Source organism: Heterocephalus glaber, unplaced genomic scaffold, assembly GCF_053883595.1.
Source record: "Heterocephalus glaber isolate CG9 unplaced genomic scaffold, H.glaber_assembly_v1.0 deba00001452, whole genome shotgun sequence".
Taxonomy (NCBI): Eukaryota; Metazoa; Chordata; class Mammalia; order Rodentia; family Bathyergidae; genus Heterocephalus; species Heterocephalus glaber.
In genome coordinates, this window is record NW_028258302.1 from 4,214,441 (window position 1) to 4,286,064 (window position 71,624).

At 43.0% G+C, this 71,624-nt stretch overlaps 1 protein-coding gene across 2 annotated transcripts; it reads left to right on the forward strand.

Annotated features, from left to right (window-relative positions):
- Window positions 1-6,486: 6,486 nt before the first annotated feature.
- Window positions 6,487-53,095, forward strand: Trit1 (tRNA isopentenyltransferase 1). 2 transcript variants are annotated; one of them, XM_087215231.1, is made up of 11 exons: window positions 6,488-6,700; window positions 32,038-32,178; window positions 39,468-39,566; window positions 40,480-40,625; window positions 43,818-43,960; window positions 45,642-45,753; window positions 46,062-46,174; window positions 46,422-46,499; window positions 49,690-49,799; window positions 50,215-50,332; window positions 52,214-53,095. In XM_087215231.1, exons 1-11 carry the CDS (start codon window positions 6,518-6,520, stop codon window positions 52,306-52,308), a joined length of 1,338 nt encoding a protein of 445 aa, XP_087071357.1. In that variant the 5' UTR covers window positions 6,488-6,517; the 3' UTR covers window positions 52,309-53,095. The 2 variants fall into 2 exon arrangements, with proteins under 2 accessions (XP_087071358.1, XP_087071357.1); XM_087215232.1 differs by lacking the exon at window positions 46,422-46,499 and having other exon boundaries at window positions 6,487-6,700.
- Window positions 53,096-71,624: the final 18,529 nt, after the last annotated feature.

Genomic DNA, 71,624 nt, shown 5'->3' on the forward strand with positions numbered 1-71,624 from the left:
TGAAATAGGCAGAGAAGAAAGAGAGGCAAAGACTTGTGCCTCTAACTAGTCCCCAGGGTCTGTGTCCCATGGTGGTGGATAGAGGCTGAGTGGCTGTAACTCAGTTGTACCTGCAGACCCTCCATTGTTCCTCACAGGGTGCTGTGGTGCCTTTAAACTGAGAGCCAGCTGACTCCACTAAATACTCTAAAGCAAATCTTGCCCAGGAAGTGATTCTCAAACTTCAGTGTGTCCATCCATCCCAAGAGTAAGGCAGTAGGTTAGGGGCCAAAGTTTGTATTGCTAATAGGCAAGTAGGGGGGGTGGAATCGTGAGACCACACTTAGGAGAACATTGGTACAAGCACTTAGAACAGTCCCTTCCACATAGTAAGAGCTATATATTTACCATGATATATAAAGTTATAGTTCCTTCTTTCTGGAGGTTTATGAGTATGCAAATATGATCACAAAATAAGGCAATATGTGTTTCAGGTAAAAGCTACAGCTTCAAAAGGGGATGAGAGAAGCCAGGAGTAATGGTACATGCCTGTAATCCCAGCACTCAGGAGGCTGAGGCAGGAGGATCACCACGAATTTGAGGCCAGCCTGGGCTACACAATGAGGCTGTCTCAAAAAACAAAACAAACAAAAAAGTGGGATAGAGAACTTTGGTGGAATCATGAAGGAAGTGTTGAGGGTAACAGCCCAGTACTGAAAAAAAAAAAGTAAGAAAAAAAGTTAGTGCTGAAGACTATGACTTCAACCGGGACTAGAAGTACAGTTAAGGGCCTATTTGGCTAAAGAGAAAGAGAGTGCTCTAGGTTAAGCCACTAGCTTTGGGGAAGAGCAGTTGGGAAGGTCATGTCAAATCTGGGGGAGACTCGGGATGAGCTGACCTCTGCGATTTCCCCAAATGCGGGAAACTCGACTGCATAATTTGTGGTAGTGGGGGACTGCGTTCGCGCTCTCCCCTATAAAAAAAAAAAATCTGGGGGAGAAGGAGGAATCTGTTCTGATTTGCTAGCTGGATGGATAGTCTAATTTACAAAATTAGACTTGCTCTAGGTTTCTAAGGATATCCTTTCAAAAGCAAGCATTCGTTGGTAATTCTTTGGAATAGAGAAGTGAGAGGGATGTAGCAGAGTGCTTGACTCTGAGAGTCACCACAAATAAAGAAATAGAAATAGGGAAGTCAGGGAGAAAAACTGATAGTGGTTTGGAGCACAGTGAGGTTGAGGTGATGGTGTCATCCAAAATGAAGCATCCAACAGAAGCTTGGAAATGTGACTCTGAAGCTTTAGAAAGGGGTTTGAGGGCTGGGGATTTAGCTCAGCGGTGCCTCCCATGCCTGGCAAGCACAAAGTCCCAAGTTTGATCCCCGGTACTGGGGGGGGGGGGGGGAAGAAAGGGGTTTGAATGGAAGTCACAAGTTTGAGACTCAAGATATAAAGTAAAGCCCAGAAAGTCAAGTCAACAGAAAGAGATGGGTCAGAGGAGTAGAGGACAGAGCTTGGAAGAGCCTAAGGTGAGCCTCTCCAGTGGTTCTGCCTCTCCTTCCCTTTTTGCATCTCCATCTGCCTTGCAGGGCTGAGCTGGCTGGCAATGAGCTCCCTCTGAGAACGCAAGAGCTTGCCTGTGTACTCTGGAGAAACCCTGTGAGCCAACTTCAGGTGGCACACAAACTCAACCACAAAGGGAGCCCTACTCATTTCTTCCCCTGGCCTATTTTGACCAATTACGATGTCCCAACTTTGAACTGGCCAATTACCAATGGAAACACTAATGGACACAGCAGTTCATCAGCAATTATTCACAGGCACTGAATTAGGAATGATATTGTACACTGCCACCATGGCCAATATTCACATCTTCTACATCCTATGAATGCAAACTTATTTAGAAGTGTATTTGCCAGTGTAAACAAGTTAAAATAAGGATATTCTGATTTAGGGCAAGCCCTAATTCAATGACTAGAATCCCAAGGACAAGGCATTCAGACACAGCCACAAACTGGAAAGAAAATGGCCATGTGAAGAGAGGTACAGGTGGGGGTCACAGTGTCACAAACCAAGGCACTGTAACCAAGGACCCGAGTTCAATCCCCGGTACCGAAAAAAAAAAAAAAAAAAAGAATTGCTGGCAACTACCAAAAGCAGGAAGAGGCAAGCAAAAATTCCTCTCTAGAGGGGAAATGAGAGCACAGCCCTTGCTTTCAGACATCTGGCCTCCAGAACTGCCAAGTGAGTAAGTTTCTGTTGTTTTAAGCCACCTACCTGATAGTAGTTTGTTGTTGAAGCCCTAGGTATCACATATAGGCACCAAGTTCATCATGAAATACTCCCTACAGGAAATATGTTTTTCATTGAAGGTACTAATTAACATGAGGCTTGGGCTGCAAGGGTATCGTGGGTTGTACCAACAAAACTAGTGTTTTTGACCCAACTTTCTTTTCTCACCTAGGAGATATATGTGTCCTGTCTCCAGTGGCGTGTTCTTTCTACCCTGAATGCCACAGCAGCCTCTAGAATTCCTTCTTAATTAAATGTCTGAGCCTTCTGGGTGATCTGCTTTGAATGTTCTTCCAGTCTAATGGTATTGCTTTTGTCTTCTCTCTCTTTAAAAAAAAAAATTAAGGGCCGGGGATTTAGCTCAGTGGTTCTGGCGCCTGCCTTGCAAGCACAGGGTCCCAAGTTCGATCCCCAGTACCAAAAAAAAAAAAAAAAAATTAAATTTTATTTTGAGACAGGGTCTCACTAAGTTGGCCAGGATGGCCTCAAACTTGCAATCCTCTTGCCTCAGCCTCCAGAATAGCTGAGATTACAAGTATGTACCATCACACTTGCCCTAAAAATAAAATATTTAAAGTATTCAGAGAATGAGAAATAATAGAATAAACACCCCTGCGGTCATCACCCAGAATTTCCTCCCTACCTTCCTATACTCTATTTTTCTCTTTTCTGCCATATTCCATTTCATATATTTCCTGCCTTGCAAGCACAAGGTCCTAAGATCGATCCCTGGTACTGGAAAAAAAGGGGGGGGGCGCTTGGGATGCAGCTCAGTGTGAAGGCCCTGGGTTCGATCCTTGATACTAGAGAGAAAAAAAAAAAAAAGGTTGTAAGGGCAAGGCATGAGGGTGCACACCTGTAATGCCAGCACTCTGGGAGACTGAGGAAGGAGGATCGTTAAGTTTGAGCCCAGCCTGGGCAGTTTAGAAATGTAGTGAGACACTGTCTCAAAATAAAAAAATAACAATAAAGAAGGGGCTGAGGATGTAGCTCAGTGCGGAGGCCCTGGGTTCAAATCACCACTACAGGAGTGAGGGGTGGGGAGGAGGTGAGCATGGAGAGACCTAGGGTACAACACACACCCACAGGGTGAAAATTAGGTGGAATTTAAGAGGGCAGACAAGGAATTATTACCCTCAAATAATTTATTTCTAGTACCTCATTTCTGTAATTTATTTATTTGTTTTTGTTTTTGAGAGAGGGGCTTGCTACGTAGTTCAGGCTGGCCTTGAACTCACTATGTAGCCCAGGCTGGCCTCAAATTTATGGTGACCCTTCTGCCTCAGCCCCTCCTGAGTGCTGGGATTATAGGCAGGCACCACCACACCCACCTGTCTCCACATTTTAGATACACTCTTCCAGACTGAACCTATTTTGGTATTTTTGCCTTTAAAATTAGAAATTCATGTCGGCATGGTGGTGCATGCCTATTATCCCAGAATTTGGAAGGCGGAGGCAGGAGGATCTCCATGAGTTCAAGGCCAACCTGCACTACAAAGCAAGACCCTGTCTCAAAAAACAGAAAACAAAAACAAATTAGAAATTCTGGGCTAGAAGTTTAGTTCAGTGGTAGAGTGCTTGTCTACTACATGTGAGGCCTTGGGTTTGATTTTCACATGGCAAAAAACCAAAAACAAAATGAGCAAAATACCTCCCCAAACTAGAATTTCTTTCCTCTTGAGCCTCCCTTCAAAATAAAGTGAGCTACTTCCCATGTGGACTGACAGAAGAGAGAGAAGTATCAAGACAAAAACCTGGGCATGAGTAAATAGCTTTCCTGACACCCCCTTTGACTCCCTTTGTCTCCTTACTGCCCTGCAAAACTTCCCATTAGAGGATTTTATGTTGTTGCTGTTGTTTTAAAAATATTTATTAACGCCTGGGCTGGGGATTTAGCTCAGTGGTTTTGCCGCCTGCTGCGCAAGCACAAGGACCCAAGTTCGATCCCCAGTACCAAAATATATATATATATATATTTATTAGCTCCTGGTCATAGATTTCAGTTTCCTAATTTTCCCTTAATTTAATATCTCATTAGAATTTCAAGTTACAAAACATTTTTAGGAACTATTTTTATTGTAATTTAGGGTTTAGCAGATCATTCCAGAGATAAGCAGAATTACAAATAAAATAGTCTAAGGTATTTTAAAAAATATGTTTCCATTTGGTAGGATTGGTAGAAATGCAGTGAATGGAAATGATACTGTTTTTCTCACTTCTCGTTTGTTTTGAACCACAAGCTCTTTTCTGATTTAGGAGTCTTTCCTGCTCAGCATTTCAGTGATAATTCTCCCCATGGTCTACAGGATCCCTGTTCTCCTTGTTTCTATAGCAACAGTCCTGTGTTGCTTGGCTAGAAGCAATTTTCTGCTGCTGTGGTGAAGCCCTATTTTTTTCATTCCTTTCTCTGCAGTTGCCTTGGTAACTAGCCTCTTCCTTTTCTGGTCTCTTGGTGTAAAATTCTACCCCCCTCTTTTTTTTCACTCTCTAGTAACAGTCACCTGGTCATGACTTGGACAGAGTTAGCCCATCTATGAGTAAGCATACTGTATCATCATCAGATTGTCATCATGAAATCAGCCTCCCTTTTCCTTTATTTCCATTATGTCTCTGGCCTGCCATCTTTCTGGTGGTTGTCATGGTAACCATACCCTCTGAAAGTCTCCAGGCAAAGGCTCTACAGTTAACAACCATCATGTGAAAGTGTCTGCCAATATGTGGCCACACATCTCCATTTTAAATCCAGCCCCAGGCGGGTACCACAAATTAGAGAGAACCAGTCTTTTGATCAAGGCAGGCTGGTTTGAGAAGGACCCAGAACCGGGGATGGTGCTCTCTAAACAATATGTGTGTGTCTACAAGATTCATGCTTCTTTAAGAGTGGCTATTATGCCAAAGGAGATTCAAATGATTCAGAAATATGTTGGTAGTCATTTTAGGCAGGGCTGTCATAGGCTCTGAACTTCTAGGGGTCACTCCTTTGGCGGGCGGGGTTCCAGTATGACCTGAGAGGTAAGTGAAGCCAATCTTGGGGAGAAAGCAATTAGAATTCCCCCGCCTTTTTTGTAGTGCTGGGGTAGAATCCAGGTCCTTGTGTCTGCCAGGAAAATGCTACACCAGTGAGTTACATCCTAGCCCCAGTTGGCTAACAAGGGGTTAACAGTATAGACATTTAGGGATTTTTACACATTACTGAAAAATGCTATGCCCTTAGGCTGCTGCTATTACCTCTTTGGAGAGGCAGATGGGATGTTAAGAGTATTATAATAATAGAAAGTGTTCAACAAATGGTGGTTGTTATGTGCCAGGGCATCGTAGCAGGCACCTTTCAGACATTATTTCATTTTCTTCTTATGGCGATTCTGAGAGGGATTCCACAATAACACTGAGGATAATAGGTGAATTGGGGGCTGGAGGTGTAACCCAGTGGTAAAGCACTTGCTTGGTATCAAGAAAAAGTTAATGAAAGAAGGTCACGCAGCTGAAAAAATCAGTTGAGATTTCAAGAAGTCTGGTCCTCTCATCCTTATTTCTCCCACTCCCACTTTAATCCGAGAGCTGTTACTACTGTATTCTTTCTGCCTTCCTTTCATTTCCTCTTCTAATTTGGTGGGTTGTTATTTATTTGCTTGTTTTTCTGTTTTCATCCTATCTCTTGCATCTTTTAGTTAAGGGGCTGGAAAGTTTTGTCCTGCCCTCTGATTCCCTCTGAAGTTGCACTGTGGAATGAAAATATTAGAGCAGCTGCCCTTGCCTGAGAGCCAGGCAGGTCTGATTTCCGAGAATGCCACACCCCCGAGCTCACAGTTCCATAACTAAATAGGCAGGTCTTCTGTCCATTGAACGATTATTGGGTGTCTCTATTCGGTGGTACCAGGTACTGTGCTTGGCACTGGAGATTTAGCAATGACTTAGAAGAGTTTGTCCCTTGATTTCATGAAACAGCCTAAGGTAGAAGCCAGACATTAAGAGGCCAATATACAATTTTATATTGTAATGCGTGCTATGAAGAAAAAGAATAGGGACAGATCTATTTTAGATGGAGCTGCTTGTAAAGAGAGCAGATAACTGAGGTTCTGATAACAAGTAGATGACGGCAGCCACGATGGGAGCTTGCTAAGCTTGGGACCTTTGTCCCGTAGCTCGCTCCTCCCTCTGCACCTTCCCTTTAGAGCGCTAGATCCGCGCCGGCGCACCGACTGTTGCCATGGGGACAGCTGCCCCGGCGCATGCGCGAATGTCTCCAAGATGGCCGCTGCGGCGGCTGCAGCGGCTGCACGAGCGGTTCCTGTGAGCCCTGGGCTTCGGGCCTTGAAACGGACACGGCCTCTTGTAGTGATTCTCGGGGCTACCGGCACTGGCAAGTCTACCCTGGCGTTGCAGCTAGGCCAGCGGCTGGGTGGCGAGATCGTCAGCGCCGACTCCATGCAGGTATGGTAGTGTGGCTGGCCGCAGGCCTAGGAACCCCGCAGGCCACATGCAGGCTTCTGGAGGAAGGAATGTATCCCCTGTCGCGTGATCGTAGTTTGTGAACCCCAGGCCTTGGAGTGGGGCAGGCGTTAGATTAGAGGATCTGTTTTGTGCCAGACGTCCACTATATGCTAGGCGCAGTGCCGAGTGTTTTCCTTTGATCATCTCATTAACTTTTCACATTACTTCTTGGTAGTTCTCTTATCCCATTTGCGGGGTTCTAGAGAGGTGAAACGACTTTCTTCATGTCACATAGCGAATTAAGTAGAGATGAGGAGATGGTGTTTGAATCTACATGGTTGACAAATAGGTATCCAATAAATTTTTTTTTAAGACAGAGTCTCGCTGTATAATTCATGCTGGCCTTGAACTCACTATGTAGTTCAGTCTGGCCTCAAATTTGGGGCGATCCACCTGCCTCAGCCTCCCAATGCTGAGATTTCAGGCATATGCCACCACACCTGGCTCCAATGAATACCTTTTAAAATGAAAATTACTCCAGAGCTTTTGCTATATATTCTAACCTTAACCCATCGAGATCGGGATATATTGGATGACACGCTAACGTGTGTCTCCTGGGACAGTGGAATAGAGCAGTTAGGAGACCTGAATTGTCTAGAATCTGCCATTGGCCACGTGGCTTCAGATTAACAGTGTCCTTTATTTGGACGTTATTTTGTCTGTAAAGTGAAGAAAATGTCACCTTCCTCATTAATAAATGAGATCATAAGTGTTACGATGGTGCAGGACAGCCTGCCCTGAAGGTCAAGCATGTGGTAAATGCTTGCTGAAGCTGGTGTATTTAACCTTACTAGCTGTTGTGGCTTGTGTCTAGCTGTCCCTCTAAAGCCTTATACAGTCTTTTTTGAAGGTAGCTAAATCGGGAATGTGTGATGCTAGGATTAAGGGCTCGTGATTACTAAACCGCTACATGTGAGTGATTGGTTTGACACTGCCCTAATCCCGGCAGTCTGAAAAAGATAAAAGGAGCAGAAAGACACTGTTAAGGTCCCTTGTTACCTTTGCTTACCTTGTGCGCATCATGTTGTTTCTCCCCTACGATGCCTGTTTGCCATCCCTGCTTTGGAACCAGCCGATTATGTACTGAAACCTCAACAAACTGTGAGCTAAATAAACCCTTTGCCCTTTAACTTCTGGTGCCAGGTATTTTGTCTCAGCAACGAGAGAAAAGTAACTAACACACTAGCTGATCCGATTTGAGGACGTTTTGTCTTTTTCTTTGAGCTTCAAGACACAGAAGGGGGGTTGTATTCTTTCCTTGTGGGAGCATTTGTGTTTGAGAATGAGAGACATTTTGGGTGAATCGGATTTAAGAATTACGACAGCTATTTGAAAAGAATTTACAGTTCGGAGTCTCAGAGTAAACGGAATGTTGGAAATGAAATATTTATGGCTGAACCTAGCATCTGATGGGTACTCAACTGGGAAGGGCAGTTCTCCTTCAAACCAGCCCACCAGCCTCCTGGCCAGGTTCCTACCCTCATTAGTTCATTTGGGATGAACAGATCATCTGAACACATTGAAATGGTAGGATAACTCAACAAACATTTGTTTGCAGCCTACTTTGTGGCAGCTTTGGGAAATAGATTAGCTCAAATCCCAACACTATCTTTTCCAAACTATGCAAATTCAGCATAACCTCTTCATGCCTTTGTATCTTCTGTAATGTAGGAAGATAATATCAACTGGACATTATTGTGAAGTTAATACAATATATGGCACATAATAAGGGCCCAAAATATGGTAGCTGCTATTATCTGCAAATCATTGCCGAGATAAGACCATAGTCTCTGTATTTAAGGACTTTTGATCTGGCTAAATATGAAACAGAGCCAGTAAGTGTTTGAATAGAGATATAGTACTTAATGATGCTTTACAAGGTGGACAAGATTGGGGAAAGAGACATTACATACAAGTGCTAGATTGTATGATAAACTGTTAAATATTACAGAATTCCTGAGAAGGGAGAAATCAGTAAAAGCTGGCATAGTTACTGAAAACTCTTAAAAAAGTGCTTGAAAAATAGGTCAAGCTAGATAAGAAAGAAGAAAAAGCACCCCAAAGAAAGGAGCACGAAGACTTAGGTGAAATGGTGATGGTATATATGTAGGACAATGAAAGGAGACTTCAGGAGGAAGATAAGTAACATGATGAAGGCAGTGTGTACACCCCATTCACGGTGAGCAGTACTCCTGATGAGTTGGATTTGGTAGGGGGCACACAAACCGTTCAAGTGTGGTGTAATAGATCTTTGCCCTGATACCTCAGAGTCTTGATTAATGTGGGCTTCAGTAAGACGGAATTACACCGATAATATCTAAGGATCATTCCTGTCCTTACGTTCTGTAATTTCTATAGTTCTGGCTTGGTACAGTGTTAGTAGGGATGAAGGGAAAGAGGAAGATGTAGCATTTTGAAGGTGATAGCATGTTACTACCTTACTAATATGAATTGGTCACCGATTAGAGAAAGAAGAGAATAATGTGCACAGCATGATTTCAGAATTCAGGTTTGGGTGCCTGGGAGAGTAGTGAACCTGAAAGTCAGGAAATCTTGTGGGCATTGTGGCGTGGCAGCAAAACATGCACAAAGTCTAGTTAGTGGATGTTTGGAGAATGCTACAGACATTAACCCACTACAGGACTCATACACTTATTCCTTTGCCTTGTGGAATCTCTGCTCTTTCATAGCCATGTGACTTGCTACCTCTCTTTGTTCAGGTCTTCTCTCAATTGTCACCCCTGAGATACCACACAGTCCCTGTCCAGAAAATGTTCTTGATAAATCATCTTAAGTTCACATCTTATTTAATTAGTTAATTATTGCAGCACTGGAGATAGAACCCAGGGCTTTCACACTGAGGTATATGCCTAACCCTTTTTTTTAAATTTTAATTTTTAGCCAGGGATATAGCTCAGTGGTTTTGCCCCCTGCCGCACAAGCACAAGGACCTGAGTTCAATCCCCGATGCCAAAAAATAAAATATTTTAAAAATAATTTTAATTTTTAATTTTTTTTGGTACTGGGGATCGAACTTGGGATCTTGTGCTTTTGAGGCAGGCGGTGGCACCACTGAGCTAAATCCCCAGCCCTATCCCTAACCCTTTTAATTTTGTTGGGTTTTTTTCTTGTTTTTTTTTCTCAGTACCAGAAATCGAATTCAGGACCTTGTGCTTGCAAGGCAGGAGCAGCACCACTGAACTAAATCCTTGGCTGTTGGGTTTTTGTTTGTTTGTTTGTTTGAGACAGCATCTCCTTATGTAGTTCAGGCTGGCCTTGAACTCACTGCATAACCGGCTGGCCTTGAACTATGGTGATCCTTCTGCCTCAGCTTCCCAAGTGCTGAGATCACAGGCATGTGCCACTGTGTCCAGCTTCAGAAATGTTTCTTTCATTAATTAATTAATTAACTTTTCTGGTGTGTACTGAGTATTGAACTCAGGGAGCTATATCTCCTGCATTTTTTTTTTTTTTTTTTTGAGACAAGGTCTTGCTAAGTTGTCCAGGCTGGCCTTGAGCTTGTGGTCTTCCTGTCTCTTGTGGTCTTCCTGTCTCAATCTCCCAAGGATTTATAGACAGGTGCCAATAGACCTGGCTGTCAGAAATATTTCTTTACTCACAGCTGTGTATCATAAGGATAAAGTTGCTAGATGTCTCACTCAGCAGAATAGGCCATGTCCGTGGGACACTTTATACCTCAAATAATGCGAATGATATGGTAGATCCTTCATGTTTGGTGAAATATATTTATTAAAATAGTACACCTTAATACATTCACATTCTTCCTATGGTTATAAATAACTGCAATATGACAAATTTCTTTCATCCTCGGGATGCCATTAGGATTAATAAATAACTGAAAAATACTGAAGATTATTGAACTTCCTGAACTGATTATACATTGTGTTTAATTTTGATTACATCTTGGATATTCATAACATTTCTTCTTGATCCCTGTTGGAAAACTTTGACCTTTGATTTTGCTTTTAAGTCCAAATAATGAAGTAGAGTATCCATGTCCCATTTACTTGGGTATGCATAATTCTTCATTTCTGCCCTAGCTCACTGTCCCTTCTCTGTTAGGGGAGTGCTGCTCTGCTTGATTTTTAGCTAATTTAAGGAAATGTAGCTTTTCAGTGACTTGAGGTTGATTCGGATTGTATTTGGCAGTCGAGCGTGGTGGTGTGTTCCTGTAATCCCTGAACTCAGGAGACCAAGGCAGGATTGTGAGTTGGAGGCCATCATGGGCTACATGAGACACTGTCTCAAAAAACCAAAAACAAACAGCAAACAAAACAAAACAAAAAAGTCCCAAATTTGGTAAATATGTGAACAAAATGACTTTTTTTTTTTTTTGGTGGTACTAAAGATCAAATCCAAGACCTTAGGAATGTTAGGTGAGTGCTCTAACACTGAGTTTATACCCCTAGCCTGAAGAAATGAGTTTTAATATTGGCTCACCAGCTCCTTGAAAGAACATTTTCAATTTCAAATAAATCCATAGGCAAAATAGTAATAGTGATTCAAATTTGTACAGCACTGTTTATAAAATGCTTCTGCTTGCTGATGATTGAACCAAGGGCCTTTGCACTGAGCTATATCCCCAGTCCTTTTTTTGAGACAAGATCTTGGCAGGTTGCTAAATCGGCTAGGCTGGGCTGAACTTGTGATCCTCCTGCCTCAGACTCCCCCCCAGAGTGCTGCTTTTATAGGCATATGACACCATACCTGGCTTTTAAAAATGAATATTTGCCTTTTAAAATTAGTTAGTTTTTTGGGGTTTTTTTTTCCTTTTGGTACCGGGGATTGAGCTTGGGACCTTGCACTTTTGAGGCAGGTGCCGGAACCACTGAGCTAAATCCCCAGCCCCAGTTAATTAGTTTTTGAGATGGATGGAGTCTTATTGTGTTGCCCAGTTTAGTTTCAAATTTGTGGGCCCAAGCAATCCTGTGCTTCAGCCTGTCAAGTACCTACTGTAGCTGAAACTACAGGCTTGTCAGCCCTGCTCCTGGACAGTATTTTTGTGTTTTAATAATCCCTTTTAATATGCTTCCCAGAATTTTATATTCAGAATTGTGCAAGTCACTAAAAGATAATTATAAAATAAGTCTTAAGTTGTCTTTTTTTTTTTGGTACCGGGGATTGAACTCAGGTCCTTGCGTTTGCGAGGCAGGTGGTGGAACCACTGAGCTAAATCCCCGGCCCCTTAGGTTGTCTTAAATAAAATAAATTATAAAATCTTAAGTTGTCTCGTATCTTATACTTCTTTTGTCCTACTTTAGCTGTGGGGTTGTCCCAGGGCAACCTCCTACATGGCATTTCCTTTTCAGAATTAAGTCCTGTAGTTAAGTATTTAGGTAGTTCTGTGCAGTACAATGACTGGGGTTGTTAAGGGTGGGAATATAGAGTGATAATTTTATCTTTGAGCCTGTGATACACAGTGTCTTTCTTCTCTAGTTACCTAGCATCTGAAGGTCCTGCCTGTCCCCTGCTTTCCCATTAGTCTTACGCATGTGATTTGTGAAATAGGGTATCTGAGCTGCTTTCTGAGGGATTACTTGGTTAGGGTCTCCTGTTAGATTCTAGTATGTGTTGCTGCATAGCAGATGCAACTTGATTTTCTTTTCTTTTTTGGGGGTGGGTGGGTACCGGGAATCGAACTCACGACCTTGTGCTTGTGAGGCAGGTGCGGTGCCACTAAGCTAAATCCCTGGCCCTGAGCAGATGCAACTAAAGTAAGAAATCTTTTGCTTAATTTTCTGATTTTTTTTTCACCCTCCACCCCTACTTTTTAAACAAATTATAGGACAGTAATATTCTTATTCAGAAGTGAGAGCATGAATTCAAGAAGGGCCCAGTAATACAATCCCTGTTTTCCAGGATGGAAAAACTAAGGTACAGAAAGATTAAAGAGCTGACCAGAGATCACACTGCAAGACACACACCTGGGAATTGGATCTGGGTCTTCTACATTTGTAGAGTCTGATCCATTGCAGGAAGATGATACTGAAGGTCTTCTTTTTCAGGCGGAGCTGTCTTCTTGGCATGTAAATTCAAGGTACAATGCATTGCCTTCAGTGACTGGCTGAAACATTGTACTGAGAAGCTTGAAGGCACTTGCCAAACATGTCCAGTGACTGTCTGGAAATACAGACTACTAACTATATGCTAAGAGAAAATAAACAGAGTGCTCTCTTTGGGTTTATAGAGAGGAAGTATCTCTGATGCCTGAATGCTTTAAGACTTGTGGAGAAGCAGCAGTGAGACATAGGAGCACAATTCCCTTTGTGTTTGCCCAAACCTACAAGAGGAGAAGCAAATGATTTTTGGCAGTCTGACTAGTAAGCAGGGTATGTGTCATCTCATAGATGTGGAACTCTGTGTTCTTTTTCTCTGCTTTGGGACATAATTTAGGAGCCGTGTTTTGTACTAAAAGACTGTCTGTCTAATGGTGCTCCAGGGAGATATGGGATGCATGGGGGAGGGATATGAAAGGAGAGATAGGATGGTGGATCACAGTGGTTTAATAAGAAATAAAAGAGGGCCGGGGATTTAGCTCAGTGGTTCCAGCGCCTGCCTTGCAAGCATAAGGTCCCTAGTTCGATCCCGGCACCAAAAAAAAAAAAGTCATCAATAAGAAATAAAAGGTCAGGGGTAGGGATTTAGCTCAGTGGTTTTACCGCCTGCTGCGCAAGCGCAAGGACCCGAGTTCGATCCCCGGTACCAAAAAAAGAAAGAAAGAACAGGTCAGAGACCTGTTAAGCAGGAGAGATGGGGCTCTCTCGAGACTCTTTGCAACTGCAGAGGCAGTCTGTAGTGCACCCTGTAATCTCGGAACTCTGGAGGCTGAGGCAGGAGGATTGCTGCTAGTTCAAGGCCAGCTTCGGCTACATAGTGAGTTCAAGGCTAGCCTGCACTACAGAGTAAGACCTTGTCTCAAAAAAAAAATCCATTGTGTATATATACAGCATTTTTCCAGGTGTGATGGAGCATGCCTGTAATCCCAGCACTCGGGAGGTAGAGGTAGGAGGAGTGTCACAAGTTCGAGGCCAGCCTGAACCACATAGTGAGACCCTGTCTCAGTCAGTCAGTCAATCAATCAATAAAAGGACTGAGCCTGACAAGAGGCTAAGAAGGAAATCTCATTTTTTTGACTTGTCTAATAAATATGAGCTTTTAGGTGCCTTGATCACTTCCACTGTAAGTAAATTTTAGTGTTTATTTTGGCTATAGGATTAAACTGGGTAGTTTGTACATATATGGTCACTTTTTTGCAGCTACAGGGAGAACGTTGGAGTCAAACTTTCCATGTTATTTAAGGAAGGAGAAGTGAGTACTGGCCACCTGGGAAGCCACAGGAGAGCACAGATGAGGTCTACAGATTCGGATTCGTGAGAGGAGCTGGTGTCCTGATACCTCAGTGCCTGGGGCCAGTGTTGAAGCAGCTCTGTTTTCCAACTTGTCCTCCTAGTAACAACCTACATCATTATGATACATTTATCAAAACTAGAGAATTAGCATAGGTATATATTTTTTTCCCTTTTGCGACAAGGTCTTGCTATGTAGCCCAGGCTGGCCTGGACCTGGCCCTGTCCTTCTGCTTTAGGCTCCCAAGTACTGGGAGATGTGGTATTGTTAACTAAACTGTAGACTTGGATTTTACTAGTTTTTCCACAAGTGTCCTTTTTCTGTTTCAGGATCCAATTTAGGGTATTATATTACATTTAGTCATCATATGTCCGTATTCTCTTCCAATCTGGAACTTTTTTTTTAGTCTTTCATATCCTTGATACATCCCCAAGCCTTTATATTTTTTTATTTCAAGTCAGGGTCTGTCCTTCTGCCTCAGCTACCATGCCTGGCTTGTCTGTGATGTTTTTGTGTGTGTGTGGTTTTTTGAGACAAGGTCTCACTGTATAGTTCAAGCTGACGTTGAACTCTGTGTAGCTAGGCTGGCCTGGAACTCAGCAATCCTCCTGCCTCAGCCTCTCCAACTGCTGAGATTACGAGCATGCACCACCATGTGTGGCTGTCCTTTTTATTTTATTAGTATTATTTTTTTCAGAGAGGATCTTGCTATGCAGTTCAGGCTGGCCTTGAACTCACTGTGTACCCCAGGCTGTCCTTGAACTTGCATTGATCTTCCTGCCTCAGCCTCCCAAGTGCTAGAATTACAGGCCTGCACCACCACGCCCAGCCCTTTATACTTTTGAAGGATACTGGTCAGCTCTTTGTTAGAATTTCTATTAATTGGGGTTTGGTTTCTCAGGATTCGACTGACATAATGGATTCTGGGAAAATCACAGAAGTGAACTACCTTTCCCATTGCATCCTACCAGGGATGATAACAGCAAAACTTAATACTGGTGATTGAAGCTAATCTTGGTGTTTTGGTTAAGGTTGTGTCTGTCTGCCACTGTTACCTCCTCTGCAAAGTCATAGTTTTTCCCTTTCCACCTTATTTTCCCTTTCCATTTTCCATCACATGACAGTATGCCTAGTCTGTCCCACACAGAATGGGAGAATTAATCCTCATCTTTTGGAAGGAGGAATAGTAAAGAATTTGTGGACATGTTAAAAACAGCACAGTAATTAGTATGTGTTTTAGGGACATACTTAGAGGTTATGTAAATACCCTGTTCTTAAGTTTAACAAAACACTAATTTTAGCATTCATCAGTTAACTTTTTCTGCTGCAGTTGCTGTGGCAATTTCTCTTGTACCTTTTTGTTATTAATTGAAATTCTGTTTGCATATTATTTATAGAATAAAAAAGAACACTTCTCTCAAACTCCAAATTTTGTATTTGTGGGCCGTAAGAGTTGATGGTTTTATTTATGATTTTGTAAATTAAAGTATTTATGTATGAAATAAAGTAGGAAAATTATATTGAGAAAGGATCATATTTATGGAGGACTTTTTTAGTATGTCACACTTAAATGTAAACTTTTTTTTAGTTTTCCAAGAGATTTCTTCCCTTTTTTGGTACAGAGGATCGAATTCGAGCCCTTGCACTTTCAAAGCAGGTGGCAGGACCACTGAGCTAAATCCCCGGCCCAGAGATTTCTTTTTTTTAATGTAATCTTAAGCATGTTTAAGAAATTTTTTTTTTTTTTTTTGGTACCGGGGATCGAACTTGGGTCCTTGTGTTTGCGCCATAGGCGGCGGAACCATTGAGCTAAATCCTTGGCCCAAGAAATTTTTAAAAATGTTAATATTGCAATTTCAGTAACAAAAATAAAACTATTTTGATGGTAAAAAGAAATTCTGTAAAGAACATTAATCCCCTGTCTCCCCCCATGTCATTTAATTAATCAAATAATTTTTGCAGTGGTGGGGATCAAACCCAGGGCTTCATGTGTACCAGAGGATGGAAATATATATATTTGTTGTTGTTGTTCTTTTGAGACAGGGCCTTACTATGTATTTTAGGCTGGCCTCAAACTCTCAGCAATCCTTCTGCCTCAACCTCCTGAGTTTAGGATTACAGGCGTGCACCACCATGCCTGGGAATTTTATGTTATTTTAAAATTTTTTCTTGTTGAGGTAAAATTCTCTACAACATTAATCTCTTAAAATGAACAGTTCAGTGGCATAATCAATGATATGTAACCACCTTTTATCTGTGCTTACAGAAAAGCTTCCCTCATCCCCAAAAAGAACATCTCATAACCATGAAATACTATTCCCCATTTCCCCTTCCCCTTAGTACCCAGCAACCACTAATCTGCTTTCTCTATAGATTTACCTATTCTGAGTATTTCGTATAGATAGGATTATACAATGCTATTCATTGTGCCTAGATTCTTTCACTTACGTTAGTTGTAGCACGTATCCATTCTTCTTTCCTTTTTTATGGTTGAATAATGTCCCAGTATATGCATGTATGTACTACAATTTATCCATCTCTTGATGGATGTTAGCATTTTTTTTGTACTGGGGATCGAACTCAGGACCTTATGCTTGGAGGCAGGCTGCGGCACCACTGAGCTAAATCCCCGGCCTAGAATATTTTTTTAGACAGGGTCTCACTATGTAGTTCAAGTTGGCCTTCAAATCACTATTAGCCCAGAGTGGCTTCAAACTCATGGGAATCCTCCTGCCTCAGCCTCCAAGTCCTGGGATTACAGATGTGGCCTTGGATGTCATCATCTTTTGGGCTGTTGTATATATTGGTGCTATGAACATATGTGGTCCTGAATTTGAGTCCCTTTTTGTTTGTTTTCTTTTTTTTTTTTGGAGACAGCGTCCTATTATATAACTCAGGCTGACTTTAAACTTACAATCCTCCTGCCTCAGCCTCCCGAGTGCTCGGATTACAGGCATGTGCGAGCACACCTGGCTAAATTGTATATTCTTGTATCCTTTTTTTTTTTAGAGTACTAGTTAGTTTGAATACTCTTTTAGAATTTATTTCTGAGGTTTATAATCATTTGGACTGTTGAAACTTACAGACTATATAGACTGTCATTGACTCTCTAGTGTCAGTGACATGCGCTGAGGGCTCCCTGGCCTTCACTGTGCTGGATGCTCTTCCTTGGGAACCCCCTGCACACACGTGGATTCCCTTACTTATAGTTGTAGGGAATTGAAGGTACCTGAGGCCCTGCATTGTCCAAGCATACTTGCTTAGCTATCCTGTTAGTTGTCTCGTTCTTTCTCACTCCCCTGCCCTTTCGTTTTCTGGTTTCCATGTTACTGCCTGGCACGGTACTTCTAACAGTGGTTTTCAGCCTTTGCTGCCCATTAGAATCACTTAGAGAATCTTAAAACACACAGACACATAGGCTGTAGCAGCCAGTAAGTATCTGTTGATTAATATTGAATGATTTAGCTAACTCCTCAGATGCCAGTATTCTCTCCTAGTTTACAGTCTGTCTTTACTCTGAAGTCTTCATGGAGCCTCATAGACATTTTTATTTACTGGCAAAACCAGATTATACTCAGCTTTGCTGCTTACTCCTTGTCTGTGTGACATTGGACAGGTCATCGACCCTCTTTGGATATGTTAGAGTGGAGAAACTCATTGGATTAGATCAAGGATCGACAAACTTTCTGTTAAGAGCAGTAGTAAATATTTTAGACTATGGGCCATACATATTCTTGATCTCTAAATCCCCTTTCATTCAGCTCTTAATATTTTGTGGTTCTTTTTCAAATCCTAGCCAGGAGTCTTATCTCAAAGAGCCAAGGAAAATCTTCTTTAACCACCACTAATTAAATAAAATGTCAAGCAATTAATGTAGTATTTATCGTCTGCCTGGCACTACTCTAAACATTTCACGTATATTAACTCTAATCCTTGGACTAACCTAATGATGAGTGTAGGTGCTCTTATTATCCTCATTTTACAGACTGAGGGAAAGAAAAATTAGATATGTAACCTAGCTGGGTTATACAGCCAGAATTTGAACCCAGACATTTCGGCCCCATTATGTTGTACAGACTCCTCATTTATTGACCGAGTTCCACTCCTATTAAATGAATTGGTTGATAAATGGGGGATTGTATATAGCATGTATGGTTACAATATTCAGAACAAAGAAATGGTCAAAGGAAACTCCAACTTGATGACTTTGCTTTTATTTGTGTAACTCTTACATATAATACTGTAATGTATAACAACGTAAAGCTACAGTACTATACTATACAGTACCATCAGCCAAAACTACAGTGCTGTATAAACAAGGTGTACTGTACAGAAAAAGACATTGAGGCTCCATAATCAAGATGTACACAACTGTACAAGAAAAAAAAAGACATCCTAAGCCTGAATACTCATTAGGTATGTCATTAAATGAGGAATGTCTGTTCTGCCTTTTCTTAGATAAGGCACTTCCAAATAACGAAGCCCCTCAGCCAGCACTCTGTCACACATAACTTAAGGACAACCCCTGGACTCATAAAAAAATTGGCTGGACTGTTTTTTTTTCCTGGTACTAGGAATCAAACTCAGGACCTTGTACTTGCTGGGTAGATGTGGCACTGCTGAGCTACCTCCCTGACTCTGGACTTTTTTTTTGGTACTGGGGATTGAACTCAGGTCCTGGCGCTTGTGCAGCAGGTGGTGAAACCACTGAGCTAAATCCCCAGCCCTGGACTTTTTTTTAAAATGGTATTGGAGATTGAACCTAGGTCCTTGAGCATGTCAGGCAGGCATTCTACCACTGAGCTACAGTTTAAGATTTTTAAATTTTGAGATAGGGTCTCAATAAATTGCCCAGGCTGGCCTTGAACTTGTGATCTTCCTGCTGTAGCCTCCCAAGTAGCTGGAATTACAGACATGGGCGACCACACCTTGAAGAAATGGGCCAATCCTCAGGCTCTACAGTCAGCCATCAAATGGCTGCTTTATTCTGAATTTAATTTTCTCAAACTGAGCTCTTTCTTTCTATGTCAGCATTATAGTCACATGGCATTGTCTGTGTATGTATTTCTAGCTTTCGCTCATGCTTACTCTTGAGAATCTTAAAGAGGTTCAGTGTATGGCAGCTCTTTTCTCTTCAGTTTCTGGGGTTTAGATTCTCCTTGCTTAAGAATTCATTACTTCAAGCATAAAACCTCAAGGCAGCATCAAAGGAGGATAAAAATTCTACTGGGAAGAGGCAGCAGAGCAGTATGGGCTTTGGCAGAGCAGTCAGTCTTTAGTCTCCTCTTTTCTACCACCCAGTTATATGGTGCGAGGAGCTCTCTGAGCCTCAGCATTCACAAGTATAAAGCAAGAGGTGTCTTGGGCTGCGATTTAGCTCAGTGACACCACGCCTCCCTTGCAAGCACAAGGTCCTGAGTTCGATCCTTGGTACCAGAAAAAAAAATGAGGTGACTGAACTGGATAGGTGATCTCTGAATTTCCCATCCATATTCATGTTTCTGCAGTATTTGCAAGCAGAATTCCAGGAGCCAGTGCAGAAAATCTGCATTGCAATCCCCCCCTCCAACTGTTTTTGTTTTTGATTTTTTTTTTTGGGCACCGGGGACCGAACTTGGGACCTTGCGCTTGGGAGGCAGGCGGCAGAACCACTGAGCTAAATCCCCGGCTCTGTTTATGATTTTTTGAGGCAGGGTCTCACTATGTTTTTCAGGCTGGCCCTTGACTCAATTTGTAGCCCAAGCTGGCCTCAAACTCATGGTGAGCCTCCTCCCTTAGCCTCCTGAGTATTGGGATTCTCATTCTCATTTTTTAATTTAAAATGTATGTGCCAATGTTGTAGTCTGTACTCCAGTCTAATCTCTTATTTATTTAGATGTAAAAATGATTTTTTTTTACCACTTAATAAAGTGGTCTGGAAGGATGGATATAGCATATCCATATTATGCACTTCTCGATTTGAAAAGTATGGCTTTATATGATTCTAGCCCCCTTTTCCTTATCCCATTTCCCATTAAGAAAAAAAATGCAGCTTGCTACAATTGTTCACTTAATTGTATATAAGCACGCTCTTTGAGGCCAAGCAAAGTTGACTGTTTTCAGCATGAAAAGAAAACGTAAAAACTGTTCTTGGAGTAGCTGCAAGCCCCACCAGTGAGTATTCTCTGGAGGAAACAGGAAGTAGGTGAAAGAAAAGCAGCCATAGAAAGAAAAGTCATGATCTACACTGAATTCTAGATTACTCTTCTCACCACACTGACTGAACAAACAGGTCAAGTGCAGGTTTTCTTGCTTTCCAAGCATCCTACTCTATACAGTTTATTAAGTCTGTGATGAATTTTTGCTGAAAATTATTATTGCCATGATGTTCCTCTACCTAGTTCATAGTTTCTAACCTAGTGTATCAGGGTTCACTAGAGGGACATATTTAATTAAAAAAATATATATATATATATAGTTTAGTCTCTATTTTCTTTTTGCCCAGTATCGGGGATTGAACTCAGGACCTTGCACTTGTAAGGCAGGTACGGTGCCACTGAGCTACATCCCCAGCCCTATATATATGATTTACAAGGCAGGCTTACAGTGGCCACCTGCAGAGTCAGGGGTGGAAGAGTGTGAAAGGGCCATATGCGTGCAGCAGAGCCAGAGGATCCAGCAGAGATCAAAAGCGCTCACTGTAGGACCTGTGTGAGTCTGCATCAGGTAGCGGAAGGGTCTGCGCTGGCAGCCTGGAGACGGATGTCCAAAGGCCTTGGCAAAGACTGGGGCTCCTCTGAAGCAGCTGAAGTGACACTTCTTTCCCTTTTTATTCCATCCAGGCTACAAGCCTATTGGCTGGTGCCATCCACACCCAGGGTAGATCTTCCCTCTGCAGTAAGGCCATCATCCAGACACACCCGAACTGTGTTACACCAATGTGCTAGGCATTTCTTATTCAATTTGATATAACTACCACGGCCAAGTAAAATTATAAGTTAAAAAAATTGTTCTTTAAGAAAGTCAGGTTAGCCAACATTTTCCTTATTCAACATTTCTAAATTCTGAATTTGATTAATGGGAACTCAGCTTTCTTGTGAATTCATTATCTGTTCAAAGGTCACTTTCTTTCTTTTGGTTTTTTTTTTTTTTTTAATTTTTAAAAATTCAGCCTCTAGAATGCTGAGATTTCAGGTGTGTGCTTCCATGCCTGGTTTGTTGAAAGATTTTTTTTACTCTTTCACTCACCTGTGCCAAAATTGTCTTTTTTTCTGAAGCTCAGCCTATCAGAACTAGAATTAGTTTTAGATTTGAGAAATTTGAGGTTCCAAGACAAAGTGACTTCCCCAAATCACAGAGCTAGTGTGTATAGAGCATGGATTAGCCTAAGGTAAGAAAATAACAGAAGACAGAGGTTCAGAGTTTGCCTGTGTCATTAAGTACAGTACTGATATGACGGCAGGTTTCATGATGCATCAGAATTTGTTTCCTCATTGCTAAAAGAGGATGTGAAATCGTAGAGTCCAGTGTTCCGCCCCTCATGCACGGAGTGTCCATTGAGTGTTTCCTTAGATTTGATCTTGTACTAGATGCTGGGCCTGGAGTTACGTACTGTATATAATTTCTCCTCTCAGAATTTATAACCTAGTGGAGGAGATAGAACAGTTTTCAAGTCTCGTACAGTAAGTTCTGTGATAGAGGAAGTTGCAGTGTCCTGTGGGAGCAGAGAGGACCAGCACAGACAGCTGGGCGCTGGGGAGAGATCTCAGGGATAGCTGAGGGAGCCGCGACGCTAAAGAGCTAGGGTCTGCGTGGGGCCAGAATTACTCTCCCACGACACACATTGCTAATAGATTAGTGGCTGGCTTCCTAAAGGAAACAGAGGGCTATTGAGATGAGAAAACCTGGAAAGAAGCCAGCATAGTGGTGCATGCCTGTAATCCCAGTACTGGGAAGAATCACTTTGAGTTCAAGGCCAGCCTGGGCTATGTAGCCTGGGCTACATAGTGAGTAAAGGCCAGCCTGAAGTACATAGTACCCTGTCTCAAAAACTGAAACAAAACAAATAAAATAGAAAACCTGGAGAGAATGGTGTCATTGAGGCCAGAAGGAGATTGGTTTACATGGAGTGAAAACTTAACAGTATCAGATTGCTACATTTTCCAATACTTGTTTTGAGAGTTTTGTAGAAAAGTGTATTTGGCAGTCAGGGCTCATTATTGATTTCAGTGAGATAGCCAAGAAGCAGTGGGGGGCCACAGGCGGAGGAGGTGGATAATTGCCTGATACTAAATCCAAGGCTGTAGTTTTCAAGGCCAGTGCAGTCCGTAGAGGGAAGAAAAAAGTGGTTGAAGGACTTCAGGATCTAGTTAGGAATAGGAAGGAAATGAAGTACAAAAGGGAAAGATAATTTGGAGAGGAGGAACCAAATTAGGATGCAGTCTTTGTTTGTAGACAGTTATGTTGGGGCATCCCAGGCAGCCAGCACTTAGAGTCCTGGGATCTGCCCAGTGCCCAGGCCACTAATGATTAGACCAGGTGCTAGGGATACCCTACAGCATGGCAGCTGGAAAGTGTTGGAGCATTAAATGGGTGAGGTGTTTTTTGTTTTTTGTTTTGGTACCAGGGATCGAACTCCCGATGTTTTTGTTTTTGAGACAAGGTCTCTGTGTAGTGCAGGTTGCCTTGAACTCACTATGTAGCTCAAGCTGGCCTTGAGTTCTTGGGTATACTTCTGCCTCAGCATCCTAAATCCTGGGATTACAGGTGTGTAGCACCATGCCCACCAGGGTGAGATCTTTGGAAATATTTCTCTAAGGTGAAATTTCATTGGATTTCTCAATGTTAGGACTTTTTGACATTTTGGGACCAGGTAATTCTTTGTTGAAGGGGCCAGGGCTCTCCTGTGCATGGAAAGATGTTTGGCAGTGTCCCAGGCCTATACCCACCAGGTACTGTTAGTGCTCCCACTCCCCTAGTTGTGACAACCAAAAGTGTCTGCTGACATTACCGAATGTCCCCTCGAAGACACAAGCACTTCCGGGTGAGAACGACTGACTAGATTCTGCTGATCTCTGTGAAGATTTCTCTCACTTTTGTTAGCTTCTCTGGGTGCTTCAGCTCTCTTGATTTGGAGAGATCAAGTTACCTCTGGTTACTGCAGCCTTATGTCACTCTCCCCCCCACACCATTTATTTATTTTGATGTAGTTCAGGTAGGCCTCAAACTCACTCTGTAGCTCAGGTTGGCCTCAGACTTACAGTGATCCTCCTGCCTCAGCCTCCCAAATGCTGGGATTCCAGGTGTGCGCCACCACACTTGGGTCCAAATTTTTTTTTTCAGTCTAGGAATAAACCATCAGTACAGGTGAGACAAAGAAGTTATTTCCCTATAGTGCTTAGTTCATTGCCTAGAGTACTAAATGTTTGACACATTCACAATGTGGCTGTAATTCATATGTCTTGCTGCTGGGCGGCAGTGATTTCAATGTGACCATTCCCATGGGCTCGAACTACCAAGGGTAAATACATGACTGTCCCATCGGGCAGCTTGTGCGCTTCTTGGGCAGTCTTTAATTACAGTTATGCAAAGAAAGGCGTTGATTTAGCAGACCAGATGTCATCCTATTGCTGTTCCTTAAGGAAAACATTAAAATGGTATAAAAAATTATAATACAGCTAGTTTTTGGTATAGCAGTTGTAAATGCATATTATACACACCAGCAATGGGGTACTTGTAAGATCTCCATGTTAAAATGTAGAGAATTAATTATTGATTAACTATTCACAAATACAAATTTCTTCCAATTTAATGAAATAAATTTGTTGATTATTGTAATCATTTAAAAAATTGATGTGGTATTAATATTTCTATTTGGGCAGTAGTTATTCAGATTTAAGCAACTAACTAGATTTGGTCCATTTATAGACTTTTAAAATTTTATTAGTAACAAGACTGATAAAAGTGATTAGATCTGTTTTTACCACCAGTTGTACAAGCTGCCTGATGAGGTAGTCACTCATGTACCTCCAGTGGTTCAACCTTGCTGAATGTGTTAATGGTTATGATATTTAGGGAAGACTACACAACCTTCTAATATCTCTACCATTCATTCATTCTTTTATATTTTTTTTGCAACACTGGGAATTGAGCCCAGAGCCTTTGCACTGAGTTCAGACAGAGTCTTGATAAATAGCAAAGTTGCCCAGGCTGGGCTCGAATTTGCAACCCCCCTGCCTTAGCTTCCCAGAGTGTTGGTATTACAGGGATGCACCACCACACCTTGCTTGCCCCCTTTTACTACAGTGATTTGCATCTGTGCCTCTTGCTAGCTTGGACTCCTTGAGGACAGTGACTCTTTCTTAATCCTCTTTGCATCCTAACCTCGGGCAGAATGCCTGGCACATAGTAGGCTCTTAGTAAATGTTTGCTAAAATAAGGCAGTTATGATAGATACTTGCCTGAGTGAATGAAATTCTGAGTTTTCAGAACATTCCAGTCTTCAGGCCTGGCACAGAAGTCAGAGTTTCTTAGTATTGTCAATATATGATCTGTGCAGAACGAAGCATTTTATTCACAGTCATTTCCATACACACAAATCACAAGTGTCCCTGAGAGTGGGAGAAATGGAGTGGAGTGATGCCCTGCCTTCGGAAGGTGACGCAGGTCCTTTTGCTCATCCCAGCACAGAGGTTTCTATAGATAGAGCCCACCAAAACTATAATGGAAGCTGTGTAGTAGGGGCATGGAAGGCTACAAACCCAACATGACCTGATGGAACAGTGTTTCAGGCAGGTAATAAAATTGTAAGCGTTGAGTGTTCCGAATGTCACCTAAGCCTGTTCCAGATGTGATGTTTACAAACTTAACTGGCTTCTCAGTTGGTTTAGATGTTTATCTTTGATCCAAATGCATAAAATGTTGTATTTTTGCTTTTAAATGTGGTATGATTTTAATTGATAATGTATACCCATATAAATGCATAATTCATAACTGTACAGTTCAAAATATCAAAAAGTGAAAATGCCCATGTAACCACATTCAGTTCAAGAAATAGAATATTACCAGCACTCAATAATTTTGAAAATTTCATTTTACTGTGAATATTCGCTTTTGGAGGGAGAGTACCAAGGATCCTATTCAGGACCTTGTGCTTGCGAGGCTGGAGGCGGAACCACTGAGCTAAATCCCCATCCCTGGCCCTTGTCTGGTTTTACATTATGCTTAAAAGCTACCATCCAAGTCTTTTTTTTGTTATGCTAGAATATACATAGGGTCAAGGGGATAGTGCAGTAGTGGAATGCATGCTTAGCAGTGTGTGAGGCCCTAAATTTAATCCCTACCTTCCCCATTGTTAAAATGCATACATAAACTAAAATTTACCATTTTAACCATTGTAGTGGCAATAGCCATGTAGGGGCAGTCTTTGTGTGACTATCATCGCCTTCCATGTCCTGTACTTTTTTATTTTTCCCCAACTGGAACTTTCCCTATTAAACAATTCTCTCCATTTTCCAGTCCCTATGGCCTCTGCAAACCAACATCCTATTCTCTCTAAGTACCTCACGTAAGTGACGTAAGTGGAATCATATTCTTGGTACCTCAAATGAGTGTGTATCCTTTTGTAACTGGTTTGTTTTATTTAGCAATAATGTCTTTAGGGTTTACTTGTATTGTAACATGTACCATAATTTCCTGCCTTTCAAAAGTTTGAATACTACTTCATTGTGTGGATATATACACTACATTTTGCTTATCCATTTATCTGTTGATGGACTCTTGGGCTTAATTCCACCTTTTGTTCTTATGAACATACTGTAGATAGATGTGTAAATATCCATTTAGTGCCCTGTTTTCAGTGTGTGTGTGTGTGTGTAATTGGGGAATTGAACACAGGGCCTCATATATGCTAAGCAGGTGTTCTACTGCAGAGCTATGTCCTAAGTCCGTTTTTCTGCAACAAGGTCATGCTAAGTTGCCCAGGCCTGGCTTGAACTTGTAATCTTCTTGCCTCCGCCTCCTGAGCAAACTAGGTTTACAGGCATTGCCATTGCACCCAGCTCTGCTTTTCAGTTCTTTTCTCTTTTCTTTTTCCCCCTGGTACCTGGGATTGAACTCAGGACCTTGCACTTGCCTGGCAGGTGTGGCATGAGCTACATCCCTGGCCCTACTTTCAGTTCTTTTGGGTATATCTCCAAAGTGGATTTGCTATGCCATATGGTAATTCTATTTTTTATTTTTTGAGGAATTGCTCTGTTTTCCATAGCAGCTGCACCATTTTAATTTGTTTTGTTTTATGTTTCATAGTCTGCCAGGTTTTATTTGTAGAGTTTGGTGAACTTGAACCAGAGAGAGCTGCAAAAACAGTGGGTTTTGTTTTGTATTGTTTTGCATTTTTGAGATGAGGGGTCTTGCTATGTGACCCAGGCTCATCTAGAACTTGCTTCGTAGTTTAGGGTGGCCTCAAACTCACAATCCTCATGACTCAGCTTCCTAAGTGCTGGGATTACAGATGTATGTCATTGTGCTTGGCCAAAACATGTTTTAGGGGGAATGGCAGGACAAGGAGGAAGTGCTGATGGCAGCAGATCCCTTTGCCAGTCCCTGAGGTAATCCCTAGGTGGCAGATGGGATGCTGGAGGTAGAAGGTGGCTGAGGTAAGTCCGGGTAGGCAGCAGCAGGCTCCAGCTGGGAGAGCTGAGGCCCACGCGTAGGACTTGCCTTCATTTAGCCCCCCACAGATGTCTGGCCCTGGTGTCAGGCTGATCTCCAGAGTAGATGGAAGAAGGGCTGCTGCACTGCCAAGATCAGCCAGCTATGGGCCACAGGGATGGCTGAGAAAGTGACTCCCTGCACCCTTTGTCCATCAGCTACAGCATGGTCTGATGTCACATCCCTGACAGTTGTAGATCCAAGTTCTCTCTCAGTCTGTATAGTTTCAGATCATAAATGCAGTCAAGGAAATGTCCTGGCTGCTCTTGGCATTGACACAAGGCTTCATCAGGAAAGTGGGCTGAAACTTATACAGTTCAAACTCTCTCATCATGGCACGAAGACAGTGGTGCTGCGAACCTGCTTCATGGCTCTGAGGTGGTGTTTCAGCTCTTGGGGTACCAGGGTCACAGAGCTCAGCTGAAGCTGTCCAACCTTAGTCTTCAAAGTTGGGTCAGTGAGTTGCTACTCATTATGGGCACTTTAAACAGAGAGGTGTTTTTGTTTCTGTTTTTTGGTGGTGCTGGAGATTGAACACAGGGGCACTGTACCACTGAGCTACATCCACTAGCCCTTCTTTGCTTTTATTTTGTGGCACCGGAGATGGAACCCAGAGCTACTTCACATTGAGCTACATCCCTAGCTTAGTTCTGGAGTAGCTTGCATGTGTATGTTTTGTTTTGTTTTGTTTTGTTTTAAACTATCTATCATCTATATATTTGCTGTAGAGTGCAGGCTGACCTTGAACCCACTATGTAGCCTAGGCTGGCCTTGAACTTGCAGTAATCTTCCTGCCTCAGCCTCCCAAGTGCTGGGATTACACCTGTGGGACCGCATGCCCAGCCTAAATTTTATTTTTATTTTTATAGTATATGTTTGCAGTAAATGATTACATTTATTGTGGGGAGTTGTTACATGTCTGTAACACTTCTGAATTCATTTTACTGCCCCTTCTCCTCCTCTCCCTTCCTTCTTCCTCCATCTCTTAGTCCCCTGCCCATTTACAAAACATCTGTCTCTCTGTTTCCTATTATCTGTCTTTTATTTTGCTCTTTATTTTATTTATACTTTGGGTTTCTCATATAAGAGAAACCATGCAATATTTAAGCTTATGTGTCTAATTTCTTTCACTTAACATTATAGTCTTAAGGTGCATCCCATTTCCTACATCAGATTTATCCTTCTTTATAGTAGAGTAGTACTCCACTCTGTATAAATACATTTTCTTTATCCATTTATTTATTTATTTATTTACTTACTTACTTATTTATTTTTTGGTACCGGGGATCGAACGCAGGTCCTTGCGCTTGTGCAGCAGGCAGCAAAGCCACTGAGCTAATTCCCTGGCCCTATCCATTTATTTATTTATTTATTTATTTATTTATTTATTTATTTATATTTATTTATTTATTTTTTGGTACCGGGGATCGAACTCGGGTTCTTCTGCTTGTGAGGCAGGCGGTGGAACCACTGAGCTAAATCCCTGGCCCTATGTATTTATTTTTTAATATTTATTTATTTATTTATTTATTTTGATATCAGGGATCGAACTCGGGTCCTTGCGCTTGCCCAGCAGGCGGCGAAACCACTGAGCTAAATCCCCGGCCCTATCCATTTATTTTTTGATGGACACATAGGTCAGTTCTAAGATTTAGCTATTATAGCAGTATAGCAGGGACTGGTGACTTAGGCCTAATCCCAGTCCTCAGGAGGCTAAGGAGTATGATCGTAAATTTGAGACTTGTTTCATAAAATATTAGCTATTATGAGTTGTGCTGCTATAAATACGGGTATGCATGTATCAGTGTAATATGTCTTTAACTCTTTGGAGACGATTCCTAGAAGGGAAATAGCTGGGTCAAGTGGAATTTCTAGTTTTAGTTTTTTAAGGAATCTCCATACTGATTTCCATAGTGGTTGTACTAGTTTACATTCCCACCGACAGTGTAGAAGTGTTCCTTTTTCCCTGAAGCCTCATGAGCATTTGTTGTTTGATTTCTTGATGATGGCCATTCTTTCTGGGTAGATGTGAGAAAGAAAGCTTCCGTCTGTTTTTTCCTTTTTTGATGCCGGGGATTGAACTCAGGTCCTTGCGCTTGTGTAGCAGGCGACGAAACCACTGAGCTAAATCCCTGGCCCTCTTTCTGGGTAGATGGAATCAGTGTTGTTTTAATTTGAATTTCTCTAATGGCCAGTGATGTTGAACATTCTTTCATGTGTTTACTGGCCATTTGCACTTCTGAGAAGTGTCTTTTTCAGTTGCCTATTTTTGATTGAGTCTTTAATTTTTTGGGGGGAGTCTAATTTTTTTGAGTTCCTTAATTATTCTAGATGTTAGTCCTCTGTCTTAGGAGAAGCAAAAATTTTTTCACTTCGTGTAGGTTGCCTCTTCCCCCTGTTGGTTGTTTACTTTGCTGTGGAGAAGCTTTTTATTTTGATATAATCCCACTTACTGCCGGGGATTTAGCTCAGTGGTTCCAGCGCCTGCCTCGCAAGCGCAAGGTCCCGAGTTCGATCCCCGGTACAAAAAAACACACAAACCACACCCACTTACTGATTGTTTTCTTTTTCTTTTGATACTGGGGATCAAACTTGGAACCTTGCAGGTGCCAGAACCACTGAGCTAAATCCCCAGCCCTCACTTACTGATTCTTGATGTTATTTCTCGTGTAATGGGATCCTGTTCAGGAAGTCCTTGCCTATGCCTATGTCTTCAAGAGTTTTACCTATTTTATCTTACAATGGATTAAGTGTTTCTGTTTTAGTATTTTGATCTTTGGTCCATTTTCATTTTAGTTTAGTATGTAGTGAGAGTTAGGGGTCTAGATTCAATCTTCTGCCTACGTATAGCCAGTTTCTCCAACACCATTTGTTGAAGAGGCTCTCTTTCCTCCAGAATGTTTTTGGCCCCTTTGTCAAAGATCAGATGGCTGATGGGTTTGTTTTTGCATCCTCTGTTCTGTTTTTTGTTTTGTTTTGTTTTATTTTTTTGGTACTGGGGATCGAACTCGGGACCTTGCACCTGCGAGGCAGGCGCTGGAACCACTGAGCTAAATCCCCGGCCCCAAAATCTGTTCTGTTCCATTGATCCGTGTGTCTGTTTTTGTACAGGTAGCATGTATTGGTTTAATGGCCTCTAGGCACCTAAAGGCAGCACAGGGTGAAAATTGACTAGCCTTCTTGGTCTCTGATGATAGAATGCTAGTAAAGATGTTTACAGCTTGGTTATATTTTGGAAGGGTGAGTAACTGAACATTTGCAGCTATGCATTTTCTTAACATTAATCTCAGTGTAAAAAATGAGGAATTTTTCTTTTTTTTTTGGTACTGGTGATCGAACTTGGGTCCTTGCACCTGCGAGGCAGGCGGCGGAACCACTGAGCTAAATCCCCGGCGAGGAGGGTTTTTTTTTACTGTAACATACTTAGCATTCAGAAATCCTCTACTGGCAAAGTCGAGTTGTTGCTGTGTAAGCTGTTTAACGTTAGGTCATTTGGAATTCTGAGCTACAGCAGAGTCAACTAAGGACTGTGGGAAAAAAGAGAGGGAGAGCGGACTACACAATTTTTTTTTTTTGTACCGGGGATCAAACTCAGGACCTTGCATTTGCCAGGCAGGCACAGCGCCACTGAGCTACATCCCTGGCCCAAGACTACACAATTATTAACTCCACTCTCGCTTTAATTTGCACAGTGAAGGACACGTGTATAATGTACCTTACAACATTTTATAATGGCAGAAGAAAGTCTTGTTTAAAATAGCCAGAGGAGGCTCCTGTGGTTTAAGGGGCTGTCAATATTCAGGTGTAAGAATGCAGATTAAATAAGATAAAAAGACAGACCTGGTACTTATCCTAAGTCTCTATTTATATTACTTTTTTTCTGTGTGCCATTTTGCTCTTTAACAATTTTATTTACTTAAAGATGGCTTATGTTCTTACTGGTAAATAATCTCAGTAGCTAAGAGTATAAAGAGGCTTAAGTATTAAACAGTGTCACTAAAGTTATTTCCCTTTCTCCTGGTTGTGCTGTGATAGTAATAGTGGTAGTGAGTTATAATACAGGTAGTAAGTAATCTAGTGCTCCTCTATTGCACTTACAGTGTGCCAGACAAAGTGCATTTTACATGTATCAACTTATTTAATCCTCACAACACCCCTGTGAGATAGCTCTTACTATCTCCATTTTACTGATGAGGGATTGAAGTGCAGAGAGGTTGGTAACTGATTATGAACAAGTAACTAGTCAGTGGCAGAGCTAGGAATTGATCTGAGGCAGCCTGGCGCCTACTAATCATAACACTGTGCTGTACTTACTTGACACCCATATAAGTAAAGGGAAACATGAGATAAAAATGCTTTTAACATCGTTGTGGGCTCTATGGAACTTATTATTTGTTCATTCAATGCTCTATGTAGAATCAGTGATTACAGAGAGAACATTTAATCCCAAAGCATTCATTCCTGTTTCCAAACTAGTATTTTCAGATCTGTTCTCCATCTGAGGCCTTGCATTTAGACAAAGTACACTTGAACTTTTTAGTTGAATTGTCAGATCTAGAGCTTACAGACAGGATGTTGCCATTGAATATTTAGACTGTATGTGCCGACCCCTTGAAGCAGTAATTTGGATAGATCATAATGTTTCCACCAGTGTACAGCAGTATTAGGGCTTCTGACTTGAAAGTGTATGTGTGTTTTATGTGTATCTTTGTAGATAGGCCATTTCTCCACAAAATAGAGCCAATCTTACATGAATTCTAAAAAGCTTTTAAGAGTCCTCTAAGAAATGTCTAAGCATTTTGAAGTAGAATTATGAGCAATGCAAAATGTTACCTTTCTGAAGACTTGTGATAAGTGAAATAAATAAAACAACCTGCTCACTTTTAAATGCTTAAAGTTCAGGCCGAGAAAACCTCCTTTTAATCTTGCAGAATTAGTTCTCACTTGGGCACAGATTTATATACTTTAAGTCTGGCTTATAAGTAATAGGTACTATTTAGTTTTTTAAAAGCCAGTGCTCTATTTCCTTCTTTCTGTGACTTAGGTTTTGTGAGCTGGCTGTGCTCACAGACCACATGGTAGACCTGGTGCTTTGGGTCAGACAAGTGTTTGGTTGGAGAGAGTCATGGAGGGAGGAATAGATCACATCATTTCTTACCTTTCAAGTATGCATTTTATGGAAGCAGATGACTTTCTCACATTACTTTTCTTTCCCCTAGGTCTACAAAGGACTAGACATTATTACCAACAAGGTTTCTGCCCAAGAGCAGAGAATCTGCCAGCACCACATGATGAGCTTTGTGGATCCTCTTGTGACCAATTACACGGTGGTGGACTTCAGGGACAAGGCAACTGCTCTGATATCCTTAAGGAAAGTCAGCAACTAGGCTTAGTAAGTGGCCTAACCTAAGAAAGAAGTTTTCTTTCTAGCAGCACTTTCTTTTAAACAGGGGCACCAATGACCTGTCTACCACTAGGTAGACACCGTGAGATCTATGTGGATTGCACGAGAGGGCTACTCCAGCCCTCAGCACCCCCTCAGACCTGTGGGTCCCACTCCAGACCTACTGACTTGGAATCTACAGTGTAACAAGAAGCCCAGGTGATTCTTGGGCACATTACAATTTGGGAAAAACTGTTTTAGTGATAAGCCCTAAAGCTACCTATTTTGACCCAGTGAATTTTGCTGGTTAAAAATTTACTTAGCCCCAATGAGCTTGTTTCTGGACCTTTCAATGAGTATATAAAATTAAGTTATAAATATAATGGAGTTACAGTTAAAATTTCAAAGGGATTGTTGGGTAGGAGAGGACTAGAAAAATAGCTTTGAATAAGACTAAGAAGATTTTGAAAAAAGAATAATACACAGAGGACTAGCTTTTTATATTTTAAAATCTAGCTTTCCTTTAACATCTAAACTGCCAGGGCCGGGGATTTAGCTCAGTGATTCTGCTGCCTGCCTTGCAAGCACAAGTTCCCAAGTTTGATCCCTGGTACCAAAAAAACCGAAACAAAACATCTAAACTGCCAGATAGTAAAACATTGGAAAGTTGTAGTGATTATAAATAGCATAGAATTTATACAAGAAGATATGGTCAAAAAAAAGACAGTGAATATTTAAAAAATGATTATAGTAAAAGACACGTTTGTTTCAAACCCATCATTCTTGCCATTTTCTGAAAGTCTGTTTTTGCGAGTGTTTTTGGTTGCTAGGTTGTGGCTGCCTCAATGTCCTGAATTGTTTCAAAACATTTGCCTTTCATGGTCATTTTTACTTTAGGAAAGAGCCGGAAATTGCACTGTGCCAGATCCAGTGGATAAGGAAGATGAGGATGCACCATAATGTTTTTATTTTTTGTTTTGTTTTTGAGATAAGGTCTTGCTATGTAGTTCAAGCTGACCTTGAACTCACTGTGTAGCCCAGGCTGGCCTGGAACTTGAAGCAATCTTCCTGCCTCAGACTCCTGTGTACTAGGATCACAGGTGTGTGCCACTACATCTGGCTTCATGATTTATATATATATGTGATATATTGATGATTTATATGTGTGTGTGTGTGTGTGTGTGTGTGTGTGTGTGTATTTACTTATTATTTTTTAGAGTAAACAGACTTTTTTTTTTTTTTTGGTACCGGGGATCAAACTTGGGACCTTGCGCTTGCAAGGCGGGCGCCGGAACCACTGAGCTAAATCCCCAGCCCAACAGACTTTTGTTTTATTTTTTGGTTCTGAGGATTGAACATAGGAAGCACTGTGCTAAATCCCTAGCCCTTTTTATTTTATTTTTGAGACAGGATCTCATTAAGTTGCCCAAGTTGGTATCCTCCTGCCTCAGCCTCCCTAGCAACTGGGATTGCAGGTGTGTGCCACAGCACCAGCACCTGGCTTTTTTTTTTTTTTTAAGGATGGGTTTTGTATAAATTGGGAACTTATCTTTGCTTCTAGTAACAAAGGCTCAACTATAGCACCTTAAAGCCGTAAGGGTTGGTTCTCCTATGAAAGCCTAGGTGTGGGCTGTCCAGAACAGGTATATGGGTTCCATGGAGTCAGCAGGGGTCCAGCTCCTCTCTCTCTTTGGTTCCAGCCTCTCAGCAAGTGATTTTCATCCTCAAGGTCACAGGAGAGCTGACAAAACCTTCACATTGCAAGGCAGCACTGAATTCACATGAGTGGGACACTCCAGATGGGAGCTAGTTACCAGAAAGACCAATCACTGATCATGTGACCGAAGTGCCAGAGCTTAGAGCCACCCGACCTCATTTGTTTTATGGTTTTTCCATGATGTTTTTATGAGCCTGCCTTTCTGTTGGGTGACACTCAGCAGAAGTATTCAACATATTTTTGATCACGCCTCATAAAAGACATGAAAGAGAATCTCAGAACTGCTTTAGAAAGTGGCAAGAATGCTAAGGGTATTTATCTATCTATCCATCCATCCATCCATCCATCCAGTACTGGGGATCAAACTCAGGACCTTGCACTTTCGAGGCAGGCAAGGTGCCACTGAGCTAAATCCCTGGCCCTGCTAAGGATATTTAAAGTGAAGAGGGGTTAATACAGTGTATCCTTTACTGTAATATATTTTTAAACATTCATCATATATGTTGCTCACTCCTTGTATAATGCTAGATGACCTGGTGTGGTGGTGCACACCTGTAATCCCAGCACTTGGGAGGCTGAGGCAGGAGGATTGCCAAGAGTTTAAGGCCAGCCTTGAATATGTAGCAAGTCCCTGTTTCCAAAAACACACACACAAAAAAGAATCCTAGTAAATTTATGGCATAGAATAAAAAATTACAGATTCAAATATATATATCATATATAGGTATATAGTATATATATTGTATTTATCTTAAAATCAGGATGACAATTTCAAAACAGTTAGAGAAGTAGTAAAGTAGTTAATAATTGTTCCCCGGACAGTTTTTTTGGGGAAAAAAAGGTCAGATCCTCATTATATGTAAATTACATATGACATTATAAATTCCAGATAAATTTTGGAGTTAAATATATGTTTATAGTGAGACTCTGAATGTTTAATTTTTTTTTTTGTACTGGGGATTGAACTTGGGACCTTTCGCTTGCAAGGCAGGTGCTGGAACCACTGAGCTTTAAATCCCTGGCCCAATAGTGAAACTTTGAAACAAATGGAAGAATATGCAGTTGAGTAGTTATGTGATTTTAGAGTAGGGAGGGACTTCTGCTTGTTTTGAGACAGGGTCTCACTGTGTAGTTCAGGCTGGTCTTGAACTCACTATGTAGCCCAGGCTGGCCTCAAACTGACAGCAGTCTTCCTGTCCCTCAGCCTTCTGAGTGCTGGATTATAGGCGTGTGCCACCATGCCTGGCTAGGGAGGTACTTCTTTGATACTTTTTTTTTTTAAGAGGAAAATAGCTAGATTTGAATGTGTAAACTAAGAGTTTGTATTGTTTGTTCTGTGTATCAATCAGAACACCTATGTATGTACCCTCTGGAAATTCTTGCTACAGGTACATCAGGAGGTTTATGGTAGATCTTATCATTAACAGAGGCAACAACATGTAAGGCCCGGTGTGGTGGCACACACCTGTAATCCCAGAACTTGGGAGAGTGAGGCATTCGAGGCCAGCCTGGCATACTAGTGAATTCAAGGCCAGCCTGAACTTCATAGGAAGACCCTGGCTCAAACAAACAAAAACAAAAAGCATATAAGCACCCAAATTCCTATTTACAGAATAATTACTCATAGGTGTATTCTTATATAAATTAAGTACTTTTCAGCAGTGAAAATGAATGAATTGCAGCTACATACATCAGTCAAGGTGGAAGAATCTTAGAAACAATATAAGCCAGTTGCAGTGGTGCATGCCTATAACCCCAACACTCTGGGAGGCTGGGACAGGAGGATGCAAGTTTGAGTTCAGCCCAGGCAACTGACCAACTTAGTGAAAGCCTGCCTCAAAATAGAAAGGGCCTGGAAACATAGCTCAGTGTGACATCCTGGGGCTCAATTTCAAGTATTGCCAAGAAAATAAAAAGAAACTATAAATGTATGATATTACAGAAGAATATATATCGATGCCATTGTATGCTACAAAAAGGTTAAAAAAGCAAACAAAACTAACCACACATACCTATCATTTACACCAGTAATAATGTAAAAAAATGAGGGAATGATGCAAAAGATGCAAAAAAAAAACCCCAAAACAGTTCAAAGTGGAGATTCCCTTTGAGGGGGGAAGTAGGGGTGGAGATGAGGGTGGACCCACAGGAGGCATCTTCATGAGAGGGTTCATGAGTGTTTATTAGGCTTCATAATTTACATATGTTCTTTTCTGTGTATGGAATATTTTATGATAAAAAAGCAAGAGAAGGAAAGTAGCTCACTATAAACACAGTTTAAGAACAGACTCCAAACCTAAGGGGAAATATTTGTAACATAGGAAATACAAATGTTTAATATTCTGAGTACGTGAAGAAGTCTTGTGAATCAATACAAAAAATAGTTGAAGGTCATGAGCAGTATTTTACAAAGGAAGAAATACAGCCAGGGATTTATAGCTCAGTGGTTCTGTCGCCTGCCTGGCAAATGCAAGGTCCTGAGTTCAATCCCCAGTACCAAAAAAAAGGGAAGAAATACAAATGGTGATGTACATGAGAAAGGTTTATTAACCTTGCTGTTAATCAAGGGTACGCGAATGAAAATAATGAGGTAAAATTTTTTTACCTGTTGAATGGGTAGATTAAAATGCAGATAATCATTTCTGCTCCACCTACTTTACAAGGCTGTTATAGCAGATGAGATAATATATATGAAAGCCCTTTGCAAATTAATACACATTACCAAATATAAGTTGTAGCTATGAGACAGTTCATTGTTCAGAAAGAACTGAGACAAAATGGAGAACTAATGAAGATTTTCAAAGGACAAAAACAATGGGAATATATCCTTAGATCACTTACAGATTTAAGAGATTTGTGAGTTTTAGTAAGAGCCTCGAATCAAAGTGTCAGACTAAAATACCTTAGGTATGTATTCAGCCTTTCTGTTTTGTTTTGTTTGCTGCATAGTCTCATTATGTTGGCTAGGCTGTCCTCAACTGCTGGCTCAATTGTCCACCTGCCTCAGCCTCCTGAGGAGCTGGGAGCTATCCCTGGTGCAGTCAGCCTCCTGACGCTACTCCCTCCCTCCTTCCTCCCTTCCTTCCTTTTTTGGTGTGGTTCTAGGGATCCAACCAGGGCCTCCTGCATGCTAAACAGCCACTCTACCACTGAGCTATACCCCAGGTCATCTTTAGTCTTGATTTGACAGGTGCACATAAAAGATATTGAGGCCCAGAGAGGAGTTTTGTCCAGAATCTCAGTAGTTTCATAGCTGGGGAAAACACTTAACCTTTTCCATCATATTTTAGTCACTATTTTGTCACAGGGACAAAATACCCAACACCTGGTTCACAGTTTTAGTGGGTTCAGTCCATGGTGGAATATTGGAAGGGCATGACCGAGGAAAGCTACTCAGATCATGGCAGCCAGGAAGCAGAGAGATAAGGGAAGAGCTAGAAACAAACACAACACCCATCCAGGTCACTCCTACAATGACCCACCTATTCTGACCAGCTGCCTCCTAACAGCACATTCAGCTGTGAACTCATCCAAGGTTAATCGACTGATGAGTACAGCACCCCTGTGATCCAGTCACCCTCTGAAAGCTCCACCTCTGACTACATGAGACTTTGAGGGAACCCTCTAGATCTAAAGCATAACATAACCTAATACTATGTATTACATTCTCTTCCCTCATTTTCACTTGTCCCTCTGGTATTGCGTCATTTTTTCCTTTTTTCCTTGCTCTCCTTTCCTTTGTTAATTATATAATTGAAGTTTTATTTTACTCTGTAATTATATGTTCCCTACACTTACAGGGAGAATAGAGAATTTCTCTTTTTAAAACAAATAGACAATGCTTTTTCTTTATGATCCTTGATTGGTAACATATTTCTTTCTATCCATCCTAACCTTTTAAGGGTTAGTAGGCTTCTGTTGAGGTCATCTCTTTCTGTGCCCACAGATAATGGCTGGTAAGGGAAAGGAGTGCTGTATATAAATTTCTCTGTCTCTTTCTCTTTCTCTGTGTCTCTCTCTGACTCTCTGCTTTCTGCTTCTCTCTCTCTCTCTCTCTCTCTCTCTCTCTCTCTCTCTCTCTCTCTCTCTCTCTCTCTCTGATCTAGCTACATAGTCCAGGCTTCTCCTGAATTTGCTGTCTGTCTCGCCTCAGTCTCCCAAGTGATGGGATTACTGGCATGTACCACCCTTCCTGCTTATGTAAATGATTCTTTATCTGGATGTTGGAAGTCTTTTTTTTAAAATCAGTTATTCTTAGAAACAAAGCCCTTGTTAAAACTAATAATTATCTATCTGTTCAACAGAGATTCTGAAGACAAAAATTCAAGTTGGGCATCGTAGTGCATGCCTCTAATTTCAGCACTCTGGGAGTTTGAGGCAGGAGGATCACAAGTTTTTTTTTCTTTGAGACAGTGTCTGACTAAGTAGTTCAGTCTGGCCTAGTACTCACTATAAAGCCCAGGCTGGCCTCAAATTTGCAGTGATCCTCCTGCCTCAACCTCCCAAATGCTGGGATTATAGGCATGTACCACTACGCCTGGTTAAGGAGGATCACAGATGTTGCTCAGTATGAATGGCCTGTATTCAATCCTCAGCACCATAAAAAGAAAAAAAAAAGAATTCAAAGACTCAAAGTAGCAGGGATTTAAAAACTATAGTGGCTAAAGTACAAATACATCGAGTACTTGATATTTTTAGGCATTGTAGTAGAGGCTTTGTGTGTATTGTTACATTTAATGCTTTTTACAGGCAATTTTACAGGAGAGAAAAGTTCAGCTCAGATAGGTTGAGTAACTTGCCCAAGAGTTAAACTCTGGTAGTTGAACTCTATTTGTCTCAGGACTTGTGCTTCTCAGTGTATCTAGTGAATTTTCAAGTGGCTAAGATATGTACTGCTACCACATGATGATGGATATGTACTGAGACTAAGGAATATGGGTTGTTTTTTTTTTAATGGGGGGGTTGTTTTGTTTTTTGTTTTTGAGACAGGGTCTCTCTGTGTAGCACAGGCTGGCCTTGAACTCACTATGGACCCCAGGCTGGCCTCAAACTCATGGTGATCCTCCTGCCTCAGCCTCCTGAGTGCTGGGATTAAGCCATCACGCTCGGCCTGAGACTAAGGAATATGACTTAGAGAAATCAGCTTGTGTTTTATCTTAGAAGACATAGTCAACACTGGGTGTCACCTGGATGGCTTCCAGAGGAGCTGATATTGTACTTGGTTATACGAGAGTCCTTGTGCTTGTTAAACTAATTTGAAATACCAATGAAACTAAATTTTAGCAGCATGACCTAGAAAGTTCTAGAACTGGAAGCAATTACTATCATACATTTGTCTCTGCTTTATATAAATTCCCCCAGAACTAATTAGAACTGATTCTGTGAACTTTTGGGAAACATTCAAGGCTGGTATCCCTTTGTTTTGGTTTCTCCTTTCTCCTGTGCTCTGCAGACATATGGATGTGGTTTCTTGCCAAAGCTCACCTTCTCAAGTGAGTCAGGTTTCTCCTTTTGCTATTAAATATCATGATGTCTTTCTTAATGTTCACATTGAAGATATATTTGCTCGAGACAAAATTCCTATTGTCGTGGGAGGAACCAATTATTACATTGAGTCTTTGCTCTGGAAAGTTCTTGTCAATACCAAGGTATGTTTAGTTCACTTTCTTTCTTTTTTTTTGTACCAGGGATTGAACTTCGGACCTTGTGCTTGCGAGGCAGCGCAGAACCACAGAGCTAAATCCCCAGCCCCTTTTGTTCACTTTGTAACCCACCAAAGAAATGGGTTCCTCTTTCATGCCAGCTAATTTTAGTGGGAGGAAGGTTGATTCTTGCCTATTGCTTAGACGCTACAACTATAATTTTCTTTTGGGGGGGGGGCTACTGGGGATCGAACTCAGGACCTTGTGCTTGTGAGGAAGGCGCAGTGCCACTGAGCTAAATCCCTGGCCCAGCAACTATAATTTTCCTGCTTAATATTCTGAAGCAAATGTGAAGTGTACTCCTCTAGGCTGGCGTATGAGCAGGGGCCGTGTGGGGGGAAAATGCTCCTGTGTAGATTAATTAGCATCTCCCTGTAAGCTAACAGTATATTAGTCTGATTCAGCATTTCCTGGCTGGCAGCACTGTGTATAAATCAGAGAGATGTCCACCACTGACCTTTGTTATGGAGATGCTACCTTGTAGGGCCGGACTTTGCAAATGGTGATGTGGTGGGAGTTCTGGTTCCCTCTTTGATCACCGTTGCTAAAAGACTAGATTCCTGCATATGTTAAAATAGATATCATACCGTACTCCTACCTTACCAATTTGTACTTAGGACAGAGAAGCAGGGTAGCAGAGTACTTTCCTATGCAGTAAGCCCTCCTTCCTCTTTGCTATGGGCTCATAGCACTTACCACAGCACATTGGAATTTTTTGGTTTGTGGTCTGTCTGTCACTGTATGGCAAGATCTGATTCATCTCTGTATTCCTAAAGCTCTGTAAAGTGTCTGGCACATAGGCTGTCCCAATACATATTGAATTATTGAATTCAGTGTACTCTCATCTTTCATTTAATAGTCCATGGAGGTGGGTGCTGAGCAAGTGGTTGACCGGAAAGTAGAGCTGGAAAAGGAGGATAGCCATGTGCTCCATAACCGCCTACGCCAGGTGGACCCAGAAATGGCAGCCAAGCTGCACCCACACGACAAGCGCAAAGTGGCCCGGTAAGAAAGCCTGATCTGGTTGTCCCTGAATTCCTTGAGACTGTAGTTTGCCAGGTAACAGGCTTGGTAGTTGCAGTTAGTAGAAATTGATGTGTTGTTCTAGCTCAGCAGGCCTGGGTTACTGCCTCAATCCAACTCCCCCAGAGAACAGTTGCACCCTACTTTGTAGTTACATCTTTAAATGCATAGTACGATATTGTGTTTCCTAAGGCCTATATAATCTTGCTTCATTTTCTATTTGATCTTTGCTTGTATAACAGTTTTCATATAATTTTTTTCTGGCATGCAGTCTGTTTACATTGTGATTTGGGTTTCATAATGGATTGTGCAATGCTGAGTCCTGCCCAGCAGCTTTCCCAGTGGAGGCTGATGTTTTAAACCATCTCATAGATCAGCTCACCTTTGTACACAGAGACTTTCTCCTAGGGGTGCGAGGTGCTGAATGAACTCATAAGGTCATGTTTTCTTAGGTTGTTTTGGAATTCCAGCCTCATGTGTTAACTTAGTTTTTCTTCAGTGTTAGGAGTGATTACCATATCTGGCATAGTAGAACATCTGATGAAGATCTTCCTGTGTGGATGATTACAAACAGATTAAATATTATAGTAACTGCTTGTATCAATAAGGGTCATGAAGTTTTTTACTCAAATGATTTTTCTAGATTAGTGTTTCTTGATACTATTGTCATTATTCTGCCCCCCCCAGGAGTGGTTTTAGAATTTTTTTCCTAGTAGCACCCCAACTCTGATGAAGTCTAACCTTAGAGAATAAGATTTTTGAGTAGGGTTGTCTTTTGGAGGGCCATAGCTCATTTTTTTCCCCCACTCCTTTGAAGGGATATCACCCTGGCAAGATTGCATGTTCTAGGTTAATAAAGTTTAGGTTTTCCAGTAGCCAAACAGTAAACATTTAATAGAAATCTTTCAGCTTTTTAAATCTCAGGAGCATTACCATCAACATTCATTTGTATATTCTTTAGGACATTAGACCCTGTCTTTTATTATTCTGTCATTTGACTACTTTTTTCTTATCACCTCTCCTAAGCTAGTATATGTTTTGCTGCTCTTTTTTTTTTTTTTTTTTTTTTTTGAGACAGGGTCTCACTATGTAGTTCAGAATGCCCTTGAGCTCACTATGCAACCTCAAACTCAAGGCAGGCGATAACACCTGCTTCAGACTCCCAAATGCTGGGATTACAGGCATGCACTACCACGCTGGGATATTTTGGTGCTTTTAAACTAGTAATGTCCTGAGAATTGTACCTTAGGAAGAGTCAGTAGCTTTTAAGCTCTAGGATCTCTCAAGATGATTAGAGGGATTTTTTTTTTCTTTTGGTACCAGGGATCGAACTCAGGACCTTGGGCTTGCAAGACAGGCAGCACAACCACTGAGCTAAATCCCCAGCCCGATTGGAGGGATTTTTTAAAATCTTTCTTTGGGTTCTAACGTCCATATGGGTGAGATATTTGTTAAATTTTTTTCTCATAGATCTTTTTTGAGTGACCATGATACCAATGGACAAGGGTTATCTTCTCTTATATTAGAATTTCAAGATGTAGAAATGAGTCAGGAAGGAAAAGATTATTTTCAAGCTGATAAATTGCAGTCAAGCACAGTGCTAGAGTATAGATTTGGGAATTCAGTTACCTAGTGGTACATATACACAGAAGTAGATGGCAGCTTAAGGATAAGTATGTGAAGCTAAGTGTGGTAGCACACACCTGTAATCCCAGCACTCTGGGAGGGTGAGGCAGGAAGATTGCAAATTTGAGCCCAGCCTAGAAAACTTAAGAGAGACCCTATCGCAAAAATAAATAAATAAAATTTTTAAAAGGGCTGGAGGGCTGGGGATTTAGCTCAGTGGTTCTGCTGCCTGCCTTGCAAGTGCAGGGTCCCAAGTTCAATCCCCAGTACCAAAAAAACAAAAAACAACAATAAAAGGGCTGGAGTTATAGCTCAGCTTGTCAGCCCCGATTCAATCCCCAGTACTAAAATAATAATGATAATTATTATTATATATATTTATATATTTATTATTATGAGGTGTGATTAAAATATGAGTTTAAATTTTAAAATCTTTTTTTTTTTTTTTTTTTTTGGTACCGGGGATTGAACTCAGGTCCTTGCGCTTGCGCAACAGGCGGCGAAACCACTGAGCTAAATCCCTGGCCCTAAATTTTAAAATCTTTATTACAGTAAAAGATGTATTGCCACAAATCCCCCTAGAAATATTCCCCCTTTCTTTGAACACACTTACACCATCATTCTTGCCATTTTCTGAAGCAGCCCTGGAAGTCCTCTTGTGTCTTTACAAGGTGTGCTCAGAAGTACAATGAACAGTGCCAGTAAGTGCCATTCAGTGGCAAGGCAGGCTGGTAAGAACACTGCGGCGTGTCCTCATCCACCTTACTCACTGCATCTGGCACTGTGCAATTTCTGGCTCTTCCCCAAAGTCCAAATGACCACGAGAGGGAAATCTGAATCGATTCAGGGCATTGAGGCATCTATGACAGAACAATTAAAGACACTCGTGAAAGACTTCTGGAACTGCTTCAGAAAGGGCTAGAATGGTAGGATAAGTGTGTTTGAAGTGGAGAAGAGTATTTTGAGGGGGATTATTAACAGTGTGTCTTTATTGTAAAAATTTTTTTTTTTTAATTTAAATGTTCACTGTTTTTTTTATCATACTTTGTATGTAAGTTCTTTACTCAGTGATCTTTGTGCCAGTACAGAGTACTGGATTAGGCAGGAACATTCTTCATTAATTTTAGTCATATTTGAAAAGAAAGCTGACGAGCTGGATGTGCGACATACCTCTGTACTGTGGGAAAGGCACTCCAGCGAGACCAGACTTGTAGGCTTGTACACGATGTCCCAAACAAGCTCCTTTACTGCTACCTGAAAGTGAGTATGTGAGTTCTGTTCTGTTTGAGTAGAAGAAACCCATTGTTTCTGAACCTATTTAACTGATACCAGAATTGTCTTTCAAATAATATTATTATTTTTCACTTTACCCAGAAAGTGACTTACACCTTAGAATACCCCTATACCTTCTTTTGGGGCAGAGAGGACTTAGGCAGAGAAAATGAAAATGAGACTTTCTGTAATCTACAGGTTTCTCCTTATCTCACTTGAGAATGAATATTTCCTAATGATTTGTATGGGTTCCTCACTCCCTTTAAAACAACTTAGGAGCTTACAAGTGTTTGAAGAAACGGGAATCTCTCACAGTGAATTTCTTCATCGTCAACATTCAGAGGAAGGTGGTGGTCCCCTTGGTGGCCCTCTGAAGTTCCCCAACCCTTGCATCCTGTGGCTTCATGCTGACCAGACAGGTAAAAGCCCTTTGGTTTCCTAGAGTCCATTGAGGTAGAATCTGGATCAGTAAGTCACTGTGTATAAAATGGCTAGAACCATGAGAGGCTCATAATGAGCACCAGCTATTATGCTATTAAGTGCTAGCTATTAAGTTTATCATCATCATCATTCATTGCCTTGGATGCAGCACCATTCTCCTGATACCTGTCTAGAAAGGGAGGAAGGGTAGTGTTGGATAAGATAAGACAGGATAAGATACCAGGGATAGGTGGGATAGGTGGGACAGGAAGGAGACTGCTGTCCAGGGAAGGTCCAGAGGGTAAAGAGAAGGAAGGTTCTGAGTGGGAGAACTCTAACTTCAGGTTTGGCTGGAGCCTGGATCACTGATTATTCTAGAAGCTATAGGCCTAAGAGGGGGATATGATGATTAGGGGTATTTTTGTCCCAGCAGTCTAATAACGCCTGTGACAGTAGAAGCTTATTCATCCATCAGACATTCAGTAAGCATTCAAGGAAGTACTGAGTAGTCCGTGTAGTTCCTCAGTTGTAGAGATGAATAAGAGATGCCTGAGCTTAAGAACATGCTGGTTAGTAGGGTGACAGACAAGGAGCTGGGTACCACACTGTGATAAATGCTGGGCTCAAGATACATTTTATTTTATTTTTTGGTATCTGGGATCGAACTCGGGACCTTACGCTTGCAAAGCAGGTAGCAGAACCACTGAGCTAAATCCCCGGCCCCAAGGTACATTTTAAAGTGCTGTGGGGCCTCTCTGGAGGGAGTCAGAGGCCAGTTTGCAAAGGTAACCCATGAGCTGGGAAGATGAGATGACTTTGTGGAGGGCAGTGTAATGTAGCGAGAATAGCGGTCTCTGAGGTGCACTGTCTCATTTCAAATTCTCACTCCAGTTATCTTACTTTACCTTTCTATGCCCCAACTCTCCTGTCAAGTGGAGATAATAATACTATGTACTGCACAGTATCGTTAAGGGTTAGATGAAATAATACATACAAAGTTGTGGAACTAAGGGAACAGCTCAGTGGTAGAGCACTTGGCTGACATGCAAAGGGCCCTGATTGAATGAATAAATAAATAAATGCCTCTGCAGTACTCAGAATGTGCTTGACATGTGGTGAGTCCTTGATAAATGTGTGTTTTAGGAAGAAAAACAGTTACTAGCCAGGTGTGATAGCTATACTCCCAGCCCTTGAGAGGCTGAGGCAGGAGGATCGCCACAAGTTTGAGGCCAGCCTGGGCTACATAGTGAGTTCACAGCCAACCTGAACTATAAAGCAAGACCCTTTTTAAAAAAAATGATAATAAAAAATAACAAAGAGTAGCAAATAACAATGACAAAAGTTAAGAAAGGTAAACCAGGAACCCCAGCCACCTCTTAAAAAGCAGTGAATATACATTCCATATTAGAATAAAATATTTATCTTTCATACTAGCTATAATTTTATGTTTTTGGTTTATGTAATGAGAAGGGTTGTACTTCCTTCTGGCTGTTTTTATTTGGAGTTGCGGAGTCTGACATTTGAATAAATATAATAAGGGGTCATTATATAATCTTTGAAATTAGAATCCTTTCTTTTGTTTGAACAAGTTCTATTAGGCAGCCTATTCATTCACCATGTAAGTGTGTAGTAGGCACTTGCGATATGTTGTTGCTGGTTCAAGGGCTAATTTGATTCAAGTTTTAGATGAGCGCTTGGATAAGAGAGTGGATGACATGCTCGCTGCTGGCCTCTTGGAAGAACTAAGAGATTTTCACAGATGCTATAATCAGAAGAACTCTTCGGAAAATAGGTGAGGATTTGGCTATTACTCTGATTTATTCACCATCCCTTGCCTATGATTGAAAGACCCTAAGACATATGATATTGGCTTTAGACCTACTTATTTATTAGCGTGTCCTTGGCATTCACAAGAGTTATTGGAAGGAGGTTTAGTATATTTGCAGTTTTCTAGTCTTTCAGACATTCCCAGGAGCTGGTGGGGCAAGTAGGGGAGAATTTCACAGTCATAATTGCTCAGGATCTCAACTGGATCATCTCCAAGGCCCCTGCTAGCTTTCAGAGGCAATGGCTCATCTGCTGATGCTCTCCTGTTTCCAGCCAGGACTATCAACATGGTATCTTCCAGTCAATTGGCTTCAAGGAATTTCACGAGTACCTGATCACTGAGGGAAAGTGCACACCAGAGACTAGTACCCAGCTTCTAAAGAAAGGTGTGAATCTCTCCATCTAACCTAGTCTTGGGCATCACATCCCTGGGTCACAGAGTACCCTGCTGGTATGGTCTGAGCAAGAGCTGAGGCTAAAAGAGCCCCAAATGGTCTTCTGCTCAGAATTGAGGTTGCGCCCACCAAATCTAACATTATGCTGATTTTCTCTTCTACTGGGCTGGGAGGGCCTGGGACTTGGCAGTGAAAGAAGTGATTACCTAGATGTTCTGCTACTTAACATATCTTTCAGGTATCGAAGCTCTGAAACAAGTAACTAAGAGATATGCTAGGAAGCAAAATCAATGGGTTAAAAACCGTTTTTTGAGCAGTAAGTCTCCTGACTATCCTTATCCCCTGCACTCCTTTATGATAAAATATAGATGCCCTTTGTTCATTCAGGAAATGAAAGTTACTTTTTAGACTAAGGGTTTAATGTCTGTTCTAAGAGTTTAGTGTCTGTGCTAAGATTTTGGACCTGACCTGGGGAAGGGTCTGTGGCATAAATGATTGTTCAGGAGGATTTCTTGTGAGGGCTTAGGGGAAAAAAAAGTTTCCACTGACATCTTCCTTGTACTTTGAATGTGTGGTACTGACTTCAAATAAGTAAGAGCAAAACAGCAGCATCTCAGCAGAGTTGGTATTCAGGGCTGTTTTTTAGCTTCAGTTTTGTACTGAAAGCAGAGTCCTGTGTAGTGGCACCTGCATGTAATCTCAGCACCCGAGGAGGCTGAGGCAGGAAGATTGCAAGTTCAAGCCCAGCCTGGGCAACTTAGTGACTTAGCAAGGCCCTGTCTCAAAATAAATAAATTAACAAATAAAAATTTAAAAGGGACTGGGAAAGCCAGGTGTGGTAGTGAATACCCATAATCCCAGCACTCGGGAGGCTGAGGCAGGATGATCTCTCCAGTGTTTGAAGTCAGCCTGGACTACAGAGCGAGACTCTGTCTCCATAAAAGGGGGGGGGGGCTGTAAATGTAGCTCAGTGTGAAGGCCTTGCATTCAATCCCCAGTACTGTGACAAACAAACAAAAAACAACCACCAAAATTCTATAGGGAGTTTTCCTAATTAAAATGGTTCTTGGGCCATATGATTAAAAGATAAAGCTTTTACTACTTCTCTGAGCACTTCCTTGTGATCAGGTATGTGATACTTTCATTGCATCAGTTAAGCTTTAGTTGAACAGAACTTTTAAGGGAAAAGGAAAGAAACTGTCACTCAGTGACCCTATATACTGTGTATCTTTGGCACTGAATTTGGTGTGCTGTATGTATATCAATGAGCCTCATGTTGTAGAGGCTTTTCTTTTCTTTTTACAGATAAGAAAGTGAAGGCCAGCTGAAATTAAATAACTTGTGTTGTTATCCCCCGCCCCCCCCCCTTAGTAGGTGGTGGAGATTGAATTCTGGCCTTCTCCAGTATCTACACTCTTCTTATTGCTTTTATCTTATACTTCTAGAGAGACAGCATTAATATGGGGCTGAGGTAAGAAATTATGTACTTGAGCTAAGAGGAGTTTAAGCATAAATGAAACTCCAGTTTTGTCTCGTAGACACTTTTTAAATATGCTTCAGGATCATCCCATATTTAGGTCTTGCCTAAAGACTTCTGCTTTAGTTGAGGTGAGGCTAGCTCAAGCCTCCACTCCTCTCGTGCCTCTTGGTGCCCCTGAACATGCCTGTCTGATCAGTATTGTTGGCCATTGCATTGCTTTCTTCTGCTTATCCTTCTTCCCTGCATGACCTGATAGATTGAGGGGAGGTCTTAGTGTCAGCTGAAGTTGAGGTTCAGTATTACAAATTTCAGTTGCAGCCTTTCTTCCCAAGTCGAACAATATGTCTGTAACAAAAGTCTTTTTTATAACAACTTAGAACTTCTTCCTGTGGTAAAGCCACACGAACTCCCCCATCTCTTAGATGGGTGTGGAGCGGGGTGGTGGATGGCACAGTGTCATATGCCTGTTCCTCCTTCGCGTGTGCTGGCAAAGTCCTGGTGCTAGAGTGAAAGGCACAGCTGCCCTTTAAGTCAGGAGCCACGTGTGATTGGCCAGGGCTGGCCCTAGGGGTATGGTTCTGGCAGGGAGCCAGAGGGACTTCCCCACTCCAGCTTGGCCTTGGACCTAAGCCAGAAATAGCAGCTGGGAGCCGAGAACTTGTTGAAAGGTGCTGAGACAGGGCACAGAAGTCCAACAAAGGACTTAGAGGAGAAAGGAAAATGTAGAGTGGCCTGGAAACAGGTGCAGAGCTTAGCCAAGGCCAGGTGTGCTGTGGGTGCCGCCTGCACCCTCCCAGTCTCACCTTTCCATGTGGTGGCAGGTGTAGCCCAGTCCAGTTTATGAAGAATCTTATTTGTGGTTGGTGCAGTCAAAAGTCGAGCACCTGCCAGCCGTTGGCATCCTGATGCCTTTGATGTTTTTTGTCCATAGAGCGATGCTCTTTGCTTTTAGGCAACTGGCTTACCTAGCTGTGGAAGGTAATTTACTGTATTTGTAGACTGAGGAAGCTACCAACAGAGACCAAACTCTTGCCACATGGTTGCCTCAGACGGGTGAAATGTCTGTAGCTTCTTTTTTTTTTTTTGGTACCAGGAATTGAACTCAGGACCTTGTGCCTGCCAAGTAGCTTCATAACTCTTACCCAAGGGTGTTTCTTGAATAGTCCCCTAGATCTGGCTCTTTTTTTTTTTTTTTTTTTTTTGGTACCAAGGATCGAACTCAGAACCTTGAGCTTGCAAGACAGACGGCAGAACCACTGAGCTAAATCTCCAGCCCCTGGCTCATTTATTTGTTTGTTTGTTTGTTTGTTTATTCAATTTATTATTTTTTTTGGAGACAGGCTCTCAGTATCCAGGCTGGCCTTGAATTCACTGTGTAGCCCAGGCTGGCCTCAAACTCATGGTGATCCACCTACCTCAGCCTCTTGGGTACTAGGATTACAGGCATGTGCCACTACACCCAATTAGATGTGGCTCTTAAAGGAAGGGATTCAGTTAGATCAATTGTAAGACTTCTTTCTAGTTCTCAGACTCAGCAGCTCATTGGCTGATAATGTTGTTCCCAGCCTATGGTTATCGTGTGCTGTCAAGGAGTTTCATGAATGCTTTGCTGCTGGAGGGATGTATGTAACCTTGAAACTAGTGTCTATTAAAGACGCCTAAAGAACTGTAAACTCTTTTTGCCACAGAGTGCCCGTAACAGTAAGATGACATGGCAGACAGTTAAAGCTGTTAGTTTCTTTCTGTCTTTGAAGTGCTGCCTTTATGTTTGTTTTACCCTACATACAGGTTAGCAGAGCTGCAGTATTCCCCCATTTTAGTTTCCATGGCCAGGCTTATTGGCTGCAGACATTAACCCTCTCAGTCTTTCTTGGGTTGTGGTTCATGTTTATGGTAGAATGAATAGGATGGTCAAATGTTTATTCCTTTGGCCATGTGTGTCCCCCTTAAGGGTTTCACAGCGCTATGAGCAGAATGATTGGGTCTTGGAGGCTGACCTCTTGCAACTTTTCTTTGTTATCATTAGGACCTGGTCCCGGTGCCCCCCCAGTATACGGCTTAGAGGTGTCTGATGTCTCGAAATGGAAAGAGTCTGTTCTCGAACCTGCCCTTGATATTGTGCATAGTTTCATCCAGGTGATTATTGATCATAGTACAGTTCTTTTTCTGTTTTGTTTTGTTTTTTTTGGTACCAGGGATCAAACTCTGGACCTTGTGCTTGCGAGGCAGGCGGTAGAACCACTGAGCTAAATCCCCGCCCTTTTAGAACACTTTCCTTCACTGATACATTGGTTGCTATATTAGGGAACCAGGGTTCTTTCCCATGGAATAAAAGAGAAGGGCTGGCTACTTTTTTTTTTTTTTTTAATCTCTGGGGCTGTATTTCTACTTTCATGTTTAGAAAGGTTACTGCTAAAATCTGTTTACAGCCCACCTGCTCCCTGGGCTGTAAAAGAAGAATCTGGGGAAGATCTCACTTCCTCTTAATACCAAAGAATTATACTCAGTTTCTTTGAATAGAGTACTCTTGTGTTCCACCTTGTTCTTCTAGGGCCACAAGCCTGTAGCAGCTCCAGTAAAGATTCCATACAATGAAGCTGAGAACAAGCGAAGTTACCATATGTGTGACCTCTGTGATCGGATCATCATTGGGGACCGAGAATGGGCAGGTAGAGTGTGAGAAGGACATGAGAAATCTGTAAGGGTGCGGTCACATTAACTTGTTGAAACTGGAGGTCTTTGGTAGGTTGAACACTGGGGTCTGCTTATTTGTAAAGGAACAGCCAAATTCCTGAGCCTGTGCTCATATTCTTTGCAGGCTTTCCCAGACTGCAGAGTATTCTGAAATGCAAAGGAAATCATATGCCCTCCAGCTTCATCTGGAATGGCTGTTTTATACTGAGAGGTCTGCACTTAACTTTGACTTCATACTCCTGCCTGAGAGGAGATTTTGGGGCTTTCATGTTTAGAATATTGTGGGAATGAGATAAGATTGTAAAGGAATCAAGGCAGTGCATCCAAAAGACAGAAGCAGAAGCAGACCAAGGAGGGAGCAGGAAATACAGTTCTTCCTCCAGAGCACATTCTTCAGAAGCGGGGTGGAATCAGTATTTCTCTAGGTAGTTTGCTTAAATGGTGATGGTGGCTCAAACAGTGGGGCTTGTAGTTTACCCAGTGGCTGGAATCCTTCTGTTCAGAGTCCTGCTTTGGTTGAATTCTCAGAGAAGTACAAGTACATTTTCTCCCCATATCAACCAATAGAATGATAGGTCTCTTAACTGGTAACTGGCAAAATGAACTCCATTGTCAGAGTCTGGGAACGGCTGTGATTGCCCAACCAGCAGAAGAAGCCTCGATTATCGTTGGTTTATAATGATGAAAGGGGAAGAGAAAGAGTGTCTGATTGTTTTGTAAAGGAAACTTAGTGGTTGGATTTGTCGAATGTCTTCAGAGAGAGCCTTAGAGAAACAACATTTGTGAGCCTTTGTGAGCGTAGCTGTGTGAGGCCTCTATAGTGCCATCTGTCAAGTCCTTGCTCCCATCTCCTGCTGCCATGGAGAGCCGGCCAGAGCCCAGCTTCTGCCTTAGGCTCTCGCTGGAAAACAAAGCTGACTTTTCTCACCAGTAAACTGTTCTTTGACTTCTAACCTCTTCCTTACTTATACTTGCTTCTAAGCTGTTAAGAATAATGTTTTTCATGTGTATAAAAGAATTTAATCTAGTTGTTCCTCTGTTGGTGCTCCAAGATGAAATTTCCTTGAAAAAGAGCAGGATAGTAGAAAGGAGCCCGTGTGAGTGAGTCAGAAGATGAGAACTGTCTGGGGGTGAGAAGTCAGTGTTCAATAGAGAGCAAGGGAGGCCACTCAGCTTCCTTGCTGGGCCCTCAGAAGAGGTTGCAGAGACCACTCCTCTAGCTCTCTCTCTGGAGCGTTGTGTGCCGCAGAATGAGAGCCTTGTGGGTTAGTCCTTCAGATGGCTGATCTGACACAGGCAAGGCATGTTGGACCAGGAGGAGCAGGGCAGGAAACAGAGAGGCAGCTCTGGCCCTCACATTTATTTATGGGGCAAGGTACTGCAGCATGAGGCATGGGCGAGGGTTTGAATTTCTAACATTTGAGTTGAAATGGTTCTGTAATAGGAAGTCTGATATCATAGAGGCCTGATTCTAGAAAGTGGGGTCCCTTTTTGGAGTTATAGGTCTAAGCAGAAGAGTTTACCTGCTGTGTAACCTTGAACAAAATGTAAGACCTCTCTGAATTTCAGTTTTTCTCCTTGTGTACACTGAGCAGAATAGACTGTCCTGCAAGATTATTGTGAGGATTAATGGTGTTATGTACCTAGCAGTGTGTACCTGATGCATGGTAGCTCTCTCTTGCTTGCTAAGCAGACTGGCCATATAACTTATACTTTCCTTAAAAATGCTAAGAGCTATACCAAGACATATGTTGATTCTGTTACTCATTGTTAAAGAAGAAGATTCTATACACTTAATTGCTTTTAGGATTAATTCTAAAAAATCCTAATGAGCTTCTTTTTTTTTGTCTTCTCAGCGCATATAAAATCCAAATCCCACTTGCACCAAGTGAAGAAAAGAAGGTTGGACTCAGATGCTGTCAATACCACAAAAAGCCAGACTACTTCCTGAGACTGTGATACCGAACCTAAAGAGAAGGGATCCCCAGGACAGAATGATCCAGGGAATCTGCAGAGGCGCTGGGGATCAGCAGAGCAGGGTGGTCTGTCTGGTTGTCTCCTGTGTCTGGGCTAAGGAGCGCTGTGCAGAAAGCCCCACCATTTCCTTTTATTCGGTAGTGAGGTCTCAAAAGTCTTGTGTTGGGGCTGGGGATTTAGCTCAGTGGTTCCGACACCTGCCTTGCAAACTCAAGGTCCCAAGTTCAATCCCCAGTACCAAAAAAAAAAGTCTTGGGTTTTCTGTGATGGAAACAGCAGGTCTTCCAGCTCCTGTGGCTGTTGTGTCTGGTGATGGTGTAATTTAAGAGTGGGGTTTTTTTTCCTTTGAACCTTAAAGTTTCTGTATTTGAAAGAGATAAGATTCCACATTTTTATACTTGAGGATCTTTTCTCATAAAAGAAGTTTTTTGTCCCTGACGCTGACTAAAAATATCGAATTTCCAGATGCTTTTGTAGATGACAGAAGTATTGTAAGCCACAAATCAGGAGTTCTAGATTTGAGGGAATGGCAGGAAAGGACCAGCCCCAGTGAGGTGATTAAGTAAACTAAACCAGCTCTCGGAAGTCCACAGAGGAGGAAATCAGATCGAGATGACTGTGACCTGGGATTTCAAGCTGAAAGACTGAAATCTGTTGATCTCCCCCTGTGTGATAATTGCTATCACTGCTGACTTCATAAAGTAGAAAAATATGTTTTTATTGAAAATTAAAATAAAAGCTTTGTAAGATCCTCCAAGAAAGATATTTGTGTCTATGTCTAATTTATACACAGTACACTGTTATCAACTTGATAGTTTTGTCTCAAATTTGACATTCTTCATAGGCCACGCTCTGTTGGTTTTATGTAGTTTATGATGTCTGTTATGCACTTATATTCCTGGAAGATCTCCAGAGAAGTCTTTTATTGGAGATTTGTTATTTTCAGTTTAAGCCCTCTTTCTGGAGTGACCGAGCTACCTGCAATATTAAATAAATATTTATTTCTGTGTAGTGTGTAATATAAAATTAAGCATCCGTAGATGTACAGTTCAGTAGCATTATAGATTCACAGTATTGTGCAACCACTGTCACTATTTCCAAAACTTTCTCATCATTCTAAATGTACCCGTTGAGTAATAGCTCCCCATGCGAATATGTTTGTTCAGAGTCTGTTATATGAGAGGGCCTGAACTAGGCTAGAGGGTATACAGAGATGACATGTGATTCTTGCTTTCAGGAAGCTTGGAAATCTCCTTTGTATACATAAACAGCCAGACTGGTAAGAGACTATCAGACGCTGAAAAATCAGAATTTCAGTTGAGACAGGGGAAGGAATCATAGCAAAAGGAGCATTTCTGCTAGACCTTAAAAAACCAATTTTTGGGCCGGGGATTTAGCTCAATGGTTTCGCCACCTGCTGCTCAAGGACCCAAGTTCAATCCCTGGTACTCTCCCCAAAACAATTTTTGTGAAGTAGATTGTTATTTGTGCCCAGGCAACCACATAGATTACCTTTTGTTTTGAGACAGGGTCTTGCTAAGTTGCTCAGGCTCACCTCAGACTAGAGATCCTCCTTCCTCAGTCTCCCAGACTGCTGTGCACCACCACTTCCAGGCTGTTAACTTTTTAGCAGTGCTGAATTTTAGAGCCTGACCACCTTTCACTGATTGGACTCTCAAGAATAAGTTTATTCTGTAGTAAAAGAAGAAACCACCCTTATATCTACTCCGCCTTACTTTCTGTGATCTGATCTCCCCATCAGTTTATTAACTGCTTCAGGAGGTGGCAGGGTTAGGAGCCGGATCTTCTCCCTGGGTATGGAGATGAGTGCTGACTGTGAGCCCGGCGGTGCCAGCACTTCAGATGTGTTATCTCCTCACAGCCTGGGGAACAGGCTGCTTCCATTGCTGTGGGAGACCGAGGCCCAGCAAAGAGTGCAGTGAGCCAGCAGCTTAGTGGGGTGGAAGTGAAGCTCATCGACTGTTGAGCACTGTTTTAAACTGGCTGTTTTTAGTCAGGAAGCTTAGTCTCTGAAATGCTCTTCACTCAAGTTGCTGAATATGTTTTAAAGCTTTAAAAAGTCTCAGTGGAGAAACGGGAAAAACAAGTTTTAATAATCCTACCTCAAAAAGCCTGTAATCCTTCCATCTGAACTATCTGGAGCAGTAACCTCTTGCTGGCTCATTACTATGTCTGTGGCATTTTTGGGCACTGGCTAAGTTTGCAGTACTGCAGTTGAGCCCAGTGTCCATACTCTCAGACACTGGCTGTGCAGTGAGATGGAATTCCCTTACCAGCCACGAAGAGCCAGGGAAGGCAGAACACACTAGAAATCTGCCACATGCCAGCTCTGAGCATCACCCTGTGTAGGTTTTCCTTCTGCCATCAGCCCTCTGAAAGGCTCTGCTGAGTGTAGGGAAGGAAAGTAGGTTTTTGCCTTGTGTGGTCATCAGTGTGGAGATAGAAGAATCCTTAAGCCAGTCTTATACAAATGGGGAAACAGGCCCAGAACATGGATATGTCATAGTCACAGAGGAAGCCAGGCAAAGCCAGGACAGACCTCAGGCCACCTCTTCAGTTGACTACAAAATCTCACACTAAATCTCATGTGATAGTTGGGAGAGACCATCAAGAGCAGCTGTGGGCTCTGCTGGGTGTGGAGTGAGGGTGGAATTCGGGTCTGCACCATCGGCCTCAGCTAATCTCTGGAGGAGTAGAGCCCCTGGGCCCAGGCACCCAGTGTGGGCCATCACCACAGTGCTATCTAAATGGCTCTGGTAATTATTTCCAGCACTCAGCAAGCAATTAAGTTCCCCTCCCTCTGTCAGAAATCTTGATTAGGCTTTTGGCATTTCCTATAGTTGAGGCAGTGTTAAGAAGTATTTTGACTCTGAAGAGAGAGTTGGATAGTCTAGGTACATGCTTTGATCTTTTCTAACTCTTAGTAATTATTTTTATTCTCAGCCTGAGTTCCAGTTCAACAAAGAGAATTTTTGTACTTAAACCAGCTTAGTGCGAGCGCATACACACAAAACCATCAGAGGGTTGGTGTAGCTCAGTGTTAAAAGTACCTGCGTAGCATTCACAGGGTCCTGGGTTCAGTCCTCAGCAAAGGGAAAAACAAAAACCACACTGCAATTAAAAGCCAGTAGTAACAGTAATACATGGACTCACTTATGAAAGCAAGTTTTTATGGATGTAATGACTATGTTGCCAGCATTAAGAAACATCAAGCATAAAAACTATGTAAGCCTCTGCATAAGTGATCTGCTTCAATCATTAAATAGTCTTGGAGCCAAACACCTGTAATCTCAGCAGTCTAGGAGGCTGAGGCAGGAGGATCGCAAGTTTGAGCCCAGCCTGGGTAACTTAGCAACTTAGAACCTGTCTGAAAATAAAAAAATAAAAAGGGCTGGGAATGTAGGTCAGTGTGAAAGCCCTGGGTTTAACCCCAGTTTTTTTTTTTTTTAAGTGATACAGTCATCTTGGGGTGGAATCTCATTATTTGATTAAAACCTCCTGGAGAGGTTAGGGCTGTTCTCTAAAATGTTGGCTAGCTGGTCATTTGTAAAGCTATTCTGAATATGTATAAAGGAAGGAGCATGGTTATTAGGGTAAAAGGCTAAGCTCTAACAAAGAGACTCAGCAATACTGTGGCTTAAAAAACAAGCCAGTGAACTCATCTCACAGCCCCGAAAGGAGTCAGCCTTTCCGAGAGAGCAGTCAGGTCAGTGGGGCAGCTCTGCTCCAGATGGTCATCTAGGGACACAGGTCCCTTGTATCGTGTTGCTTCCCTACCCTCCAGAGCATTGTCCTCAGCTGTGTGCTTGAGGCGGGGTTATCACTGGTCCCAGCAGGTGGGAAGGGAAAAGGCGAACAGAGGAGGCCGGAGGCCTGGGCCCTGCAGTCCACGCCAGCATCTGCCCGCACACCTACTGTCCAGGAGCTGGAAACAGAGGCCAGCCTGTGCCCAGAAAGAAGCAGAGAACAGATTTTGATGGACAACTCGCAGTCTTCATTAAACTGGTATCATGGAAACAACACTGAATTCCAACCTCTTTTAACTAATTAGTTGTTAGTTTGCTAGGGGCAAATTTCTCTATTTTCCCATCTGTGACATTCGTGGGTCACGTGACCTGGCCTGAATTATTTCAAAAAGTGAAGCTTGGGCCAGGGATTTAACTCAGTGGTGCCACCACCTGCCTCACAAGCACAAGGTCCTGAGTTCGATTCCTGGTACCAAAAAAAAAAAGTGAAGCTTGACAAAGTCTGTACTGGTGGTACTAGACTAAGACAAGAACTGTGGTACCTCAGTTCAGGAACTTGAGTCTTTCTGCAATTCTGGTCACAAACTGAGTTGGACAAGAACCAAAACAAATTCAATTGTAAGTTTCAATGCTGACGTTATGGGGAAATTTGATTTGGTTCTCGCCCAGTTCAGTTTGTTACCAGAATCATGGAGAGAATTGAATTTGTGAACCGAGCTATTACTGAATTGTAAGAAAGCATTTCAGGGAATGTGAGAGTGTATGAGCTGTGGGGTCAGTACTGATTCTCTGAAGATGGTAGGGAGGAGAGATGGAAAGTGTTTTGGTAGCCTTGACGAATAACTGAACCAGAGACTAACTGCCTACCTCTAGATAGACCCTTTGTACAGGGGAAAACACACTGTTTGTAATTACAGCCAAACACCCTCCTATCTAATGTACCATCTGTGCAACCTTTGGAAAATTGTTTAAGCAGCCTGAGTCTCCTCATGTATGAAATTCCAGGGGACATCATAACAATTAAGTGAGGTCCTTTTGTAGATAGTGTAGTGGTTCGGCACTGTGGTACCCAGTGAACAGTAGGCACGGATTGCATACGTTTGCTTCATTGGAGGAAGTTTGTTAATACCGTTAAAAGTGTTGGTTCATGATGTGGTGTCAGTTCTTGAAAGTTATGCATCAAAGCAAGCTCAGACTTAAGATTGACTAGTTTACCAATGGCCTAAAATAGTGCCACTGCCTTTGCTTGCCACCCACCTAGGTTTCAGCTCTTAGGTTTGGCTGTCTCATTGGTTGGTCAAATGTGTATGATGTCTTCCATTAGCTTAGTCGCTTGAACTGTTTCCATCACCTGAGTTACCCTTTTCTAATGAACTCCTGTACATCCTTCAAGACCCAAGTTTGATGCCGTTTGTTTAGAGAAAGCTTCCTAGGCTCTCTAGGTAGGCTTAGTTTTTCCTTCCTGTGTGAGCCCTAGCAATTTATACATTGGGATAGTATTAATATTGGTGAGCATTTACATAGCACTTTGTGCCAGGCACTGTTTTAAGTATTTTTATGCAAACTAACTCATTAAATCCTCCTAACAGCCTATGAGGTCATGTTGTCATTGTTGTTATTATCTCCTTTTTACAGTTGAGAAAACTGAGTAGAGCAGTTAGGTCAGGGCAGGCTAGGATTTGAAACTGCTGGGTAGGTGGCCCCAGAGTCTCTCCCACCTTTTCATTTTGTCACAGCACATATCACTGTATGTCTTACTCCCTTGGATAGTAAATTCTACCAGGATGTGAGTCCTATTTCAAGGCCAGTGTGGAGCATATAGTGGGCACCCAGTAGACACTGAGGCCAGCTCCTGCAGGGCACACCTTCCGAAACATAGATACTGCATGAGTGCTCACTGTGCACTCGGCATTGTGTGTTAGCACATGCCTACCTTACAGTATTTCCTTAAAACAGACAGGGGAGTGTTATCACTATTTGATGAAAGAGCCAATATATTCAGAGAGCTGGACTGGCTGGTACAGAGAAGACATGCAGAAATTTCCTGGGAAAGAAAGCTCTCGGATTTATCTTGATACCTGCAAGGGCCTGCTGCTTTGAAAGACTCTCAGTAAGCATTCATGTGTGCGTGTATGTGTGTGTGTGTGTCTTTTGTTTTTCACTTTGAGCCAGTCTGTACATTTTTCCAGCTTTATCAAGTTGTAGTTGACAAATTGCATATATTTGAGGGACATAATACAATGATTTGATATACTTGTATTTTATGAAATGATTACTACAATCAAGTTAGTTCACACATCTGGTGATATGTTGAACTAGGATTTGAAGCCAATTTGGCCGACTCCAAACCCACACTCTAACCACTACACACTGCTTCTTCAAGGGCATTCCTGGGGGGTTTTTAAATATGCATGTTATTCATAGCCCAACTACTTCTAAGAAGGGATCAAGGGAAGAAAAAGCAAAAAAGATTCTTAACTGTTCTGCTAAGGGTATTCATGTTAAAAACTCATGGTGACAAATGAAACAAGCCCACTCCAATTAATTCAAGTAAAAAAGTGAATTTATAATCAGGTCACTGAGGTGTCTCATCAGATTCAAAACCAGGGAAGCATCTACTGCCCAGGGCCAACTTGTACTGTCTAACCCAAGGCTGGGAGACCCCTCTCCCTTCACTCCTTGCAGACCAGGTTTTTCTGCCCAGTGGAAGCAGTGCTGCCAGTAGCACCCAGCTTCACCTCCTGCAGCTTCAACAACCAGAGAGAGGTGGTGCTGATGCTTACTCTGGTTCTAAGTTCAAAAGTTCAGGGCACTTCACACCTGTTAGAATGGCTGTTATCAAAAAAAAACAAAACACAATAGGTGTTGGGAGTGATGTGCTGAAGTGGAACCCTGGGCACTGTTGGTAAGAATGGGAAATGGAGCCGCTGCTGTAGAAAACACAATGGCAGTTCCTCAAACAATTAAAAACAGAATTGCCATATGACCTAGCAGTACCACTTCTAGGTTTGTATATCAAAGAAGTGAAAGCAGGACCTCAGCAATATATTTATTCAACTATTTTCATAGCAGCAGCCTTCGCAGTAGCCAAGCAGCAGAAGCAATCTAAGTGTCCCTCAAGGGATGAATGGATAAACAAAATGTGGTGTATACCTGTGACGGAGTATTTAACCTTAGGGAGGAAGGAAATTCTGACATCTGTTTAGATGTGGATGAACTTGGAGGACATTCTGCTAAATGAAATGAGCCAGTCACGGAAAGACAAGTGTGTTAGGATTCCAGTTATGTAAGGTATCTAGAATATCGGTTTCATAGAAACAGAAAGAATATGGTGGTTGCTGGGGTGTGGGAGGTGAGGACAAATGGGAATTGTTTAATGAGTATAGGTTTAGTAAGATGAAGTTCTGGAGATCAGTGGCACAATAGTGAATGTCCTTAACTACACTTAAAAATGATTAAGATGGTAAATTTTATGTTGTATTTTCCAGTTTTGTTTTGTTTTTTGGCACTGGTGATCGAACTCTGGTCCTTGCACTTGCGCAGCAGGCAGCGAAACCACTGAGCTAAATCCCCGGCCCTGTTTTCCCCAGTTTTAAAAGAAACCCCCAGGACAGGGGTCCATTAGCCCACATTGGGTCTAGTGTTTACCCTAAGGCCTGTCAACCAGGCTAGCATGGATTCCTGAAAGGATGGGGCAGTTCCCATGGAAACCAGAAGGCTGGAGTGGAGGTGGAGTGACTCCCAGAAAGAGGATGTGTGGGCCGGTGGGAGGGAGGGCAGCTGGACAGATGAACAGTGGGTGTCCACTACGGGGTTACTGCCTGCTAGGCAGCAGCACACTTGTTTTTCTACCATCATGGCTGAGCTAATAACAATCTCTAAGTAGCACCTGCCGTCATCTTCATCATCAGGTACCTGTAATGGTCTTTTGTTGTTTTTGTTTGGTGGGGGATAGTTGTTTTTGTCTGTTTTGAGACCGGGTATATGTAGTTCAGGCTGGCCTTGAACTCACTATGTAGCCCAGGCTAGCCTTGAACTCGAGGTAGTCCTCCTACTTCAGCCTCCCAAGTGCTGGGATTACAGACGTGCACCAGCATGCCCAGCCTTTCTTTTCTTTTTAAATATACGTTTAAAATAAAATTTACATTCAGCTTAGGGAATTGGTACATATATATGTATCATATGATCACTTCTATTCCTCCGTTCTCTCTCCCCCTTCAGCAGGGTTTTTACAAAGCTATGTATGTCTTGCCAAAAAACCTTTGAAGCAGTTTGTACAAATGAAGAAACAGACTCAATAGTATTTAAGTGATCAACATAGGGTTGGTGTTATTTCAGTTGTAAGAGACTAAAAGCCAGTTTGAACTAATTTAGATATAAAGGAGGATTTATTGGCTCATGGGATCCAAGAAGGAGCGAAACATCTGAGCCCCCCCTGGCCCCTGAAGGGCAGGCAGGGTGCAGCTGGGCCTTAGGAACAACTGCCACCACGGACTCAGACACTGCCAGCATTGTCTCTGCTTCGTTTCTCTTCTCTGCATGCTGACTTCATTTTTCTCTCCATGCAAACCAGCTTTCCTCAAATGGTCATTGGAGGCTTCCACACTTGGCGTTGATACCTTTTCCCCATTTCAAAGAAGCAGCCCTGAGTACCCGGTTAAACAGTCCCAGGGGAGACTGAGATGAGCTGAATGAATTCTGTTGCCCCACCTCGGCTTTAGCAGGAAGGCTCATCATCTAAGACGAGGCAGGTCCCTGGAGAGATGTAAGACTAGGGCTGGGGAAAGTTTTCTCAAAGTGGGCGGGAAGGGGATTGGTGCCACATAGACCAAACATCAAATGTTCACAGCAGTGACTCAGAGTAAGTAAACGGAAGATCAAGGGAGAAGCCCAGGTCTTTTGACTACAGCCGTTAGAGCTACATGCTAACTACTGAATGCTTCCCTGCAGAAGGAAGGCCCCATCTCCCAGGCCCGGGGACCACGCATGTGAAGGTGTGAGGCTGGGGCCAGACTTTGTTACCAGAAGTGGGTTGATGAGTCAACTGAGAGCAAGACTGGAAGGTACCTCACTAGGCCCATGGCTTGTACCTGCACAAGCTTCCTGGTTAATTTCATGGGGCTGGAGGGATATAGACTTCTATATAAACATGTTTTTTGTTTTCTTTTGTTTTTGGTACTGAGGATTGAACTCAGGATCTTGTGTTTGCCAGGCAGGCACGGTGCCACTGAGCTACATCCCCAGTCCTATATTTAAAAAAAATTTTTTCCCCTAGTACTAGGGATCAAACCCAGGGGCACTCTATCACCAAGCTAGATCCCCAACCCACTCCTCCTTTTTTTTGGTACCCAGGATCAAACTCAGGACCTTGTGCTTTAGAGGCAGGTGGTGGCACCATTGAGCTAAATCCCTGATCCATCAGCCCTTTTTATTTTTTATTTTGAGACAAGGTCTTGCTAAGTTGCTCAGGGTGGCTGCAAACTTGTGATCCTTCTGCCTCACCCTCCCAAGTAGTTTGAATTAGAGGTGTATGCCACCATGCCTGGCATTAGACTTCTATATAAATGTTATTTGTGGATTCAACAATGCTTTTATCCTATATCTGCACGAGGTGGAGTTACATGAGAATGGGTGAGTTCCCATGGCAGATGGAGATGCCAGTCCAGCCTGTCCAAGTTTTCACAATAAGAATCTCTTTTGCCCCCTTCCCGTCTCCTTCCTCCTCCTTTCCTTCCTCCCTTCCTTCCTGTCCCATCTTCCCTCCTTTCCTCTCTTTTTTTGTTTTATTTTTTTGGTACCAGGGATCGAACTCGGGACCTTCTGCTTTCGAGGCAGGCATTGGCAGGAGGCGGCACCACTGAGCTAAATCCCTGGCCCCTTTCCTCTCTTTCTTGATTGATGGTCTCACTGTGTTGCCCAGGCAGGCTTTGAACTGTTGAGTTCAGAGATTCTCCTGTATCAGCCTCCCAAGTTGCTGAGACTACTGGAACACACCATTGGACTCAGCTTGCAGTCACAATTTTCAAGTACACTTTCAAACACTAGCTTTTTAGCCAAGCATGGTGACACACAGCTATAATCTGAGCACTGGAGAGGCCAAAGCAGGAGGAACAGCATGAGTTCAAGGCCAGCCAGAACTACATAGCAGGACCCTGTCTCAAAACAAAAATACCCAAAGCCAAAAAACTAGCTTTTTACTAGTGACATGCATGGCTTTTACTGTTTTAAATGTCAGCATGTAAAGGGTGCACAGAGTTCAGTGGTCATCTGGTTCTTTCGTTTTCAAGCTTGTCCTTATGGGTACACCCCCCCAAAAAAAACTACATGGTACCCAATATATAAAACAGATGAAAGTAGAGCAGCTTGGGGTTTTGGGAGTCATTCAGTCCTCAAGTCCCTCTGATTCGGCCTGGAGGATGCACTTGGAGAATCACTGAGCTGGATTTGTAGCAGCAGATGGAGCCACAGTTCCAGCGAAGTTACAGAGTCACCTGCAGCAGTGAGTCGCAGAGCTGTGCTGGAACTTGGTGTCCCCGGCCGGGAGCCATGTTCTTTGTGCTATATTGTGCTGCTCTTAGCTGTATTGAATGAGCCTCCAACAAAGTAACTTTTTCTTTAGTTACCTGGTAATAACTTGAAGGCAAGTGGAGGAACTTGGGCACCTAATCAAATAAACAGGTAACAGCTTTATAATTAGGAACATCTGCTTCTGTCTTACTGTACTGAGCAGACTTAATGAGCACTTGCTATTCAGCATTCTCACTGCCAGAGATCAGAGAAGACGAGGGTGTCTTCAAAGAGTTCAAGTCTTCACTGCTGTCTCGGTGAAGGTGATAAATACATAATAGAGGTTTTCGGGGACACACTTGATTTCACCTGACCCCTCCAGAGAAGTCTGGAAGGTTTCTGGAAGAAATATCATCTCAGAAAACACCGGAAAGCCTAGGTGGGGGCGTGTTAGGAGGAAAGGCTGGAGAGGTCTTCCGGAGCCGGTCACGGAGCACCCATAAACCATTAATCCTAAAATAACTACATGGGACGTGTTCGCCTCTGAGATCACTCCAACTTGGAGAACGGCCCAGAAGGACAGGTGAGGTGTTAGCAGGCAGCATGGACAGGGCCGGGTGAAACTGAGGTGCAGAGCAAGGCTCAAGTTTCTCACCTGAGCAGTTGACTGGATGGGGCCGTGGCCTTTGGCCAAGATGTGAACACTGGAGGAAGAACAGGTTTGGGCTGAGGCTGGGTTTGGTTTGGGACTTTTTGAGACCTAGGTATTTGTGTTTGCAGAGTTCTAAAGGAAAGCATAGGAAGGAAGTAGATAATCAGGGTCATCAGCAGTGGTGGCACTTGAAACTGGCAGCTGCCATCACTGGAGCAGGGGTCATAATGAGAGGAACCTTGAGGAGCATAGACAACATCTCAGAGAGCTTTGAGAGGGGAGTAGTTAGCAGAGAAGAAATTGCAGAAGCCACATACAATATGGAAGGAGAAATAATCTGTCAGCAAGGTGTGGTGTTGTATGCTTGTGATCCTAGCCTTGGGAAGGCTGAGGCAGGAGAATTTCTAGTACAAGGCCCACCCCCAGTAAAAAGCCAGCCTGGATTACATAGTAGAGTCTGTCTCAAGACAAAATTTTAAAAACCACAAAGGTATCTTTTGAATTTTAGTGAGGATATCAATTGTAACCTTGGTTAAGAAGGTTCAATAGGGCCGAGGATTTAGTTCAGTGGTTTTGCCGCCTGCTGCACAAGCACAAGGATCCAAGTTTGATCCCCGGTACCAAAAAAAAAAAAAAGAAGGTTCAATAGAGGTTTAGGAGTTTAAGCCACATTTTGTGGTTTGAGGAGTGAAAGAAGAAAAAATGGGGTCAGTGGGTGACTATTCTTTGAAGTTGTGGAAGGAAGGAGAGAGGGTGATTTGCTGAGGGAGGTTTTGAGTTAAAGGCAGTTTGTTTTCTTTATGTCTGAGAGACTTTCACGTGTTGAAATGCCACTTGGAAGGAGCTAGTGGTTCTACTAGGGTTTCCTCCTCTTGTGAAACATCTGGAAGATGACAATAAGACAGAGCTCTTCTTGCTGCTCTCTGCTGGTGAACTAGGGTGGCCAACTCATCTTGTCTTGCGCGGAGCTTGCTTTCCTATTTTTAGCTCTGGAAACCCATGTTTTAGGTCATGGAAACCCATGAAACCAGATACTCCTCATGAGGGGCAAACCATCCAGGTGTGGCCGCACACATCTCTAATCCCAGCACTGAGGAGGCTGAGCAAGGAGGATCATTGTGAGTTCCAGGCCAGCCTGAACTACATAGTGAGACCCTGTCTCAAAAAACAAAGTGGGGTGGCAAATCAAGATGACTGGTCTAGACTGGACAAGTAAGGAATCCAGAGAAGGTGACATATCTGCAGATTTGGAGGTCCTGCTCCCACACAAAAAACCTGCTGCAAGGAACAGAAGAAAATGTAGATGATACCTGATTGATGCTTCAGTGGTTCAAAAGGTGGTAGGTAGGGCTGGGGATTTAGCTCAGTGGTTTCGTCGCCTGCTGCATAAGCGCAAGGACCCGAGTTCGATCCCTGGTACCGGGGAAAAAAAAAAAAAGATGGTAGGTACATAATTAATTTAGAACCAGCAATTCTGAAAATAGAATAATCTGAGATAAGGAAGGATTAGGAGGAGATTAAAGATGTGCCTGCTGAAATAAACTCTGAATGTCTTCGAGCAATGAATGGCATGTTGAACACAGTAGATGAATTTAGTAAAGAAAACAAACTTCAGGGCCAGAGATTTAGCCCAGTGTTTTTGCCGCCTGCTACGCAAGCATAAGGACCCGAGTTCGATCCCTGGTACCAAAAAAAAAAAAAGAAAACAAACTTCAGATGGTCTGCCAGAACACAGGAAACTGGAAAGACATGGAAGTAAGATAAAAGAGGAACTATGGAGGCAGAACAATGAAAGATGAAAAAGTCTTAAGAAGGGAAGAATGAAGGGACTCGATTAATAATGCTGAAAGAGTGAAGACGTGTTGAGTGCTTGTCCTTTCTGACACTCCATGCATGAACTCAATCAACAATCCCGCGGGGTGGGGACCAATTTCCCCCCAGTTTTGCTTACAGTGGGAAAGGAGCACAGATGTGAATAGCGTGTGCAAGTTTGCACAAGTAGGAGCTAGAGAAGCCTTGCTCTGAAGCACTGGGCCACACTGACTTGTGATATAATATTGAAGCTGAGTTATCCTGGCAGTCATTTGAGTGTTTTTTTATTGTCTCCCAAGTGCCAGACTCAATTCTGCTGCTGGGAAAATATCAAAGAGTGAGACAGATTAAGTCCATCTTAAATGGAGCTTAAGTTGCTGTAGAGAGAGAAGAAAAATATACAAGTAAACAATGAAGAGGGTTTCAGTAAGTCCTACGAAGAAAAACCTGAGGAACAAGGTAGAGAGTGACTAGTGTGTGCCTTGGCGTGTCCTTGCTTCAGATGGCTGCCAGGGAAGGACCACTGAAAAGGGCATCACCTGAATCCATCACAAGGTGGGACAGGAAGAGTGGGGTGGCCTTGGCATAGCCTGGGGCTGGAAAGGCCAGGGCGGTGCCAGCCATGTGAATGAGGTAGATTTGTTAAAGCACCAATCAGAGAAATAGCTAGGGGCAAATCGGAGCCTGTTAGGCCACAGTAAGGATTTGGGATTTTTTTTTTTTGGTACCGGGGATTGAACTTGGGACCTTGCGCTTGAGAGACAGGTGGCAGGAACCACTGAGCTAAATCCCTGGCCGAGGATTTGGGATTTTATTCTACTTGCAACAGAAGGAGTTGAATATTTTTAGTTTGTGTGTTTGTCTAGCAGGAGAATATGATCTGATTTACATGTTAAAGGATGAGTCTGGCTGCTGTGTGGAAAATGAACTGTAAAGGTATAATAGAGACGTGGACTGTGGAAGCACATTGTACTTGCTATTTATTATGTGTGTAGAAGGAAAACATCTTGAAATAGTAACATTCATGCTTTAATTTTTGTGGTACCAGGGACTGAACCCAGGGCCTTTGTACTGGGCTACATACCCAGCCCTTTTTATTTTAGATGTGGTCTCACTAAGTCATTTAATTGTCCAGGCTGGGGTCAAACTCCTGCCTTAGCCTCCCTGGGTGATGGGATTACAGGTGTGCACTACACCCCTGGACTTTTTAACTCTTTTTGTTTTTGAGACAAGATCTTGCTGTGTCATCCAGACTATCCTTGAACCCACTATGTCCCCAGGGCTTGAACTCATGGTGATCTTTCTGCCTCAGCCTCCCAAGTGCTGGGATCACCGGTGTGTGCCATCATGCCTGGCTGTGCTTTTTCTACTTCCTCCTAGGCCTTGGGACTGTCCCCTGGTCAATCAGAGGCATTTATATTGCCTTTAAGAAACAGTGTTTTGGGGCTGAGAGTGCAGCTCAGTGGTAGAGCACTTGCCTAGCATGTGTTACCCTTACATTTAATCCCCAGGAGCAGAAACAACAACAAATAATTGGCTTTTTTATAGTAAGGATGGAAATAGAAAAAAATAGATATAGTTTTTCAATTTCCAAATTAGGTTCAATATGAACTCCCACATGAATAATTTTTGAAAGCCAAGTGTGAGACTTAATGGAGAGAAGAGATTTTGAGAACCCAAAGTGTTCTGAAGGAAGCAAGGTGTTGAGGTTCTGATTTAGAGCCCTAGGAAGGGTACCCAGCCCCTTCTGCTTACAGGGACAGGAGTTCGGGGTCTCTGAAGCTGGGAGCAGCAATGGAAGTTGGCTTTAGAGGACATCACAGTGGTCTGAGATGGAAATGAAAATGTTGAGGGGGCAAAATCAGCCAAGCCACATTGGTCATCACCTGCTGAGGAGCCAGTCACTGTTGTGCTCCTTATGTGCTGTAAAGGCTACCTCCTGTCAGCTGCCTGTCATTGCCCTTGAATCACCCAGAAGTGAAGCTCCCCAGTGCCACGCCCTACCGGAGCCATTTTCTGTGGACACTTACTTTTCCCAACAGTTCAGGAATCTTGGAAGCCTTGTCACATAGTGAGGAATCTTGACATCGTCGATCTGTCCCCACCACCTGAAATTGGGAGAAACTGGGCAGCAAGCCTGGTCCATTTCACACGACTGTACTCAGAAAGCAGACTGACCTCAGGTGGGGGCAGCAAGTCTGGAGGCAGGGTCGTCTCTGTACTCCTCATAGCAGGCTGGTGCTCTGCAGATTATTATTATATCCAAAGAAGGAATGAAAGTCACAGTCTGCAAAAATCACTGCAAAAAAAAAAATAAATAACTGTAATACAACTTAAGTACTGTGATAAAAAAAAGTACAAAGCCCAGTGACTGGTCAGAAGCAGAATTGGGATTTCCTGTGACAGTGCCAGAACCCTTACCACCCACTCCACAGTGCCATAGGAGCAGGTCTTGGCAATGCCTGTCCAGCCCATACTGGTCCTCTGGGGTCCCAGCCATAGTTGATGGGCTCTTGGTGCATGACCCAGATAGGTCAATGGGTTCTTCCTCTCATGATTTTGCTCTTTGAGTTCAGAGATGCCAGTCTGTGTTAATTTCCTGTTGTTATTACAAGGTATCTGAAGCAGAGTAATCTCTAAAGAAAAGAGGTTTACAAAGGCTCCTTGAAAACTACAGTGAATGTTTAAATTAAAAAGAAAACTTGGGCCAGAGATTTAGCTCAGTGGTTCCGCTGCCTGCCTTGCAAACCCAAGGTCCCGAGTTCAATCCCCGCTAACAAAAAAAAAGAAAGAAAACATTACAGTAAACGGCACATTGCCAAAAATGATGCAATAAGTGTGTTTGAAGCAAGGGGAATATTTTAAGTATGGGGGCGCGTGGTAAATGGCAGTGTGTCTTTTACAGTAAGAGAATTTTTAAGTGTAAACATTCACTGTATAGAGCATGGCCCTGGCTTCTGCTCGGCTCCAGTGAAGGCCTGACTGAGGATGGTATCGCAGTGACAAGAGCATTTGTAGAAAAAATCACATGGCAAGACAGGAAGCCAGCCAGCCCGGAGAGGCCAGTGTTGCTCTTGTATAACATTGCTCTAGCAAGAACTTGGCAGGTCCCTGAGAACTACTTCATCCCTTCCTTCCATCCTGGGCCAGGCCCCAGTGACCTAATCGCCTTGCTCTAGGCCCCATCTCAGAGGTCCCGTCACCTCAGAACTGCCACTCTGGACCACACTCACAGCGTGGGAACCCCTGGGGCCACATTCATGCACAGCACAGTCATTTCTGCCGGTCACCTGGCCTTTGAACCAAGAGCTAGGTGGCTTTGCAGGAGATCTGCTGGGAGGAACAAGAGAAGCAGAAGTTCAGAACATGAATAGGAGACAACCAGGCCCCGAGAGGGAGAGAAGCTTCCTGGCTGCTCAGTGGCTTTTAAGATCCTGGTTCTTGTCTCTCGAGGCCTGGTAGTCCCCTGCTCTTGGGTTCTAATGACTTGGGTTACTAAATTCTCTTTATTGCTAAGCAGGCCTGGAGTTATGTACAGTGTGCATCCTAGAGTCTGGATCAACATTCTTCCATTGATGTCACCCTCACAATCATAGCAACACCTTCTAGCCCTCACCACGATCCAAGACTGTTTGGAGGACATGCCCATAATAACTCAGGAAATCCTCAACCTGCTCCTATGAGGTAGATACAGTTTATCCCCATTTTTCAGATGAAGAAGTGAGACACACAGAGGGTAAGTTACTTGTCTATGTCCCACTGCTAGTAAGTGGTGGAGCTGGAATTCAAATCTGAGTGGAGCACATATCCAACACTGAAGTCCTGTCACATTTTGTTGAGCACCAGTTTATTTTTTTTTAACTCATTCCCTGGGAAGAATGCAGTTTTAAATGCTTATCATTGAGGAATCCTGAGTGCATCCTTTCTTCTGTCTAGGCTAAGGGTCCCTCCCAGAGTCTCAGGCTGGGTGGGCTTGGAGCTCAGCCGGCTCTGTCTGCCCCACAGCCCCGTCGCCTGCTTTGCCGGCCTGGCAGAGGAAGCGCGGGAAAGGGCTGGTGAGCCAGGTACAGGCCTTGGCGGCAAAGCTGCTTGTGCGGCGGGAGGCCAGAGCCGCGCCCTGGCACCTGGCAGGCAGCCCAGCTGAACTGTTGAGAAACTACCTGGTACAAAGGAGTCCTCCCGCCACGCTGGCCACCTCCCCATGTCCCTGCAGCTCTGCAGCTGAGGAATCCGACCTCCAGGTCAGGTCCTTACATGGCTTGAGGAGGATTGGAGAAGCCTGCATGGACTGCCTGACCTGGAACACCTTCCTGGCTGCCCCGGTGGGCTTCTCAGGGAGGATGTTACTCCATGGAAATGTTGATCCACATCGCATGGGTTCCAGGCTGATTTCCACTCAGGGACCCTATAGGGCTTTTCTGAAACTGCTCATCACTGCCACCCCTCCCCAGGGCATTCAGGTCCATGGCTTCACAGCTCTGAGGCCTGGACTCCCCCAGCAGAGTATCCAGCTTATAGCAATAATTTGTTCAGTGTACAGACTGAACAGATGTGGGGCTGTGGTGAAGAAGAAAAATTCCTGCCAAGGAATTCAGACACAATCACCAGTGGGGACTTGGAGGAATAAACATGGCCTGGGAGAAAACCTGAGAGAGTGGAAAGTGGGAGGCTTCCGGGGCTCCTAGGGTGTCGGGGTGGTCTCAATGAGCGCATGCAGAGGGAAGGTCCAGCCTCCTGAGGGACAGCCCCACACCTGAGCCTTCCCTGTCTCCTGTGAAAGGCCTCAGGGCGTGGACCTGGGCTGGAGAGCATCTCGGTGTGGCTCCTTCATTCCAACAGGTCCATTCCAGGAGCGCCAGGCCGGCATCGAGCCTCGCGCCAACCCTGTGCTATAGGGACTCCTGCCATTAGGGCTGCTGCCAGCCCCTATGTGCCCTTGGTGACTCAGAAGCAGAAGAAGCAGCTGTTTTCCTTGGTGGGCAAAGCCCTATTCCATGGCCCCCAGCTTTGCCAAGTAGGGCAGGGTGTGGAGTTGGCCTTCAACCCCACTCCCCACTCATCTATGTGGTTCTGTGCAGATCCATCCTCCACCATTTGATGTAAGGCAGTGCCTATTAGGATGATCCCGAACATGACCTTAGGCCCCTGATCCCCAGGGCAAACTCTCCTCCCTGGCCTACATTTTTGCAGAGCTGGTCAAAGGAGGTCAATGCAGAGGTGCCTTCTCTTCCTGGGTCAAACCAACCTTACACAGGAAGGGAAGGCTCAGTAAGGGTCCCCTAGAAACAGGTCCCAGGACCACTTCTGGAGCCTTCCCAGCAGACCCTTCTGGCCCTGCAGGAGCCCCTGGGGCATTCTCATCCCCAGAGGCTGCTCCAAGGCTATCCTGAGGGAAGGGTGCACTGTAGGTGATACACTAACCTCCAGTGTGTAAATCTTCGTGGAAGATAAGCAAGCCCTGGTTAGGCAGAGGTAACATAAGCCACAGTTCAGGACTGGGCTGTACCCTAGGCTCAATGCTCGGGGCCTAGACCCAGGGAGTCTATAGGTTCTGGCCTGCCTCCATTTCCACTTGCTTCAACTCCCCTTATTCATCATGGGGTCCAGGGAGTACCACTTGGTGCCTACCCCACATTCAGCACCACACTGGGACCACATCCTGCACAAATGCACATCCATGGACAGGAAGTGCACTAACCGTCCACAGGCAGAGGGAGCCCTCCTGAGGCAGGGGTGGGCATGGCACACAGCCTGGAGTCCCATCAATCTCCAGCCCCACCTCTCCCTGGCTGTGGGACTCCAGCTCCCCTGCTCCCTGGACCACAGGCACGACAGACACCTGCCTTGTGCTGCTGCTGGGCACCTTGCTATTAATAATAAAAGCAAATAAGAATCAAGATATATTATGTAAAGGTTACAAATCTCCAATGATGAATGTCATTATATTGTACATCTAAAATGTACCAATAAGTCGTGTGCGTCGCGTGTACTTGTATCCTGGCTGGACGCGAGCTGTGGAGGGAGCCACTGCCTGCTCCCCGCTGTGTCCCCAGGGGTGAAGGTCACACTTGGATGTCACCCCCGAGCCCACTCAGCCTCCCACAGAGCAAAAGCCGCGGGGAGGGAGAGGAACAGTTGCTTTAAAAAAGCAAATGTGATCTAGTTTTTTAAAAAAATAAAAAAATAAAATGTACCAATAAAATTAAGGTTAAAAAAAAATAAAAACAGCAGTAGCAATACAGTTACCACTTCTTGAGCACTTTCCGTGCTCAGTGCTTGAATCTCTCTCCACAGTAGCCCACAAGGAGGCGCTCGCCCAGCTCAGGACATGGCAGCTGTGTCCTTTCTGTGCACAGCACAGTGTAGTTGGGTGGAGACTCGGTACCTGTGGAGTTCACAGCCTGGACTCAGAACCAGGGCCTACCACACCCCTCCTCGTTTCCCACAAAGTGCTGAGGGTAAACTGAGTCCAGGTTTAGAGCCAAAACTGCTGGCAGGATGGTGGCCTGGGTCCTGACCTCACTTCTGCCCTTGGATGGCTCTGCCTCCTGG

What these genes read in the sequence shown, in the direction of transcription:
- Trit1 (XM_087215231.1), top strand. Translation starts at nt 6,518, where the DNA reads ATGGCCGCTGCGGCGGCTGCAGCGGCTGCACGAGCGGTTCCTGTGAGC. An exon ending in TAAAAACCGTTTTTTGAGCA is followed by an intron (nt 46,500 to 49,689) that starts GTAAGTCTCCTG and finishes TGTTATCATTAG; the next exon opens with GACCTGGTCCCGGTGCCCCC. An exon ending in TGGGGACCGAGAATGGGCAG is followed by an intron (nt 50,333 to 52,213) that starts GTAGAGTGTGAG and finishes TTGTCTTCTCAG; the next exon opens with CGCATATAAAATCCAAATCC.